The 72,089-nt window shown below is 41.6% G+C and overlaps 2 protein-coding genes across 2 annotated transcripts in view; both read right to left on the bottom strand.

Annotated features, from left to right (window-relative positions):
* The window catches only part of vps50 (VPS50 EARP/GARPII complex subunit), a 129,852-nt gene extending 94,851 nt beyond the window's left edge, over nucleotides 1–35,001 (bottom strand). Inside the window, exons 1-9 of the mRNA XM_050034838.1 lie at nucleotides 34,854–35,001; nucleotides 34,265–34,333; nucleotides 24,892–25,014; nucleotides 23,904–23,975; nucleotides 13,505–13,558; nucleotides 7,004–7,074; nucleotides 6,425–6,542; nucleotides 5,009–5,044; nucleotides 4,427–4,509 (exon numbers count right to left, since the gene is read on the bottom strand). Of these exons, the coding sequence (XP_049890795.1) occupies nucleotides 4,427–4,509; nucleotides 5,009–5,044; nucleotides 6,425–6,542; nucleotides 7,004–7,074; nucleotides 13,505–13,558; nucleotides 23,904–23,975; nucleotides 24,892–25,014; nucleotides 34,265–34,333; nucleotides 34,854–34,886 (659 nt within the window). The 5' untranslated portion in view covers nucleotides 34,887–35,001. The remainder of the gene's footprint in view (nucleotides 1–4,426; nucleotides 4,510–5,008; nucleotides 5,045–6,424; nucleotides 6,543–7,003; nucleotides 7,075–13,504; nucleotides 13,559–23,903; nucleotides 23,976–24,891; nucleotides 25,015–34,264; nucleotides 34,334–34,853) is intronic.
* A 2,646-nt stretch (nucleotides 35,002–37,647) lies between these two features.
* Nucleotides 37,648–50,953, bottom strand: hepacam2 (HEPACAM family member 2). The gene is made up of 9 exons (XM_050034466.1): nucleotides 50,794–50,953; nucleotides 47,067–47,426; nucleotides 46,692–46,979; nucleotides 42,728–43,027; nucleotides 40,760–40,885; nucleotides 40,412–40,433; nucleotides 40,287–40,321; nucleotides 38,631–38,704; nucleotides 37,648–38,517 (listed from the first exon to the last, which is right to left on the bottom strand). The coding sequence occupies exons 1-9, from the start codon at nucleotides 50,849–50,851 to the stop codon at nucleotides 38,407–38,409; spliced, it is 1,374 nt and encodes a 457-aa protein (XP_049890423.1). The 5' UTR covers nucleotides 50,852–50,953; the 3' UTR covers nucleotides 37,648–38,406.
* Between the last annotated feature and the right edge of the window lie 21,136 nt (nucleotides 50,954–72,089).

Genomic DNA, 72,089 nt, shown 5'->3' with positions numbered 1-72,089 from the left:
ACAATATCATAACTATAAGACTCCCATATCAATGTTGTATTTGTTTATTTGTCTTGCTTGTTTTTTTTAGACTAGAGTCCATGTTTAACTTGGTCAGAGTCCAGAAACGTGGAGTGGGTTTCACATGACAACAGGTGTCTGTTGTCTGCTTGATACAGAAAATATTTAGCTCAACAGAACAGGAATATTTACGCTTATTTCTTACAGCAGATATGCAACAATCTCTCACAATACTTTAGGTTTTAATATGCTACCCCGAGAAAATAATAATCTGTGATTAGTCTCTCTGTTTCCTGACTACTCAGTCCAGGAGCTTACATGAACATCCAATTAAACCCAAACACGTGGGAAGCAGATAATGACTAAAACAGTTTTGCTGGAGACATTACTGTCGCCCAACGTAATTGGTGCTCATCATGAAAATTTCTGCAAAATAACAAAATAAAAATGTTAAGCATCTTCTTTCTTCCAAGCACACAAGCGCCAATGAAAAAAAAAAGTGATGTTAATGTCAAATAAAAAAACAGACTAATGCACTGAGGTTCAGCTGAATTTTTCTGTGTGAAACCAAACCTGTCAGAATGGGAAAGAAACAAAACAAAACAAACTGTCGTTCGGACTGATGTGACTGACCCGACTTTGAACAAGTCTCAAGATTCTGCTGTTGTTTTGAGTGCTGGGAGGCTTTTATGATCTCTAAAGCGCTGTAAGTAAACACAAATTCAAGTGACACACTACTACAGCTCATAAACACTGAGACCTTTTTAAAAATCTGCGCTGGTGCACTACCACGCAGCCTCCAAAAGAAAATAAACTCTAACCACAAAGGGGAGGAGGAAGGTCGTAGTTCTGAATGAACTGGTGAACAGCTGAAGTCCTGATAGTGTCATGTTGTGCAGTCTGCGTAAAACTGTTTGTGTGTCTAAGACACAGAAATTAATGTAGCAGCCATCTGCCCTTCTTCCTACACTTTGCTCCTCTTGAAAGTGCAGCTGTCCTTCAAATAGATTATACACCTGAACAAGCCGCCTCCCTCAATACTTAGACAGCAATTAGCTGAAGTGGAGATCTGGAGGAAAGTCACCTAGAATAACCCACACACAATTTGTATGACAACAGGCGTGAAATAACAAGCATATTCTGAGCCAAACTAAAATTTGACACCATGTGATTTTTTTGTTGTTGTAGCAATACAACACTAACAAAGTGAAGAGCTTTGCAATTATGTAATTAAGGAGCTCTATATGATATTTAGAGCATTAATATAGCAGCAAAACTTTTTGATATGTACAGATTTAGTGGAGAAATGGCGTCCTGAGCGGAGAATACAGTCACATTACCTTTGTGTGTGTGTTGCAATCTGAGCTTCTCTGTCAATTTGGTGTGCTTGTAGTGCAAGTGTGTGTATCCCACTGGTTAGCTAATCGCCACTGCTCTGCAATACACTCATACAGCAATTACTGCTGATACTGGGACAGCATCACCACAGAAGTGAGCACCCACCCTCTGACTTCACCTGGTTAACACCGCACGCTCTGTCAGCACTGTTCACATTATTAGCACCGTACACTGCTAGCCAGCTCAGCCACCTCCATGTTGAGAGCCGTGTGTAGACAACCTCTGAAACAGAGATACGCTCTCTTTAAATCTCTGAAATCCTGATTTTGTGGAACAAAACTGAGATTATGGGCCTGTCCCATTGCCAACACTTCCCCTAAAAATACCTACTTGCACTTGGTTGTGCGTTCACGTTTAGGCTAGTGGTGTCCCAAAACAGAACTGAGGTACTGGAAGTGGTTTCCAACACTTAAAACCCGCCCTAGATTCCAAGGGAGCCACACTTTCAACTAAGTGGAAGATGAAATTTCCCAGAACACCTTGCGAAGTCAGCAACTTCGGCAATTTTTGGAAAACAATTTGTTACTGTATGATCGGAATGTAGGCTATACAAACAACAGATGGTTGGACTAGCGTAAACTCATCAGCAACTCGGTTGAACACAGCATCAAAATATTTACACAAATCGACTTACCCGAACAAAATCGATCAGAACTAGAAGACGGTGTAAGCTCCTCCTGTTTTCAGCATTTCTTCCCCGTTGATTTATCAGACGGAGAAGAATAAACATAGCACACGCCACAACACAAGCGCTGGAGCTGGCATGTTCAAACCTGAATGACTAACAGTATCTTGCGTCGCTACTACGCGTGACGTATGCCTGCACGTCGGTCACGCAGATTTGCATTAAGTGGTGTCTCATTTCTTTGGGAAAGATCTCTACCCTAATATTTCTCACTTCCCTCATCAAGGGTAATCTCGCAAACGAGGGCACTCAATACAAGTGGAAGATTTATGTCAAGTCAGGATTTATTTCTAGAGCACATTTAAAACGACGGCAGTCGACCAAAGTGCTGCACATAGGTGTGTACAGAGTTAAAACAACGTCAATAATAAAAATAGAATAGATGTGGAAAACAACGATAAGAAAACAGAGCAAACAGTACAAACATTAAAATAGCAATTTAAGAAAAAAGAAAAAGATCATCGTGCTCAGGCTGAATGATACGCCAGGTGGAAGACAAAGGTTTTTAGGGAGGATTTAAATTTAAGGGGTAGAAATGGGATTGACATTTTCATTGACAACACTAGTCATGTACTGTATTTTGTGGAGGTGAAGGTTGAGAGCTGCTAGATGACAGGCTAACATGCATTCATATTATGAATTTTATGTTTTGCAGAAAATCTCCCAAAATGGTCTTAAACCATGTATGGAGAGAAAAAAATTGCACACATATATTATGTATCATAATTTATTACTATCATATTGTACAAAAGCTTCTCTTCCAAAGCTTCTCTTATTTCTGTGAGATTCACAAGACTATAGAAATGCTAAAGAAAACCTGACATCTTTGTTTTTCTGAGGCCACAGCAGAGTTCGCAGTTTATGAACACTGTGCTGACATGTGCGGGTCTAAAGCTGCCCATGTGGGAAGCCTGATGAAAATGGACTGAGACGGAGCATGAGGCTGTGTAAGTGCCTTCTTGGGGAAACAATATTGACTTTTAAAGGGTTAGGGACAGAAGACAACGGAAGGGCAGACATGGAACAAAGCCTTCATGTAGGGCATTCAGCAGCGCATGGAAAAGCATGGCTACAAGGTTAAATCAAAGTGCAGCAGACCGGTAACTAGCTGCTTAGGGGACGGCGACACTGCAGTAAGGGCTCCTGGAATTTTGGGCAGAGAGCCAAAGTAGAATGTGCATGCTAACGTAAAGTGTGACAGATGTGTCATCAATGCACCCATGTTAAAAACTACTACATTCAGGAGGCGGTATCAGCATATTGCAGAGGAAAGCAAAGGTGAGAGGGCAATTGGATTTCTGTCCGTCTGCCATAGACACATCTGATGACCCCTTCGGACCGCGTGTGAATACAATGATGGTAATAAAAAAAGTAAGTGCTTCTCTTTATGATGATCACAATCAGATTCCCTCATTGACAATGGGTGGTATCATTGGTGAAAAAACTGCTCTGCACATCAGAATCCCAGCACATTCAGGGAGTATTAACACGGACACACACCGCTATGAATGGTAAACTGATGACACTGTGCAAACAAAAGTGATATCGACAACAAGTGTGCAGCATGATACCATATTGATCACCATTTCTCAACGGTCATTCTGTCGCCAGCCAGGTGAAGCTTTTAAATGTAAAGCTGCAGGTGCGCAGTGTCGTTTCAAAGGTCTGAATCTTCCAGAGAAACTGTGCCTTTACACGGAGCTCTGCTGACATGGGGCTCACAATTTGTGACGCCAGTGCTCGCTCCACAAATAGACTTGACGCACAATCTGCTGCACGTGGCATAAAAGCAAAAATTACAGCTGGAACACCGTGTATTTGTGTTGCACTGGCAAGTGTTGGGAGCAGCTAAAGACCTTCCCACACACACCTCTGCACCAAATACTCTAGAAGGATGAAGCCAGCAATAACGTGCATCCTTGATCAATAAATGATCGATGAAGAAAAAGGGGCACTGTGGCACCCACCTCCTGACACAAATTGAGCACAATTACACACAATATCAAAGGGACAGAGATGATTGCAAAGCTTGCATTGATTCGCATACACACAGAATCTTCGATATACCCTATAATTTGAAAACCCACTCTTATCTTACATAGGAGAGAGAGAAGGAGTGGCAACAAATGGTTAAAAACATCCTTGTGTACTCCTGAGCGTTCACACGGTTCTGTCTAAGCATCTGTATGGCATGACTACCTTTCAATCCAACAACTACTTTAAAAGTTTCACAACAGGAAATAAGTGAACAGAAAATGTTCATCCACCCATAGAAAATGAAATCCATGCTGCTCGTATATGGATACAATCAAATATCATTCTGTCAATGTGCTCATACTGTACCTGATGCAGCTGTAGTGTTTGAAGGTGCTGGCAGCCTTCTGACATTCCAGACAGAGCTGGATTGCACCTGGATAGTCTTCCTCCTAAAAACACAGAGAGGTAAAGTCATTTAATGTACGTTTCACGTACAATAAACAGTATTGTATAGTCTGCAAACAAATTATAAATACCAAACATATAAACAGAAAATTCTGGATTATGACGGCGACACGTGTGATTTCTTCTGTGCACCAGATTTGTTTGATCTCCTTAAAAATGATTGATACAGCAGATACTGTGTGGATAACGGATTGGATTACATTCAGTGGTAGTCAAATCCATTCCATGTGCTACAGCTGACCTTCACAACAGATCGGCATTTGTGGGACTGTCTCGTGTTTGTGTGGGTTTGGCTTTCAGTGCAGAATCCCCGCTGATGTTTGACCTTTCAAGTCGATTACAAACATATCTTTGCATGTGTGTGTGTGTGTGTGTGTGTGTGTANCCTTTCAAGTCGATTACAAACATATCTTTGCATGCGTGTGTGTGTGTGTGTGTATATGCGTGTGTGTGTGTGTGTGTGTGTAGAAGGGTTGAAAATACCTCAAGCATCTCGCTGAGTCTTACATCTGTTCTTTGCTGTGAGGGTAAGAATGACGAGAGGAAGACATGAATACAGCATAAAATCACTAACAGGCCATTACACTTGTGATCAAAGCAAATAAGCAAATAATTGAAACAGAGTATGTTCCATTAACTTACATATTTAAATCATGTGCAGATGCAATGAGTATTGTGTAGACTACAGTAATTCATTTCCCAAAAGTCACACAGTGTGTTTGTAATTGTTTATAACAGATGGCTGCCTCAGTGTTGCACATTGTTTTGTCTTGTTTTGACGCCACACATTACAATGACGTCTTCACATCTGTCTTTGTGTTTTCATTGTACACTGCGCATTTTTTTTATTGTTTATGCTGTAAAACTTTTGCACATCCTCTAGATCATATCTTTGCACATTTCTGCCTAGCTCTTTCATTTTAAACACTTGCATTGTGCATATTTTTAAACAGTATTTTTAAAACATTTTCAGCAAACAGTGATTTTAGTGATGTAATTTTTTCTCTCTGAACATACCAGTACCAGCTGCACTTTCTCACTGTCTCTTAATGTTGATATTTACTGCAGTCATTCTGCTGTTCTTTGCTACGAACCAAAAAAAGAGTCGTCGTCGTTGTCATTTTATAGCCTTGTCCTACTAAATAATTGAAATTTTATGCCTGTAATGTCAATTTTTGTCTGTGGTATCATAAAAGGTATCGAATACCGATATGTCTTTTTTCGCTACTTTATTTTCTCTGTAATAAATAAAATGTAACTTCTGAACAAGCTCCAGGGGTGACATAGCAGACTAAAAAGTAATTCTGCAATTTTCTCATCATACATAGAGCTCATCTTCTGTCTCTTCTCATTCTGATTCTGGATATTTCAGACAGAAACAGCTCGGGGTAATGTCTTACATTAGGAAGGTCAGATTCCGAATGTGAGCCAAAATAACACTGACAAGAAAATCAAAAACTTCCCTCATGACTACAGTTAAAATACATAATGTTGCAGGTTAGAAATATGTATTACATCAGCCATAACTGTAAAAAAATAGTACAGAAATGTGAGTACAGAAAGGTGTGTTAATTATAATACCAAGACCATGGCCAAGACAATTACACAGGAAATTCAAAGGACAGCTTGTAGGCAGCTGTCTGAGTGTTATGCAGCTTTTATTTTATTAAAGAGGCAGCACACTAGATGCTGGAACAATCTGTGTAGGGCATGGAGGTCATGCTGAAAAGTACTGATTTAGTTTTGTAAACCAAATCACAACAAGAATCCATGCAGGACCCAATAAAAAGCACAATTACTTGGGACTGACAGAGGTCAGGGTCAACTGTGAACCAGACTGGTATTTCTCAGGGTGGTAGGACGAAACATGTTGTTGTTAACTATGTGTGTAAACTTCACCAGCGTCTTGATGGTCCTCAGTGACTTCAGCAGGCCTGTCAGCAGTTGTCGACGCCTCTGATTGGCCAATAGCCCCAAGCTGGCTTCTGTGAATCCCTCCTTTGCCACACTTAGTTGCCTTCACAAGACATCACAGTACAGAGTGAATACACCATCATCACAGGTTAATGCTGCTGTTACTTAGCTGGCAATAAACATAACAATAGCTGTAATACGTTACACCAGAAGCCTGTTTTACTGAAACTTGCCTATTTACTGTTACCACCCAACTTGTAGGAACACTAAAACATTTCTTTTCACCCACAATAGCATAATAAATAGCCTATTGAAGACAGAAATAACATACTGTGCAGAGTATCGTGTAAAGTGGCATGTTTTAGATTCCTTTTTTATTTCAAGGGCAAACAAGACAGAATCATTTGTCATGTGTGACCATATTAACAGACTGAGACTATATGATGGGAAGGAACGTTATCACGGCTATGAGGAAGGCACTTAGTATGCAGATGTAGTTTGAATGGGCTATTTCAGCAGCTTCTTCATTTAGTGAATAGACAGTATGTGATGGAACACCATTACCTCCTTGCATTAGTGCAAATGACCGCTGCCAGCTGCAGGTTGGTCTGTAACGCCGTCACTCGCTCCAGTTCCTGTGAATGAAGAAGTCAGTGGTAAAAATTACTGATTATTATTATTAAAATACAGTTATCTCTAAACACTAGAACATTTCAAAGTTAGTGTTTCAGATCCAGAGGAATTATTTACTGCTGAAGTTTCTATCTAGTGCTTAGAGAGCCGTATGATAATGCTGTGGGCTTGTAAAATCTGTGGGACACAAAGATATTGTTGAGTTGGTTCATTGATGGTGTCGTCAGTGAAATATGCCTGTAATAATAATGCCATTTACCCAGCAAATCACTTCCCCCACTAAGTACTTTACAGACATGAACAACAATGCAACAGCGAGATGCATCCTGCTGTGAGCGTTTTATGAAGACAGATATTATAGATGATGTTATTATAGTAAGGCATGCATCATCGGTGCAAATAACACACAGAAGAAACAGAAAAGCTTCCTTTCTTCGGAGCTTTGACATTTAGAAAAAGGATCAATGAGCACTCTGCTCTGAGAGTTGAGTTATTATGCCACTTCAGTGACCTCTGTGGAGCACAAACACTCCCTCAGCCCAGAGCAGGACCCAGGGACAAGTCGCGTCGCTGTTATATTTTAGACTTTTTCTCTCCCCCTCTTGGTTCTGATTTTCCTGATCCGCCAGATGCCATGCCTGAGGTGGGAGATGGTTATTCTTTGATCTTGTTTTGTAGTGCAGCATCATCCCTATGCAAAAGAAGTCCAGTGCTCACAAACATCCACATAACACTGTCAGAAATGCAACCTTTTACCAACAGAATACAGTCTGGGGAAATTAATTGTAAAACAGTAATTTAATAAACAACAACAGAATCAAAGTGGCGCTTCAGCTGTGGATACAAGATCAATGAATCCAGTCAAAGCAATCTAACCCCATTAAACCACCACGTCATTTTAACACTTTGCTTTCACAGTTCATGCACTTGCAACAAGTGAACAGAGCCAGGATAGCTGTATCCCTGTTTCCAATATTCATGCTAAACTAAGCTAAGCTAACCAGCTGCTGGCGGTAGCTTCATTTTAAGCACAATATACACATTTATGAGAGTGGTATCAATGTTTTTCTCATTAGATCTTTTCAGATGGGGAGACCTTCAATCTTGTCAAGACAGCAAAGGCAAGTGTGGACTGTATATAGACATGGACAACATGTCAGCTTCCCAAAAGTGAGGCCAGAAAATCTCAATCACCTTCCGGTGGTTGGCTGCAGCATAGGTCATAAACCCCGCCCCCTCCTCATTAGCAGAAGGGACATGAGCCAAACTAAAGGATCAAAGAACACGCCAAACAAATTTTCATTTAAATAATAATAAATATAAATAAATCATATTTTCTGTCATTTTAGGTAGTTCTCACACTGATGTATGACCAAGTGTTCATTTTCTAGTAAGTTGGGTTATTTGATGCTATAAAAAGGGGGTTTGACGCCATGATTGACAACTGTGTGAGCCAATCGGTGGCACTGCTCGCAACTGGTCGGACGGGTGTATGGACAGGAACTTGACACAGCAGAGATTGCTACTGCACAGATTCTGGCTCCAAATGACGTCAACAGTGCAAGATGGCAGTTGCCATATCTAGGATATTTTTGGCTTCATTTTTGAACAGTGGGCGGAAGTGGAGATGCGTCATCCATCTTTATATACATTGGTCTGGACATAATCTAACCCTCACATTGATGCTTTTGCAAATTAAATACTACCCAAACAACTGAGAGCAACAACTGTCCATAAATACTTCATATGCGTAGAACACAGTTGCCTTTCTTAAATAAGCTCATACGCACTGGTTAGAGGAGTTAATTAATACATGAAGGTACCACAGTGGCCTTTGTACACTCGAACACACATTAAAATGTGTCCTCAGAAAATGCCCTTGCACTCGCAGCAACGAGGGGCTGGCTGGGACTGGGCTGACTCACCAGGTCTAGCTAAGAAATAATTCAGTGGCTGAATCCAGCTGATTCACACACTGGGAGCAGTGTCGCCACATCTTTATCACCCACTCTGCTACAACTGTAAAACTCTACTATGTCTAAACACAGCAATAGTATGAAATTCACTAAACAGTTCACAGTAAAGGTGACCAAGCTGCACAGGCATCATTCTCACAGCAAAATCCCAAACTCCTGACTTCTTCAATATCTATCAATCAATGATCTACATTATCAAAGCAAAGCACTGATTGTTTCATTCAGATAAACAGTCAATAACAGTTTGTGTAGTTGCCCAAGTAAGGGGTCATCTCCTTCCTGTATCCCAACAGGAACTTTTCTTTCGCTTCACCAAACGAACACACACACGGTCTGGCTCTCACTCTTTGCCCCTTGTTATGCCACCCACTATCAATACACAGGTAATACAGTACACAGTACAGTACAGTGCAAACACTCAGACCATGATGTAATATAGAAACACTCACGCATTCAGTTATGCTCACATATCCACACAGGAAGAGACCTAACAGCCTGAATACACACATTCAGCTTCAAACAGAATCACACACTCAGACAAACGCGCTGAACATGCTGAGTGCTCAGTATGTAGCCTGAGGCTCCAATTTGTTGTTATACCACCGCTCTGAGCCGTCTATCCTGTCTATTAGCTACAGTTAACCTGACAGACTGAGGGCTAAATCAGCTTGTGGAACTGTGTACCTGTAACTGTGCACAGTGGTGGACTCTGGCAACTGTTCAATTAGTTTTAAGTCGATAAAAGAGGTTAAAGAGCTGGTATGCACAACTGGGATGACCTTAAAAAGCAATGTGTGTACAGTGGATCTATATGTACTGTACACATACAAGAAAGGTGAGCCAACTCCACCATAATGAAAATATACAACAGAACTCCTACGATGTCCACAAACACAGGCGCTGGTGTGGGAAGTGAAGGTCAAAGAGGAGGAGATCTTCAGTCACAAGGGAGGTTTTATTCCAGGGTTCTTTATTCATATATTCATGAGAGGTCCTGCCCGCGACCCTTTGGGACATTGACTATGCACTGGCTCCCTGTTGCCCATTCTGCCTTTACATTCTAATGATGCTGCTGTTTGGGCCATGCCCTTATCATTTATTTGCATTAAAGTGAACGAAAAACAAAGTTAAATTACATCTAGGGCATACAAGAGCAGCTGGAGTTAAAGGAATACTTCACAAACACAAAATGACCATTTGAATATCAATTGCTCATCCTGTTACCTTTAGTTTGTGAATAAACTTTGTTGTTCTTGAATGCCTCCACGGTAAGCGAAGGCTCCAAAATCGGCGGACATTCTTAAACAACAGCAAAATTCTGTCAAGTGCGTGCATCTGAACTCTGCTCATGCATTCCACTGAGCAGAGTTCAAACACACGCGTTTGCCCAGGCGCACACTCATCCATGAGGGAGACTAATTATGCGGAAGTGTCTTTAATGTAAGGTTTTAGTGTAAATGCATGATAAGATTTGATAATACTGCATGAGTTGTCTGAGAGTTTTTAAAAGGATGTTTTGATTTAGTTTTGCTGTTAAAAAATGCAAGAAATTCAAATTCATCAAAACAATGTACCAAAGTATGAGTACCTGTAGTTATTCCTTTAACATTTTTTTTGCACGTAATACATTTTTGTCTCCACATTCCCACACTATTACTTCAAAGGTATGTGACCATACCCTCACACCTCCACACATTTTTACAACCCTCTGACCCCAATGTAATTGTCAGGTACGACCACCAAATTACTAATCTCTTTCAAAGGAGGCAACTAGGAAACACAAAGAAAGGTAACAGCAGTAACAGTAATGAATTAATGTTTCCAGTGCATGGCCGATAATTGAATTTCTGTCCAAGTCCCTTTCCTATGGTGTTGAGTGACCTCGTCAGGGCTACCTGGTGCAAATTCATCACAACATGGACTCACTGAAGGCAATCTTTCTTTCCTGAGAAGTCGAAGGGTCATGCAGTTGGCCACTCTATTCTAACCATAGACTGTATATAAAGATGGGCGGCTTGACAGCTCCCTTAAAGAGAAGCCATTACATTTTTATCGCCCCCTGCTGGCTGGCTGCAGTTTAGGTCATGAACCCCACCCCCAGCGTACATATCACATAAACTTTTCCAAAGGTTTTCTGATAAGGTTGGCTTTACTTTGTTATTTGATGCTATAAAAAGGGGTGTGACAACATGATTGACAGCTGTGATTGGCTGATACCGCAGCATCACTCCCCCAATATAGTGCATAGACTCTGGCTCCAAATGAGGTCACCAGAGCATGATGGCAGTGCCTGCATCCAGGACTTTTGGCTTCATTTTTGTACAGTGGGAGGAAGTGGAGATGCATCGTCCATCTTGATAAACACTCTATGATTCTAACCTGTTTCTTTTTACTTGGAGAGATAAGAGAGGGCAGTTATTTTAAATCAGCACACTACTTGTTTTATTGATCCAGCAGGTTTACAGAATCTCGCCTTGAACTGATGAGAAGTAATGTTACATCTGTCAACTTCAGAGCACCAAATTCAAATGTACAGCACAGGTACAGTACAGCACCTGAAGAATATACAGCTTTAATTAGTAATCAACAGTTATAAATGAATCAATGAAAATGGCTCTGGCCTCCATGTAACCTCCCACAGAGGAAAGCCCAATCCCACTTTCAACCCCTTCCGAGTGCATCGCTTGGGAGCAGCAACAGTGATCAGACACAGGCCCCAGCAGAAGAAAGATTAGTCACTACATAGCTATGACTCACATCAGACACTTTGCAAGCCATCATTTCAGGCGCTGAGGCATGAGTGTGTGTGTTTGCACGATTTATGTGTCCACCGATGTGTTATACACAGTGAACAAGCACTGGGGAGAAGTGGCTTTGTGCCCTGTGGCTGTGTTTCTGCAGAAGTGTGCATTTCTGTGTACATGTTTGATAAAATATCACACCGAGGAGATAAGAGGCCTTGGGAGAGAAAAAATGGTGGCGAAAATAGTCAGTGGAAAAGCGATGAAACCTCATATAAAAGGAGGCACAAAGAACAGAAGATGTTGGGTTTAGTAAAGTATTACTGCTAGGAAATAATGTGGTGAAACCCTGTCTTCCTTTTCGTGACATTAATGCAGTGAATGTAGAAACTCAAGTGCTCTCTGAACTCCAGAGGGTATTCGTAGACCAAGTGAAAGAGGGCTGAGACGGGTCAACGGAAATGCCCCCGAAATCCCTGGCAACTTCCGCTAACAAGCCCTGCAGTCATCTTGCCTCTGCAGAGTCTCATGGAGGGTCACAGAAATAATGATCAATTTGCTATTCATAGACTGACCTTCAGAAGGCTTAACAATGATGGTAATTTCACTGCAACTTCACGACACACCAGATTTGTTAGAGCTGTCAGTCATCTGCTGTGCCTTGCTGGGATCAAAGCTTCACTGACTAAACACAAATTCTATCAAACTTCAAAAGTGATATATCTGATGGGACTGGTGAAGTTTGATTGCTTGATTAAATAAATCAAAAGACCAACTCCTCCAATTAATCCAAGACACACACTCGCGCACAAATATACACATTTAGGCTAACACAAATATTTGATCTCCCGGTAAAACACTTTTATTTTGAAATCCACTTGCAAAGCCACAAATCACATTCAATGTACACAGACGTGCACAATGCTGGCCTCTGCTGCTGCACCAGCGTCTGTATAGAGTTGATAACTAAGATCGTTAAACCTCCAAAAAAGGTAATTTCTCTCCCTTTCTATGTGGCAGTGGGTTCAAACTACTCTTAGCTCATGTTTTTAAAAGGGTCAAGAATGTTGCTGTCGCTGCGAGGTTCATTTCTAAACAGGATGAGACTGCATCTGTTCACTACCCTCAAATGAATCAGATGAATAAAACCAGTTACAAAAATCATTCCGACTCATCGTTATAGCCAACATGGTCTCCTATAATTTCTCGTCTCTACTGGCTCGGAACAAAAATAGACTTAATATCTTCTTACTTGATTCAAAGAAATCTTCTCTCTCTCCCTCTCTCACACACACACACACACACACACACACTGGTTCATTTCAGTTCACTGCAACTTCACCAGGCGATCAAAAGAAGGGATTTCATGGACTTAGTTTAAATTCACATCCTGACTATGTTCTGAATCAAAAACCTAGATTATTGCCCCCTTTTTCTTATCCATGGATGGAGTAAGATTTCCTATTACCATGGTTACAGAAATTCTACGTTATCTCGTTGGCAGCTGACAGTTGAAACAGGAACACATCCACTGACACCCTGATACCATCAAAATAACCTGACGTCCAGTCATAACAAGTAGAAGAGATCAATAGAAAAGATGCCAATCCCCAAAAAACGAACAAAAAAAGACCAAATGTAACTGACTGTTTTTTAAGATGACTGGCCGGGCTATGGTTGTTTCATGTGGTCGTGAGATGACACTGGAAACTTACCTTGACATAAGAGGGCTGTTTCTCCAGAATGAGATCAGCGACCTTTTTAGAAACCTACAGAGAGGTAGAGAAAGACAGAGAGAAGGGAAAAAAGATCAGAATTGGAACATTTTTTTTTAAAAAAAGTGAAAGGACATTTTGATGTTCTACCCAAATGTCACCCCACAGAAACAGTTCGGGCAGCACAATCTTGCTGTCAAGGATGGAGCCAGAATTACAATCACTGATGTCTGTATCTAAAGCGCAGTATATCCAAAGCCTTTTAAAAGAGCGTCTTCCTTTCTCTGTTTCATTTCATTCAGTGTCTCTCTCAATAGCATTACTCGTGCTTCTCTCAGAGACGTCTCTGTTCTCTCTTTTCCCATTGTTTTCTAATGTTCTCTGGTCTTTTTTTGTGCCTTCAACCAATCTGACTCACATCTGTGATTATCTAAAGCTAAAACTGAAGGACCCTACAAACAAGGTCTTATAGATTGGAGTGGGAGCTCTGGTTAACTCTTACTGCCGACTCTCATAAAATACTTTCAGCACATTAAAGCATTGTAAGCTGTCTGTAGTCCCATACAACTATTGATATGTTGTGTCACTAGACTTTTCCTGCCTGGTAGAGCTGTGTATTGTTTGAAAAAATTAAGATACCAGTACCCTGAAAGTGACATCGATAAAAATACTTCAGTTGATACCTTTTTTTCCTACTTCATTTGATACCTATCATGTGACTGAAATTATTCAGTTGTGTAAAATGCCATCAGGCATCACAGGCGTGTAGTATAACCCTACTTTTGAACATTTTGGTTGAATCTCAGTGCGCTGAACAGCCTACTTTGGTAAATACATTGCGCTCTAGTTCACCACACCACACACTGTATGGGTAGTGGCTGCTGCAGTAGTGATTGGCTGCAAGCAAAACCCAACAAATCCTCGTTACAAGACCAAGTTACAAAAAGGATCGACTGCATGTATTGTTTCACTGAAGGTTTTGAAACTAACTGGTACTCCCTCCACTTTGTAAGGCAGGTTTCTAAAATGAATTTGTAGTCTCAAAATCCAAGCTGAATTATCCCTGATGGCATCACTGTGACATCATCAGGGTTATTTTTCTTAAACTGGTGAGGTGCTGCTTCAAAACAATGTCCCCACAGTTATAGGGAGGGATATCTTGTTTTTTAAAAAGTAGGCTACATTCTCATGTATGTTCAGTAAGTGCCAATTTCTGTAACTCATGGGCCGTGTCAATTACAAAAAAAAAACAATTGATTTTAATATCAAAGTGAAGGGTGAATGAAGCTCAAATGTTTCAAAAAATTAATACAAATACATGAGCTGGAAATCAATGTGCTGCTTGTTATAATGACAGAAGGAAAAACACTTGTCCAGTGGATGTAACCAATCATCTTTTTCCCCACTCAGTGAGTTTATTACAATAGTGAGAAGGTGTTCATATCTGCTAGTATGCAGTAGACCAGGTTAGGGGAGGGGATGACTTTACAAGATGGTCGCCAACTAGAGACCTTAACAGATAGAGACAGTGCGCAGCACGTCATACTGTAAAAACCATGTCCACCAGACGGGAAACCAATCTGTGTCGCAACATGGAACCAAAGACTGAAACACTGACAAAATGCCTTAAGCTAGCTGAAAACCTTAGATTTCAGCATGACAAAGGGATATTTTAGCACCCTTAGTCCACCAAAGAGAAAAATGTTGACAAGCTCAATATTGTCAGTCTCAGTGTCTCTTCTCTTTACCTTGCTTTTCTTGGAGAAATAATCCCACTGTGTGGCCAGAAGTGAAATACTTCGATATCTACAAGTGCTTGATTGAATCACCAGCTAAGATCATCATTAAACCAAACCAAGATCAAAACCAGGCATTACATATCTCAGTTAGCTTCAACTTCTACAGGGTGTCCGGCCAAATTAGCAAAATTCACTCAATCATTTTCTGTAACCTCTTATGAATTATTGTCCCTTCTGGTGTCTGGTTACTTTATGGCAAACGCAGCTCAACTGAAACTGTTCATGCCACAGGGTTCCAGTGTCTGCGTCTTTTACCATTCAAATGCATAAATAAGATGGTCACAGAGAAGAATATATTCAGTACTTTTCAGAAGAAGTGTAAGAAATCAGACGAGGAAATGGCGAACAAAAAAACAATGCATATTTGTGTTAAAGAAGCTCAAGACAGACATTCAACCATTAACAGAGCTGCCCTCAAAATTAGGCCATAATGCCACCTATTGGCAACCCACTGACTAGAACAAACCTTTTTAACAGGAGTGAAAGAGTCTTCTTAATACATAATGAAAACCCATGAGTAACCAAAACCTCCCACCTGAGCCACAAGGCCAAAGACATTAGCTCTCAGCTCTTCCTCACATATACAAATGGAGGCTAATTGTTCACAGACTGGGTTGCAAAGCAGTGATGGAGTGCATGCAATATTTAACAGATGGGGGTAAATGTTGCCCAAAACAAGTGACTGGCAATGAATGATCATCAACATAGACCCACAGTAAGACAATGAATGTCATTTTTCTCATTAGGGACACCGACATGCCATGAGGGAGTAAAAAATGAGGGAAGTCATGGGAGAAGACAGATGCCTTATGCAGACTACACTCCTCAGCTCATACACATCGTCTATTAGAGTGAAAAAGCTAACGAACACAAGCATTGATAACACAGATTATACATGTTTGGACAGTTTGCTCATTAGCAGGAAGGCTGTAGATATTTGTTAGGCTTTAATAAATGTGTCTGAATAAGAACACATTTGCTACTTCTTGCAAGTGTTTACTGAGATGTATGAGGCAATTAGAGCTAAATTAGCTGGTGCTAATTAGGGTTGGTAGCAGTGAAAAGTCTAAAGCAGTGTAGCAGTGAAGGTCAGTCCTCCTGATGAAGAGAGCTGCGCACTGAGACAGCATAAACTCAACAGTGAAGGTTTCCACTGGTAACACAGAGCAATATAACCCCTATTCACTTTGAAGCTGTGTGTGTGTGTGTGTATCTTTTTTTCATGCAACAATGTCATCTCTCTATTTTCATTCACACATACACCCCACCTGAAACTTCCTCTGCACAGTAGGGCATCGTTTCAGCCTGACTGAAACACAAGGAGGAATTTGGCAGCCATTCAGGGTTTAGGCAAAGGTTGCATAAGCGTTGCTAACTTTTAAAAGAAGCCGAGCGGTGAGAGAGAATTCATTATTGCTGCAGGAGGGATAGTCATCTCTAGCTTTCAAGTTTCATTAAAAATTGAATATGTTCACATGAGTTATCAACATCGCCTCCTCTGACATCTCTGCAGCCAACATTTCTGTGAAGAGAGTCACTTTGAGGTTGATAGGAAGGCAAAATGTTGTGAAACTGCTGTTGAGTTGTACCTTCAAAGGCAGTAAGCACTTGTGAACTATTATTAGGATGTGGTTGATGTTCTAGAAATGCTACTGATAACAGTACAGTAAAGGGCTCAACAGTAAGGGCCGACAAAAACCAAGCTGATATTCGGCCGTTGGTCAATATCAGGCTGTCGCTGAGTGTCTGTTATCCTAGTTTTTGCGGTGTGTCCCACACCTTTGGTACTAGTCAGCCCTTGTTGCCTGTTTTTCGGCTGGTTTTGGCGTTTTAAATCGCCATCGGAGCCTGCTGGTGAGTGAAATCACTCTGAATGGCAGTTCAGCTCAGCACATGAGAAGAGAAATGGAAGTAAGGAAAGAAAACAAACCATTAAAGTCAAAATATGTGAGATTGAAACAAACTTGATTCATGAGGTAAGATTATTTTTTAGCCATTGAGCTCTTTAGCAGAAACTCTGTAAATTGTTTGTGTTATTGTTCACTGGCGTACAGTAAATATCATTTGTTCTTTCAACATCGGGTTGTGCTGTTAGTGTGCTAACTAGCTAACTAGCGAAGCGGTCTTCAGGTTTTCCTTTTTGAATGTCAAATTCAGACTACCGCCATCTGCTGCTATGGAGAGTTATTTCCTCTCACGCAGGCGCAGAACATACATGCTAGTTGGCCGCTAGCTGTAATTGTTGCGGTGTGTTCAAGTGCAACTTTTTGGCTAAGACACAAGCCACGTGAAAAAACGCAACAGTCAGCCTTTGCTGCCACCAATTCTTTGATGTTGGTTTGGTGTATCTGGGTTTTAACGAATGACAGTGCCAATCATTCTGGAAAATTGGCAACTAATTCTTGGCCTTTGGTTGCCATCAGTGGCAGCCCCATTTTAACATGTAAAAAATAAGGACAACAAATGGCACAAAATGCACCCCAAAATGAATAATTTTTCAATTTTCATTGCATTAGTGATGTTTAAGTATTGCTTTCACAGTCAGAACTAGAACCAGAAAATGCTGCACGAGTGTTTGTGCATTTACTTGCATGTATGCTATTTCTGGAATGTCATACACCAGGAATTAAGGATAGACACGTTAACTGATAACACTTAAGATTTAAGTTCTGTAAAGTATGAGATAAAACAGAAAATACAAAGATTTCGCGTCAGCCACAGTAAGTCTCATACAGGCTTGGCACATGGGGGAAGTTTCAGTTCTGCAACCTCAGCACTAGATGCCACTAAATCCTACACGCTGGACCTTTAAGCTGATGTATAACTGCATAAAAAATGCCTGGTTGCCAGTCGGGCAATTACTTTTAAGTTAGTGTTGAGACCTCCAGTAGTTCAGGTTTTGGGACAGATAAGAGTTCAGATGACAAATATAGTCAAAAACAGCCCTAAGAAGTAAAATACAAGCATGTGTGTGTTAGCATGGCAACAACACACAGCCAAAGTGCGCCTCTGGATCATGACATTTTTGTGTGTGCTGGAGTGTAACTGCGCGAAAAAGCCATTGGCCCTGAGACAAGCCCCTGCCACACGTGTCAAAGATGCCAATTAAGCTTGGATACAGTGGCAGAGAAACAGGGCAGCTGTTCTCTTCTCCAACACTACAGAAAGTCTGTTCTAACCTTCAGTGAATGACACAGTAAAGGGGCAGAAAAAGGAAGAGAAGGGATATTTATGCATCAACACACCAGCTCATACACACCTCCTCAGCAGGTGTGAAGAAGGAGAGGCAAACAGAGGAACAAGTTCATACAGAACATATGGTACCAGTACTGTATCTCTCCACCCCCCGCAGTACACACAAACCTACATCATGCTGCTTTACAGCATCATCATCCGTCAGGAGTAAAGCGAGTCACACAACAGCCCCATGGTGAGAATCTGAAAGCACTATTATTGCATCTTCACACACTGACGACTATGTTCCTCTGGGGGCTTGGATCTGTGTGTAGTGGAGTCAGTATGTGTCCAGTATGAATGCACAAATATAAATTACCCGCCTACAGAGAGGTCTTTCCATCAGTGGAAGCAGCTCTAGTTTGGTGAACACGAACACAATCCTCCACATGTGTGACTTTCCAATACAATAAAGGTCTTTGAAAAATATGTGAGGGTTTTTTTTGCAGTACACTGTCAAATTAAGTCTGATTTTAAAAAAGGGAAAAATAAAAATTCAGCAGCCCCTTTAATGCTGTGTTCTACTGGTGTATTTCAAATCTTCTCCTGTATCTCATTTGCGATTAAATAACATTGATTTTACTAGAATTCAAGCCTTAAAACTCTCCATATCGAACCACATCACAGCATAAAATCAATCACACCGGCTCCCAGTTATGGCAACAGTGTTCTTTTGCCAGTATATGACAAAGAATATTTTCAAGAAAACTTACTCTACCAAGAAAAAGTGTTGTATTTTTGACCAGGTAAGTACAAGGCAGAAGACTCCATATTTACTGATACCAAATATCCATCTACGGTGTTCAGGGAGAAAGGGGGTGATCGATACAGTATTTGTTTAAGATATACTATGCAGGATTTTCCTAAAAAACAATAGATTCGTGTTGGTGAAGATTCTCAGTCATCCAGGTCATGGTAATCACAAGTGCTATATTGTAAGCAACTAGACTTGCTTGTGTTTCTTGAAGACGTGTCACCTCTCATTGAAGAAGCTTCTTCAGTTCTAAATGACTGGTGCGGAGTCACAGGCTTTAAACTCTGTGTGGGTGTGAACCCTTACAGAGTCATTGAGGTCACATGTGAGCTCTTAGGGCGCATACACGCCAGGATAGTCCGGGGGTCTCAGTTCGACTGGGCGGGGAATGCTGAAAAATTTCACACCTTCATTTGGTTCGGTTCACTTTCACACTGCACTTTTTAAAGCGGCCCAAACTGCCTGGACAACATCACGCAGTTACAACAGCTGCTCGTTCAGGGGCGGTATTACCCGAAACGACCACTGACCAGGAAGACAAAAAAGCATGAGGAAGAAGAAAACTCGGCTCATCGACTGGCCAGGGTTTGCTCGTTTGGTCCACACCAGAGTTTGAATGAGCGTTCACACCACTCCAAACAAACCAAACTATCCATGGAAGCAGACCAGGGTTCGTTTAAAGCGCACCAAATAGTGCCAATGTGAATGCGTCCTTAGTTTCACAGTGGTTAAAGTCACAAGGGACCATCTTGGTCCCATCTAAACCTAACAACACCCATGATGGCCAGATGGGTCAACGACTCACATGTGACCTCAACGACTGTAAGGGTTCACACCCACACAGAGTTTAAAGCTCGCGACACCACACCAGTCATTTAGAACTGAAGAAGCTTCTTGAATGAAAGGCGAGACGTCTTCAAGAAATGCAAGCAAGTCCGTTGCCTAAGATATAGCACTTATGAAAATGTATACAGAAGTAATCCTTCTCAATCATCACTGATGACCCACTAGAAGTGTGCGGTGAAGTATTTTCTGTAATAACTCTGCCCTCTGCCTGTATTTTCTTTTCTGTGTCTGGGATATTTATGGGCGTGTAAACCCACAGCACTCAGGTGAAGTCAGGGCTTAACAAAAAGGCAGCAACCAGGTGCCAAACTGTAAGCCGCATGCATGCAAGCGAAAAAAAACCCCACAAATGACGTGAGGCAAACCGCCAAACATGAGTGGCTTTTACCTTCATTTTTGCTGGTGAGCATTTTTATTAACAGTACCCAACAATCCTGAATTGTAGAGCGATAAGTATTTCAGATTATTAATTATTAATGAATTAAATAAAAGATAGCCGTTTATTCAACGAAACAACAGATCCATCTCCTCAGAGTTATTCTGAAAAAGTCTGACTGATCAATGGGATCGAGTGAGGCTTGAGAGAAAGTGGACGAACACAAATACAATATTTTTTTTGTAAATTTTTCTTTTGTTTTGGTTTTGGGTTGTTGTTTTTTCTTTATGCATGTATATATGTAACACTGTTGCATGTGTATACTTACTCTACGTGTATGTGATATTCTGTTGTCTCTTTCTAAACGCTCATTGTAAAAGATCTGTGGAATTTAACATGTACAACTGCAAGATGATGACTAATAATAACAAAAAAAAAGAAAATTAAGCTTGAAAAAAAACATTTACAAACAAATGAAAGGAGATCGGTACTGAAGGTTTGTTTTTTTTTACAAAAGCCTCAGGGCAGTGAGGTAGACAAACATGTAGAGGGTTTGCTCATTTAGGCTCAGGATTGCAGGTCTGTATTGACCAGCTTGCTGTGAAACATGGCTGTGGATTTTCTGCCTGACAGCACACTGGACCAATTACCATGGCTATTCCAGTGAGGTGCCTGCCGGCTCGCAGCCAGAGAGAGAGAGACAGGGAGAGGGTATGTGTCAGAGCACGTTTGTGTACTCTTGGGCTTTACTAACTTGTGGGTCTCACCACGCCACAGGCCACAAAGTCTGGAGCCTCATCTCAACTAGACAGACAGCTCTGTGGGCAACTGCCAAGAACGTCAAAAGTGGGGACGTGGGGGAAGAGCGGCATGTATGAAAAAAGAAGGATAAGTGGAGGTGTGGAGGGAGAAGATGTGGCAAAGTACAAAAAAAATAAAAGTAGAGCCAAGGGAGCTATGAGAGACGAACAGGTGTGCGAAAGTACAGAAGCTTGTCAGGAAGAAGGGGAAGTGGGCAAAATCTGCACTGGACTGTGAGGATTGAGGGTGCAGAGGGGAAAAGAGCTGCTTTCTCTACCACGTGGTTCTAAAAATAGAATTTGTTGACAGGCCAGCTCTCCGGTCTGAAACTGCGAGGAACCTGACTGACCTCAAAGTGACGGCCGCTAGGTAAATGGTCACAATCCCTGACGTCAGACCACTCTGTAATCAGAGTTCAAACTTTGGCTATTTGGCTTAAAGAGCCACCCATCAACAAATAAAATCATGGTGTTTAGGGGCGTTAATGTGTCTAGCCTCAGATACACTAAAAATGTCGCTGTGGTCTGGGGTGGGACAGACAGGGACTTTGTAGGAGCCTGAGATAAACTGCTATGAGATATTGCAGCAAACACAGAAATTCTAGGCTTTTATCTAAATGAAAACAGGCTTTTGGGGAATTATTTTTCAGTTATATTAGTTTTTCCATGTCTGCAGTGCAAGCCAGCGGGTTAGGTTTTAAGCAGTTTTCGTTATTGTCTTTTTCCTGAAAAGCTACCAAATGGACCTTGAGGTAAGATTGTTGTCAAATGCTGTTTTCATCTCGCTGTGGGACCACACTGCTCCGAATAAAATGGCAAGAGTAACTATAAGGATCTGACGTGCCACTTGTGCACATCTGGTGCTGCATCTTAAGAAACACTGCAAACCGTTCCTAATAATAACTCTCAAGCACTGTACTCATCTATAGTGACGCAGCAGTACAAAAGGAGATGAGTCGTCCAATCCAAACAGAAATCAGCAATAACAAAATGTCTCAAATGAAAAATGGTCTAAACTCGAGTTCCACGTATTAGCTCTTTCAGCAGCCTTCAACGGTACTTCATGGTGTTGTGCACTATGGTTATGTGGTCCAAACCCAACTCGTTTGGACAAGAGTTTCAGACTTTAAAATTTGATCCAAACCAAAATTACAGGTGAAACTTTCCCCGGGTCATGGTCCAGACCAGACAGTTGATCCTTGGTCTGACGAAAAGAGGTGGTCTCGGTCCGGATCAAACTGAACCACAAGTTTATAGAGTCAGTTGTTGTTGTTGTTGTTGTTGTTGTTATTATTATTATTATTGCTATTCATTTTAATGTGCTTATTTATTTAAAGCTAATGTTATGTTGATTGTTTTTTGGCGGACGAGGATACGAGGATACAATAGGAGAGGAATGCAAACCTTAGATTGGACCTTGGCTCAGACTTAAATCAGCACGTAGAGTTCTGGCCCACAAGTCCATGAACGAATGATCTTTCATGCCAACACGAACAAAAAGCCCTAAAAGTGCCATGTCCACAGACTCATCTCCGTGCCAAATGAGCACACTATATAGAAATAAAGGCTGTGCAATACAGCTGAAAGCCAAGGAAAATGATCTGTGGCCTTGGTTACATTTGTCTTTTCATTCTGTGATCAGATGTGCCAGACTAAAATGCAGCTGTGTCCACACGTGTCCACACTTGACACTTCAATGCGACCTGCCTGACTGGATAATGATCGAATATATTTCCATGAGGATACATTACCTGGTCCTTGTCCGCAAACATAGAATATAAAACAGGTTTTTTCTGTTTAAAAAGAGCAAACGTGGGAGGATAGCAAGTACTCAGACATCTTTTAAGTGGTTCCGTCTCCAGTACGCCATGATCTCGAGCACCCAGTTGCAAGTTATGTGGTTTGTTAACATGACGTAGCAGAAGTGCATATTTAACGATCCGGTGTGTGGTAAAAAGCGACACTCACTTGCTGTTAGGACAAAGCGTCAGAGGGAATTAGTTTGACCAGACATTATGACAGGAGAGGTTTGAATATGTTGGACTTCAACAATTACTGGATAACGGAAACTCTAGTGCAACAAAGACCCTTCTTTTCTTTATATTTTGGGGTTTTTTGTACTGGTTGCAGGGCCCAGTGGTGCACAGTGGTGTCGGACAGCAGTGCTACAAGACAACAGGCCTCAGCTGTGCTCCAGACCTGGCTTTCTCTTTGCTTTTGCTTAGGAGAGGAACTCCAATGTGGCGTTAAAATGATGCGAGACCTACATTTGGTAAATTATCTGGATTGGGCCCACATACTGTCCACATATCACTGAGATCTGAACTCAAGGCGAACCAGGCCACTTCAGCATGTGGTTTGGCTGGTTGTATCCCAGTGCGAGCAAGATCGAATCTCTAAGCGTGCAGACTTGACAGTTAATATGTCCTGGCGTGATCGGATGACAAAGTGTAACCAGAGCCTATGCAGACCATGTTTTCTAAGGTCAAGAATGTTGATGATTCAAATATTAATCTATTTTGTCTTCTTCATTGTGTGTGTGTGTGTGTGTGTGTGTGTGTGAGTGAGAGAGACAGAGAGAGTTACTTACTGCAGCTTGTTGTCTCTTCAGCTTATCTCTGTACTCTTCCAGCTCCTGCAGGTTCAGCTCAGGTGGTAGTTTCTATAATCACACACACAAGCACAAACACGCAACCTTATTGTTTGTAACAACTCATCCTCCTACGCAGGTGAAAACACTCGAGACTTTTGCAAACACATCCGCAAACATAGTCTGTAAGCACTGCGTACTTCTATACAGCTGCATGCTGCTTCCAAATGTGTCTACTTCTCAGCGTGCTAAGAGTCCAGGCTAAGTGTGTGTCAGACAGAAATATTCAAATTAGGGCCACAGCAGAGTTTTTATCTATCCTGAGTGAGCTCATCTAGACTCCTGAGCATCTTTAAAATATCTCGCTGGGCAAAGCTTGAGATGGTTTCACTGCAGATAGCTGCAGCTCTTTCTCCGTTCAAAGCAAACAAAAAGAATTTGCTCAATAAATAGACTTTGCCAGATCATAAGTAAGATTAGTCAAGAAAGTAGAGGGCATTGTTTAGTAAACAGCAAACAAACTCTGCTAAGGAAAGAAGATATTGCAAATCCATGGCCCAAAGGATGATAGGTAATTACTTTCCCCTTGACTGAAAGTCTCATTTCAGATGGCGTAGCAATACCAAGATAAATCTAATGAGATTTCACACCCTTCCTCTGTTGAGCGGATGCAATCCATCAATCCCAACGTCAACGGTACGCATGCGGCTCAGCAGAAGTGTACAAAACAGCAGCTCAGGTGAGAAAGAGCTTTAACTCTGCCAGTCAGACAAGGTTCAAGGGGCAGGGAACTATATTTATTCACGTCAGAAATGCAATATTGCTGTTATCAGAACTACTGAAATGTGGTGGGTTTGATGGAATTATTATTTTACAGAGGAGGGCGTGGGAACTTGGGAGTGAGTCTCTTGTCATCATTTTACAAGCGAGTGGCGCCCATCCAGTCGATAACTCGCACACTCGCTCATTCATACAGAGAGTCTCTGACCTCCAATTCATGCTGCACCATGTCGAAGGAGTCGTTAGAGAAGTAGACCTCCTCGATGCTGTCGATGATCTCCTGCTCCGCCTGGGGGTCAATGGGCTGCTCCCTCAGCTCCCGCAACTCCTCCTGGAAGAGAAGGAGACAGTGACAAAGAGAGGGAATTAAAATGTGTCCTTGAAGTAGGCACTTAATAAAGTTCCAGACACACTGGGACACAAACAGAAAAGGCTCCAAAACAGAGGATTACATCATTTCCTAAGTAATGAAAACAAACAACACATCAAAACAGAGAAAGAGAGAAATGGGGTAATAATGGGAAAAAAGAGGACAGGTGCCAAAGGGAAAGAACAATAAAGGGAATGGAGATAGAATTAGAGGAACAAGAAGTACCAGGAAGTTAAAGGACATGGGCAAGGGTGAAGGACAAAGTGAAGAGAGAGCAGAATAAAAATGAGACAGAGAACAAGAGGCGAGGAGAGGGAGAGAGAGGGTGTGCGTAGTGGGCATTAAAGTGCAGAAGAAAAACGTTAATCGCAGAGTTTGGGAGAAGATTGCAGCTTGTTTCGTCGGACAGCTGTCATGGGGGACGGCAGGGAGCCTTGAGACGAGAGACGAGAAGAAAGGAATGACTGGAAAAACACACGATGGGGATTCCCCTTCAGAGCATCTCTGAGAAACATCAGAGCTTTATTGATTAGCATGCCATGCATACGTTGAAGCGTTACTGCAGTGAGGGTTTTAGATGAAGGGTTTTAAACCTGCACTGCCAATGAGCCCAGATATAATCAAGGGTTAATAACAGTGGTAGGATGACTATATTAGCAAGTGAAGGAGAACAACACTGTGTTTGGTAGGTGCATATCCATTCTCATGTTTTTATGCGTATTTTCAATTTGCGCATAAAAACACCTGAGTGGCAACGACAAAACTTGCAAATAATTTTTTTACGTTTGGCAGGGCTGTACCAAATAGTTTAAATCTTAATTCATAACACTGATATTCAAATTCAAAGTTAACATTCGAAAACTGTGCATCGTTTTTCTTTCATGTCTATTCATTTTGTTTAAAGCCCTGTATTTCTGCACAGTTGCAGTTAAGCATTGGGCTACACTAACATTTTATATCATACGATTTGTTGAATTAGACTCATGTGGTCCAATATTTTCCAATAAACCCTGAGCATTTTAACATCCAAAAGTCAAAATTAATTAAAACAAAGATAAAAGGATTTCATCACATTTTATTTATCAAAACATTCTGCTTCAATGCATTTTTGTTGCCATTTAGTTGTTACACATCCCTTGTTTTCCTTAGTTGCTCCCTCTTCTTCTGCAGTAGTATAATGGCATTTGACTGGAGGATTAGCACCATCCACTGCTTATCTCCATGAGAAAACTCCCAGTATTCATTTAACAGTAGTGGATAGAATAGCGAATACATTTGCATTTCCTTTTGCCCGTCCTTGTCTGAAAAGTCAGTTAAAATTTGTGCTACATTTGGATGGAAACCCAGTTATTAATGACACCAAAAAATGATAACTCAGGAGTCCAAATCACAATTTGCTGCTCATTATAGAGTCCACAGCCATGTTAAATGCATGCTGACATCGTCGCAAATATCCTGACCAAATATTTAAATATTAATACTGTGACTATATTGTAGGGTTGACTATTGGTGCTTTTACAAAATATTTACACAATGAGATTTTTGAACAAAACAGTCAAATCACTTGAATGTAATGCAGCCTTTAAAACCAGGATAAGACAACATAATATTAGGCTATCCAAGTTCCAGGTTGATATTTAATACCACAATATCAATATAATATCAATATGTTGCCCAGCCACAAATGTGAACCTCACAGTGGTGCTAGGGCCTAAAGGAAAATACGGACTCATCCTCTGGGGAATATGAATATTTGTACCCAATTTAATGGAAATCCATCCAACAGTTGCTGAGATATTTCAGTCTCTGTAGAACCAACTGCCTACCAACGCCGTTCCTAGACTCAAGCCGCTAGCATGGATGAACATACAGCTAAATATTACATTGCATCCCAATATTGCATCCCAAATAAAAGGAACAGGTGGATTCACTTTATGCCCTGAGTGGCCATCTTTTATATAAGGTTATGCTGATTCTGACAACTTCCTTGTGTGGGATCAATACAGTGAGGCATCAGCACATTAAAGCACAATAGCACTAAAAATAGACTGTAGGCTTGGGAAGGAGCTGAACTAAGATGGATGTGGAATCATGGGATAATTGCGATCTATACGCCCCCACACACACGTTCATACCCTCTCAAATGAAAATATAGAATTCTCTATCAAAGATCTGCACACATCATCTCATATAGTCTTCGTGAGATAGCAGATGCTGATCAGGAAAACCCTGTTACACACCTGCCTAACCACAACTATTTTCCCATCTACTATCAGCAAGCAACGTACAGGAGGCAATGAAGCATGCCGCCCATGTAACTGAATCTGCTTCTGTGGGCGAGTGTGTCCCACTGAGTGACATTTAGATGAGAACGCTGCTGTGAGTAATTTTTATGTTCGCAGTAGGCTAACATTTAATTCAATTACACAAACAGAATCCCTTTTATATACCATATATAAAATTTTACACAAGGCAATTGGGAGGGTGGTAATTAAAAATTGAAATGCGTGCATGTGTCCGTGCCTGTGTGTGTATGTGTGAGTGTGCAACCTTGCACAAGTGTGTGTGCTGCCGTGGTTGAATCAGGTGAGGGAGTGAGCAAAGGCCCCCGGGGGGAAATGTGTGGGTGAGTGTGTGAGATTGGGAAGGAGGGGTAGAGGTAGGAGATCACGCTCTGCCATCAAAAGGGTGGGTGGGAAATCAACTCAAATGAGAAGGAAAGAGAAAACAGGGAAGGGCGGGGGGATGAGGTGGATGACTCATTGGTAGCGAAAGTTGGAGCGAGAAGAAAAAGAGAGAGAAATGAGGGAAACAAAAGACAACCATGTGAAGCCACTCCGATGTGGTTAGAGCAATTCACCTCCCCCGTGTCACTATCTTTCTCGTCCCCCTCTCCCAGTGTCCCACCTGCGGTGACGTGTGGAACATCTTTAAGTGAATGACTCCTTAACAGGCCACCTCAGGTTAAATAATTTCCTTCCCTTCCTGCCGCTGCGTGGGCGCAAAACAAACCAGGCACCCCTGTGCCTCACATGTGAAACCCAACATCAGCCGCTGTGAGGCTTTGATCAAATTTTACTTTGAAGGATGAGGGACAAACACAACACACCACCCTGCACAACCCCCCCTGCAAAATTAGAAATCTATTTGCATCCAAAGTGTGGGACGTTTAACAAGCGATATCAAAGAATCAAAGTGGATATTCGTCCCTAATGCTGATTGAACGTGGAAAATCATGCGCGGAACAAAAAGGTGCTCAACAACACGGGGCCGTGATGAAACAGACGCCTGAATAAACAAAAAAGAGGTGCATGGAAAATCCAGCGAGACATCAGGGGAGAAAGACGGCAGGGTGAGGATACTGAGAGGAGGGCCAATTATTTCCACTATGGAATCATTCATTACGCGAACAAATCAAAACGTCCTCAATGTAATCAGCATTGAATATTTATGCAAGCTCAACTGGGTGTATATCCTCATCTGCTTCTAAACAAGGGTGTGACACAGCTGTCCTCTGGGACATTAGGACACAATCACGACCAACTTCAATATCCAGGCTGCCTCGCCGCTGTCGGCTGCTGGGTTAACAAGTAATACTCTTCATTTTTGTCACTTGAAAGCAAGTGATTATTTTTCCTTAACAGTCATTCTCCACTCTCTATCTCTGTGCCAGAGGAAAGGCCTGTCTCTCTATGATGTCATGCAGCTGTTTTGTTACATGACTGCACAGGCAGGCCCTTTGAAGCCTAATTAGACCAAAGCTCATCTAAAAACAAACCTGATTGGGTGGCTTAACACCAGAACACATGTGAAGTGTCAGAGTGAGCTGTGTTCCCCCTGGAGACAGCCTGTGTGAACTAATGACAGGGTATCAAACATGCCCCCCTCACATCTTCAGAAAATACATACGGGAGGCACTCAGCCAATCATATTCATTCTAAAATTTCATATATAGCAGGTGATGCACTCAGCCTGTGTAAATGAACGCTTTTCGTGTGAGCACTGAATTGCAGTAAAAGAGAACTGTGTAATGAGTAAACTGAGGCTGACCCCTGCTGGTGGGAAATGGTAACTGTGTGTACCTCAAGCACGAACAGCAGGGGTGTAGAGGAACTACTGTTCGCCTCAAGGAAACTGAAGCCTCCAGGAAAAACCTACTGTTAAACAAAAGAGTTTTCAGCATCACACAGAAATTAGCTTGTTCCAGAGTTTCACTATAACCTGTATTACACATTTAGGGCTGCAGCAAACTAAGTGTTGTTTAAAGTTGTATTTAAACAGATGATAAAATGTCAGAAATTAGTGGGGGAAATGTCCCTCGCCATTCCAAGGCTAAGGACGTGACATCTTCAAATTACATACTTTGTCTGACTAAACTTCCAAAACCTGAGGACAGCCATTTTAAAATAATGCAGACAAAGAAGAGATTTTTTTTGTGGCTGCATTTCTGCATTAGTTCGGAAACAGTTGATTTCCTGCGCTTCAGTTTACATCAGTGGTTCTCACACTGTGGGGCAGATCCATCTAGGGGGGTTAAGAGCCACTGAAGGTGGGGTGTGGGTAACCTTGAGAAAAATATGGAGTAATACAAAGCTGAATTAATCTCTCTCTCTCTGTCTCCGTCTGTCTTTATGTGTCATTATGTCATATGGATCACTGTAAATTTATTATGTCAATCTGCTCTGTACGAGATCTACTGCACGTCTGTCTGTCCTGGAGGAGGGATCCCTCCTCAGTTGCTCTTCCTGAGGTTTCTACCATTTGTTTTCCTCATTAAAGGTTTTTTTTTTTCAGGGAGTTTTTCCTTATCTACTGCGAGGGTCCAAAGGACAGAGGGATGTCGCACGCTGCAAAGCCCTCTGAGGCAAACTGTGATTTGTGATATTGGGCTTTATAAATAAAATTGAATTGAATTGAATATGATTTATGTAGGGAAAATGCTATGATGCTGACCTTAATTTCACTAAAATTCTACAGAGATCCTTTTATTAGATGCTTCCCCAATTATTGTTGATGGCTGCTAAAAAAAATAGTGATAAAAATAGTGTGTGAGATTGACAACCCCTGGTTTAAGTTAGTATAACATATATTTTATATCTAGACAGCCTTGGTGATTCAAGCTTTTCCACACAATGCCAGATTGTAAAGATGGAGACCATCAAAGGCTCCACAGGAGTTAAGGAGCTTTTAAGTGAAACAGCGCAACACAACACCTGCAAAGCAAATCCTTAAAACGGACTCGCAGAGGGACAGCAGCTTGGAACAAAAAGGATCGGAAAGAGAGAAAAAGGGTACCCCACAAAGCAGCTTAATACCATCTCAGGAACCAAGAGAGACAAACAAAAAGAAACATCAAAGTGATCAAAAAGAGCTTGGAGCCATTTGGACTAATTCAAATAAATGAGGTTGTGATCTATTTAAAGGTTTTGGTGCAAACATGATACAAATTACTTCCTTTCCACAGCAGAAGACATCGGTTTTATCATAATCTTTGAGATTATATCAAACTGAAATCTCAACTACGGTCAAACTTTTATTAAATTTAGGTCCTTGGCTCGTTGTCCAGATTTACATGTAAATTCGTAGAGGGCATCAGGTGCGCAGCAGCAGGTTAAAGGGGGGGGATCAGATTTTCTTTGAGAGAATGGTTTCCCCTGATATTAAAACTGCTGCTGGAGCCAAGACTCTGACCTCTGTGTGTCTGCACATACAACCAACCTGACATCTGTAACAGGAGCAGAATCAAATGCCTTTAAAAATACAACTAAAAGTAGACAATGACATGTCAAAGTTTTGACAGACTAAACTACTTCAACTGTGGAACAGTGGAACTGAGCAGAAGTTCATGAAAAGATCAGTCGCCAGTTCGCCAGTTCGCCACTTCCTGTAAATGACTACAGCAAACCAGGGCTGTGTCCAGCCTCACAAAAACTGTTGCAAAACCATTATCTGAAGGGAAACGGTGGTGCGTTAAACATCCTGTCGTGTTACATCAAATGAGAGAAAATGTATCTCAAAGCCGCATGTCGTTCAAACTGGGAACCGTAGCAAAATGGTGCACACCGTTTTGAGACTGAACGTGCCTCAGGTGAGTGGAAATGATTCATCGATTAAATGATTAGCCTATAATCAAGTCATCTTTTACATAATTTCTCAAGCAAAAATGTCAGAAATCTGCTCATGACAGTAAACTGAAAATGTACAGGTTTTGGACTGTTTGACATTTGAACTTGATACATCGGCATGTCAGTGTACATGTGATGGGTGCTTTGGATAAAAGCGCTACATAAATGCATCCCATTTGTTTTCCCACACATAAATCTCCAATTATAGGCTCACTGGCATATGTTTAGGTTTTCCCTGCGCATCACATAAACACCATCAACCCTGCAAGTCGTGTCAAAATAATGACTTGGCAGCATCATTTGTCAATCATCCCCCGCATCACTCCTCCCCCCTGCAGCGAGCCAGATGTTGCTGTCAGCTCCTGGAGGATGATAAATGATGCGAGGCATTGCTAAAATAGCTGGAAGCACACAACTGGTACTAAGCACTAAGTATCACATTATATACAATAATAATAATAATGATGCACTAAGTCAAGCACCTCGGTCTCACTCTCCGAAACAATGTCATGCAGTGTCCCCTCACAGTGGCAGAGTGAGTGGATTATTCACCTTTAATCAAAGAGGACCGTGGGTTTCGGTGTATACAAAGCCTGTGTGGGTCCTATTTCATTTTCCTGAGAGCTGAAAGGCCCTGCAGCAAAGTAAATAAAGTCAGCGCATAATATCATCAAATAATAAACCCCTTGTTTTGGTTCCACACACAAAAGGCAGGTGTTTGCAGTACACACAGGTGACTTAATTCATCTTGAATGTAAAGAGGTAAGCTGAGGTTCATATTTATCCTCACATCCAAACTAAGCCCCTCCCAGCTTTCTGTCTGCTATGCTGCCTCATAGTGCATCAGCCAAACATAACAGGTATACTAAGTAGTTGTACAGTAGTATTCTTCTTTTCTTCGCCTAAAACCAGGGTGTTTATCCAGTTTAGCGACATCACCTGATACCAATCCCACAAGCCAGCGGGAAAAAAAACAAATCTTTCATGAAACACTCCCCTCTGCTTTCACCCCGGCTCTGATTACACCTGGAGAATAACTGACTGCTTATCTTATCTGAGCTTGATCTGTGTCACTGGATGGTTTCCCTGCAGTAACAGGTTTGTAACAACAGAAGTGTGTATTGTATACACCAAAATAATGCAATGAACCCACATTATTAGATCATTAAATATCATCTTCGTAACAAAAATAATAAGAAATCATTGTTGTGTACGAGCCAACCAAAGGGGACAGCCTGTGCTCTGCCTTTTTATTTTCTCATGACAGCAAGACTTTTGAAACAAACAACAGATTGAGAGATATTTGTCAAAACTCTCTCAGCTTCAAGTTTCGCAACTCTCATAGATGAGGTGGCAGAAAAGCACTTCCTTTTACTCTCATATTTTGCCTCGCCTTTCAAGCTGCTACTCAAACGGTACATCAGCAAAGCACATGACGAAGACCAAACTACAACAACATTTAAAACAACCGTTAAAAGCTAAGTCTTTAGAATGAGAGAAATGAAACGCCTGGTTCAAGCTGACATCACCGTGCACTGCAAATTGAATTGGTCACCTTCCAAATAGTACGCCGCCACTTTAACAGAAGGTCATCACTACAAGGCAAAGTCAAAGCCAGCAACTAGCAGTGCATTGAGGTGTAAGCGAGTAAGTGACTATATATTATATAAAGCCACTCTGCAGCTTCGCTCAGTCTGCTCTTGGCAGATTGAAATTGAACAAGTGGGTAATGATGAATGCTTCCTGTGACTGAGCGTGACTGATTGCAAACGCCGCCATGCCATGATGCTAATAAAGCAGACCATATTTCACACTCCTCAGGTTGAGATTGATGTGAAGTGTGTCCTTAAGTGATATAAATGGGAGCCATTGGTCTCTTTACATTACAGTCCAGAAAACCCAGTAGGTGTGATGTAACTCATTTACAGGAAGCAGTTCAAAGTGTAATACAGTGACACATAAATTATACAGTAAGACTGGTTCAAATCGAATCTTGTCGTGTCACTTGTATCGACATAGCTGTTTCTGAGTTTGATTGGCTTTTGTAAACAAGATGAAAAATAGTTGCTCAAAATAATTACTTCACACTAGGGCTGCACAATATGAGAGAAAAATCATGATGCGATTATTTTGACAGATATTCCAACTGCAGTATGAGTCATGATTTGATTGGGAATGGTCATTTTTGCACTGAATTTTCACAGATTTTTTTTTTTTGCTGGTGTTGTAACAAACAAGCATGTTCCCTTATGTCTGAAATAGGGCTGCAACTAACGATTATTTTCACTGTCGACTAATCTGTCGATTATTTCTTCAATTAGTCAACTAATCATTTTATCGAAAAATGTGTTGAAATGTTGAAAAATGTCGGTCTGTCTCTCCCAAACCCCAAAATTATGTCTAATGTCTTGTTTCGTACACACGCCAAAGGGTTTTAGTTCACCGTCACGGGAGAGTGTGTAAAGCTGCCAATAACTGAATGTAAGAAGCTGCAATACGAGTATTTTGGGGTACTTTTATAGTACTTTTCTATGAAACATGACTCAAACCGATTAGTCGACTACTAAAATAGTCACCAATTATTTTAATAGTCGATTAGTCATCGATTAGTCTACTAATCGTTGCAGCCCTAGTCTGAAATATGATTTGTAGGCCGTGGCATATCTGTTAGTGTAGTTAGTAGCAGTATCTATAGTTATAATGGCTGTGACAGGTTTTACCTTTTAAACATTTGCAGACCCTGCAATTTGGATATTGCGCTTAGCCATATTGCAATTTCAATAATATTTTGATTAACTGTGCAGCCCTACTTCATACACTACAAAAGCACAGTACATAAAGCAACAGTTTAAAGGCATATTTATACAAGTGGAGCATTTTCTTCTCTCACAGTTGTCGACAAAACTCTTACAGGAAGTATACAACTAGTCAGACCTTACTGCACAATGAAAACAGTTAAACAGGACAGGTAACAATCCGTTATTACCTACTTTTATTACAGAAATGTTGATTTTATAGGAGCCCAAATGTGTCAATCCTAACAACACAACTGAGGATTACAGCTTCAGCCTTGTCATGAAGTTTACCTTGCTCGGGATCCTCAGGTTCTCCACAGGACTGAGGTCTGCCATGCTTTCTTGGGGGCTTTTCAGGCCCTGTCAAAATAAGAGTCACTGTTAGACTTTAAAATCCCCCAAAAGTCAACTGATAGTACAGCTGTAACCTGCTCCCGCTGTCACACAGCTTGCTATTCATCAGCACTCTGCTGCTTACAGTATAAAGTGGAACTGATGGGCAGATTTGTGAAAGCGATATGCTCTGTTGTGTAGTGGTGAACCAATGAGTGTAACATTAGTGCTGCAGTGCAAGCTGAGAACTTCCCTGACCGCCCAGTTTCTACCGTTGTAACTTACAGTGTTGTGTTTGTCTACTGGTAAACTCCCACCGGTATTACTAGCAATGCAGATGTATTCTCTTTACGTGGGGTGAATAGTTAATAACTGCGACGCAGTGGTTCAAAAAGCGGCCGTTATCCGTCCTGAATGTGGCCGTTAATGAGCCACACGACGAGCTGTCAAATTAGCCACTTAGCTTTGCTAGCTGTCATGCTAGCTACCTGCAGCTGTCACAGACAAACCGCCGGCAGCTCGCTGTCTGTGGACCTGCTTCGCTCACCTGCCGGGCCATAAGAGACTTGATCTTCTGCATCGTAAATCCGATTCGTGTCAGTGTAAAAATGAATGAGTAAAGTCACAGTTTTGTTTTGTTGTCAACGATGCGCCTCCATCACTACGAGAGGGAAGCCATAGTTGAGCGTCACGTGACTGGTACGGGCAGGAACCGGAAAATTCCAAAGCATCCCGGGAAATGTAGTTTTTATTACGCTTATTAGTGTCCATGTACAAAGTCAAAATATTTGCATTAAATTCAAAGTATATGTTGTTCTGCATAAAAAAAAAATCCTAAACTGTATTTAAAAGCAGTGTAAGCCGATCATTTAATGATGCTTGTATTGCTGCCTTACACCACTGGATGGTAGTAATTTAACATCATAGGATAGAAACAGAATATTAGACAGCAATGTTTATTTTGCCTCACTGAAAAAATATTCCCTCTCTGTTTTATTAGTCACCTATAGGTGTCAGGTGAGACATTTGGACATGTCACAAGGAAAAGCACAAGCGTGCACAATAAAATGATGGCTGTGGGTACTGGAATGGTGCATGCTGGGACCCTGACACACTGTCACATAGAGCAGATCGCATCAGCAACACCTGTGCATGTCAAAATGTCTGCTGGGAAAAAAACTGACTTATTACTGAGCTGGCCGACAGGGGCCCTAAGTGTCATCGCCCCCCTGGCCTTCACACAAAAAGACAGCAAGGAGACACAAACTGACTATGAAATAGCACAAAAAGACCACAAAGAGACACAAAAAGACCACCAAGAGATGGAAAGGAACTGCAAAGGGACACAAAAACAAAAAATACATAAAGGGGAGAGAAAAAACACACACAAAATAACACAAAAGTACCACAAAGAGACACAAAACAACCATAAAGAGACAGAAAAAGACCAAAAAGGCATGAAACTGCCTCATAAAGACAACATGACTACAAAGAGATGCAAAACCACTACCAAAAAAAGGCAAAACCACCACAAAGTCTGTCTCTTGCTCCTCTGTAGGAAAGGTAGTGGGTCCCTCTGCATGTCTGTGCCCAGGGGCCCATTATCTCATAATCCACCCATGTGTGAAAAGCACCTTGTTTCAAAGGTTGTACTGTTACCAGGATTTTTCCCACTACATAGCTGTACATAAAGCCAGTAGTGGAATATAACCAAGTTGATTCAGCTGATTACAATCCTGAAGGACAATTTTAAAACATATATGATCATTATGTAAAATATGAGACATGGTTATAGACCAAACTTCCCAAAAGTATATAAATTAGTGAGAATGTGCTTCTCTCTAATATCATTTTTATGTGTGGCTGCATTATTTTGCCAAAAACATCTCCACATTTTGTGATCATGTCATCGTGTCATGACATCCATGACTCGGTGCCATGTAGCTCCATCTCTGCCAAGTAATTAGACCTGGCTCTGCCTTGTAAACTGTTCCAAATAATTACAAAAACGGTACATGCAGACCCATTCAGCCTGTTCTGTAATTGTCCCCTCAGGTGTTATTTCGAGCAGCACTTGGTTAAAAGCAGGCAGCATGCAGCAGACAGCAGGCACTGCGAGCTCTAGTTCCTGGTTAATGATGCCTCAGGCTATTTCCCAGTCAAATGAAGGTGAGGTCGCTCTCCTTAGGTGAATTTACTCCACTGTTGTTTGTTAGGCAGTCATCCACAGTACAGAGCCTCCCTTAAAGTATACACTGAGACGGAACAGATGGCAACCCCTACCCGGAGATGCCACCGCAAAGACACTGAACACTCAGTTGGTCAGTTCATCAGCTATAATTAGAGCTAGATTCAATAAACTGCATGTTGTTATGCAGGGGAGCATCACGATAAGCAGCACTTTATAACTCAGAATGAGTTTCTGATCTTGGCCATTTATTATCCAGAGAACAAGCTCAAACACACTGGTGGAACAATTTGTCATGTTGGCATATATGTTGTTAAAATATTAATTCCACCCTCGTGTCATTTATCTTGTGTTAAACCTTCACAATCAGCAGTTTTCTTTTAAGTGCCAAATGTTTATATTTTAAGAGCTGTAAAAGTTTCAATGCCAGATGTAGTGGTTTGTGAATTTATTCGTTTTTTGCGCCGCAGCATCTGAGATGAATGTGAATGGAAGCACTCAGTGACATAATGAGGACAACACAATGTTTGGTAATAAGCTGAATCACAGCTGAAAGCAGTCTGCTGCCTTTAAGTGGTCTATTCAAGGTGGGAGGAATAATAGAAAAATAAGTGTCCAGGAGGATTTTGGAAATTGCATATAAAATTTGACCTCTATTTTCTTATCAAATGACTTCTGTGTCTAGTCTGTATATTTACTCCCCGTCCCTTTGCCTCTCTTAAACGTAGACACACGCAGACAAGCAAGCACACACGTTTTTACTCGTGACAAGGTGTCAGCAGGAGCAGGTGGAGGGCACTCTGCCACATGCTGAACCATCCGTCTGTTGCTGCCCGTCTCCATTTCACGCCAGGTACACAGCATACCAATGCAACGAAGCTGAAAGGAGCATTCTGCAGCAATTTGGTGGCAACAAATACAACTCAAACACTTGTGAGAAGGGAGATCACAGCCAGGACGTCAGACAAAGGCTGACTGTGAAGCAGCAGAACAACTGACATCTTTGCGGGCATCAGCTTTTTTGTGATTGAGAAAGTGTTCATTTCAAGCCCTGACTTTAAATGCCATCCTATGAAAAAGTGTGAATATAAATGCAGACATTGCAGAATGAAGTATGTCTATGAAAAATGACCCAGGATAATAAACAGTTATATCTTTAATAAAGTACAAAACAAACATGTGAATGCAAACTGTACAATAATTTATGAATCTTCAATCCTTTTCCTTGTTTCAGCATTTCATTATATCCATGTTGAGCAGAAAATGATGCTACATTTGTGGAAACAGGGTTAAGTGTTTCTATGGGAATAAATAGATTGGAGCAAAACATAGAAATTGAATATGTATAAAGAATCTGCAGTATAATCCATGTACAATATTTACAGTTAAACCTAAATATATTTCATACAAGAAAATGCATTCATTATAACACTTGTCTCACAAGACTCTCATAGGCGGAAATGTTAAATTAGAAGGATATTATTAAAATGGCAATTAAAACCTTAGTATTTAAATTAAACATATGCTTTAAATAGATTGGGTACCTTGTAGGTAACTCATAATATCAACTAAGTTGCTTGGTTTAATATAATCTGAAGTGATCTTAATTTTTGAATGAAAAAGACAAAATAATTTCAATTATACTTTCACATAAAAAAAAAAAAATCAAACATTTCAAGGCATACTTACACTTTCATCTCACAATAATGTCAGCAAAAGTCATTTAACATCTGTCCCAGACTCTGGACAGCAACAGTGCATGATCAGGTTGTGTACTCACACAAGTCTTCTTCATCCCTTGTGCAAAAAACGGGCCACCAAAACCATTATTTCAAGCTTTGACAGCAGAGAATAAAGCTACACAGGAGTCTTCAAGTGAAATGACCGTAAGTTCCATTTTTAACTCTCCAGCTTACTCCAGCAAACTGTGACTGGGGGTTTCAGGAACATGTCTGATCACATCGTAGATAGTGGCGTGCATATCCTGAACTGACTCCAGGCGAGCCAGAGATCTGCATGATGCCTGCAGGACAGTTGCATAGGAACATTTGAAACACTGCACGCAACAATAGACAAAAGCTTTAAATCTCACTGAGCTGACACTGAATCCATGTCAATGTACAACATGATAAATACCTGTGCAGACTCCATTTTCCCAGGTATGGAGACAAACTCGTAGATGCCAAAGTCTTCTGTTGCATCTTCATGACCTGTAAACACACAGACAGTAATGTCAGACCAGTGCATTGGTATCTATTTTGAATCAAACATTACAGTAACATGATGAATGTGATGACACCATGAAACTGTTTTTCAGCTGGGATCAGTGAGACACGTGGTCCTTGTTTGCTTTTCTGCTTTAAACTCCTCCTATCTCAAACCAGTTTTTAACTTTCAGTTAAATGGAAAACCAAGGCCCTGTTCAACCCTATGATCACCTCAAAATATCATGATGTGAGATATGTAGACATGCTCTTTAATGTGGGTGTCCCTGATAAGCAGGAAAAAGCATCTCTTAAATGAGCTTTATATGACATTCAGAGAATATTAGATATATTCGATAATATAGATTCAGTTGTCTGCACACAGTTCTCAACATGGAGGGCGCTGAGCAAGCAGCTAGACGCTAACAGTGCTAACAGCACTAGCAGTGCAATGAATTGAATTCTATTGTCTCATTGATTTTGTGTGATTTTAAATTGATGTACTTTTAATGTTGTTTTGTGAGTTGACCCCAGGACAATCTGGAAATCCATCGGTAAAAAAATAAAAAATAAAAAATAAAAACTTTTTTTTTTCTTCATTTACCTCTGGAGGCACAGCCCGGAGTTTTTCGACTAACGGAAGTGCAGGGGACTCGGCGATGGCTCACGCCCTTCACTACAATCGCCGTGTTGTTTACAAATACTTCGGGTAGAAAACCAGCAGAGTTTAGCTATATAGCTAAACTCTGCTGGTTTATATCACTTTTTTCACGTCACTATATCACCGTGTAGACTAATCTGATGTTTGTTAAGTCTATAAACACAATGACTGAACAAACGTTACTATTTCTGTGTNAAGCCTCCCGTTGTTGGATACGACATGAAATTACTCCAGTTACCTCAATCATGTTGTAACTAAGACATCCGCTGGACAAAAAAAAAAAAATTTCACGTTGGACGAGACGCCGTTTTGGGTGGAGCGGTTGCTATGGATGCGGAGCTTGCTGTTTCTGTAGGTACACATTTCCTGGGGACACCTGCACATCTCGGCCACGCCCCCTCCATTGTGATTGGCTAAAGCGCAGCATCGTTCAAACTCAAAGCCCCGCCCTTCCCCCTCTCTAGTTGTCTTTGACACAGGGCTGCCGACAGATTCTACAATGTAAATTGCAGAATCTGTCTTGAGAGATTAACCCCAGGAAGACTAGCGACCACTTTGTGGAAGCTAATGGGGATACGAATAAAGAATAAAGCGCAAACAGTGCTAACAACCGTAACAGTGCTAACAGGGCTAACAGTGTTAACCCGCGGGGAACCAGAGGGTGGGCACTACACTTCCGCAACAACTCCACGGGTCGGACGGCATTAAACACAAGGACCCATATGCTCTAAAATGCACATCCTGCTGTGTCTAACACAGCAATAAACAGAGAAGCTTGGGTTACAACACAAAGATATTTCATGTGACTTCATTCTCAGCTCGGGACGCCATCCCTCCACTATATCTTTAAATGGAAAACAGTGGTCTGCTGCTATATTAATGCTGTGAATGCTGTGTGTACAGAACCTTTGAAAAGCAGTCGCTTACCTGAACGATGTGGTCGTTTCTGCTCTGAAAGCGGCCTGCAAACAGGCAAATAAAGCTGTTAGCTGAAGCATAATGTATATTAACAATATTACTGTCAATGTCTGTATTCATTTTAAGGCTCTTACCTGTTGTAAATGCTCATGAGCACTGTTGATAATGGACAGAAAGAGACAGGGGAATAATTATTCACAAATGCAGAACTGGACTTATTCAAATACAGTAATTACTTTGCCACGGTTACCTTCAGTTTGACTAATATTTGCAAGATATTTACATTCATTATAAAGCCCAATATGTGAGATCTTGGTGCAGCAAGCCGTTAGTGTTATCTTAGCATCTAGACATGCAGATTTCAAAGATGAAACATGTTAAACAGGTTGCAGGACCAACTGTGAGGGCTGAACTCTAAGAACTATTGTTAGAAAAAAAACACCTCTGTCTTGTCAAAGCAGCAAAATAAGACATCATCTTACCTCTCTTAGGGTGGCAGGTTCTCCTGAGGAAGAACAGCAGCATACAGCCAATGACGAACAAAGAGCAGACGGTGATGGCTGCCAAAGGGGAGACAGGGCTGCCCTCCTGGATGTGCTTCTCTTTCCCTGTAAACAAATACACAAAGGGACACTGTTATTAATATTCACTCTAGCTGTGGTCGACCACACTGGTCCAGACAACTATAAGGTCAGTTGGATTTCCATGAAATTTTGTATGCATTCATTGTTCCCAGGTAAATCTGAATGACTTTGGCATCTCCCTGACTTTTCCTCTAGCACCTCCATGAAGTTACATTTTTTGTGAAAAATCTTGACCACTGCTACATGGATTTATGCAAAATTTGGTGCTAATATTTGAGGTCTCTGCCCTAGAAGATAACTTTGGTGATATCTCTTCTTCTAGCACCATTAACAGGTCAGGATTTGGATTTGCCCAATACATTGCTATTGCAATACAAATGCCAAACGGTCATCTCCAGAGCTGAAAAATAAAGTTTCAAGTTCCCCAAATGGCCACTTGAGGCTGAGTTCAAAAGGGAGTCAATATACCCCATAGACTCCCATGTTAAAATGCCCAACTTTACAGAAATAAACACGTTTAAGGCCTGGTGCAAAAAAAACGTTTTGGTTTTTACAGCTTTCAACATTCATGAACTGTATGGGGGGTGAATTTTTATATAACTAATCCGTTAACATTTTATTGAAGCTTAAAGTTACACATATTTAAGACGGGGCCAGTTGTGACAGGCCATCTGCCAGGTGTCGCTACAGTCTATGCCCTCACTCTTCTACAGCTCCACCCTCTCATCCAAACATGGTGTCTTCTGGCTTCAATATTCAAGATGGTCACAGCCGAAATCACGCCATCTTGGCATACAGTTCCTAGCTATTATCATACATCTACGTGCTGAACTTGAGGCTTCAAAACAGCAATCCACAAAAGCGATGAGTGACATTATGTCAGCTACATCCATTATTTTATCCCATCAGCCCTTAGTCGTACATTGCTAATTCGCTAATGCTAGCATGCCATTAGGTCAAACTAAAGTAGAATTGCGTTATTATGGATGCCACTGCTTTTCTTGACAAGTCATACCCTACTGTGCTGTGATTGGCTAGCACTAGCCCTACACTATGACCTCCTTGGTCTAATTCTAACCCCTCCGACTTCTGTGTCAAGAACTAGCCAGTCACAAAGTGGGATCCATGATTATACAGTAGAACCTGTTAAATATTAGCTTATAGATATTAGCATATTAGTATTGTCACTGCGCATATTAGCCTGCTCATGTTAGCTTTTACCTTAAAGATCTGGTGTTTGCAGATTTATACAGCAGCTTGCATGACTAGTCTTGTTAAAGGGTTCGTTATCAGAGGCTTCTTTGTTAACGTCCATAAGATTTGATGTCAATAAGAGATGGATGCTGTCATGACTTCTGTTGACTCAATAAACAGCATTTTAAATCATAGCCAGTATCAGCAGTAGCCATCAGTGAGCCATTCTTAGTGTCACCTGGACAACATATCAATGTCGCGTAGGGGCACACAGAAACTCCACATGCTATAAAACTTAGTCAACAAATACAACAGCTGTTATCCACTGTTTACTTTCTCAGCCAGTGAACTTTAATACAGGCTGCAGGGGCTGGAGCCTAGCAACAGAGATAAATGCCAGTTTCGTAACAGCCATGTATATTTCATGTTATATCCATAACCTGGTTTCACTTTTCACCTGTTGCGCACACACTGCTTCAGCTACGGTATTCTGTCCACACAACTGTCCCAAAGCTGGCCATGGTGTTTGTCATTGTCAAGATACAGCTCTCCTCGCTCATAAACCTCTTCTGCTTTTGGCATGACGCACTGTTTGCAGAGTGTTTATCTCAGAGGATTCCCAAAATCTACCCACGCTCTGCTCTTTCTTGCCATGTTCCACCCTCTTCCCACCTGTTCCTAAGCTGGCCACCACCAGAGTAAACTGGGCCTCGTCCTGCTTCTGTGTCACGTTGTTGAAGGCGCGGCACAGGTACTCTTCAGCCTGGGCCAGTCTGTAGGAGCGCACCTCCAGCCGCGGGCCCTCTGTGATGACTTGGGTAGAGTTGCGGCTCTTAGAGATCCAGACGTAGCTGTTGGGTGGGTTGGAGTCAGCCTGACATTCAAAGAAGACCAGTTCTCCGGGGTTTATGGTGAACACCTCTCCTGTCCGCAGGCCCTGGCCTGAGTTCACCTCCAGGTTGTAGGGGCCATCTGTAGGGGCCAAAAGTAGGGCAGAGAAACATGACAGTTTGCTGCTGATATGGGACTTATTAAACAGAATGGTTACTTTTCTATGAATTGTCTCATCTTAATGCACTGTGGGGCAGCGGTGGCCAAAATATTTTGAACACAGGGTCATAGGTTCGATACACAGGCTGACAGGATGAGTCCAGATGGGGAAATGAAAGAGGAGTGCTTGCCATTGAACAAAGCAGCTCCAGCGGACATAAGAACAAAAGAACAAAACGTTCAGAGATGTTTCATGTTACACGTACGTATTAATGTAATTTAGTACATTTTAATGGCAAAAAATGATGTTCTAAGATTTTAAAAGATTCTCCTTGTGGTGTCTCAGTGGTGTGTCCCTCCAGCATGTCTAAGCCAGGTATTTAAGTAAGATTTCTGTTTTAAGTCTGTTAAGATAGACTTCACTATAACATTATAAGATTAAGTGGCAACCCAAACACTTCAGTTGTAAGCAGGGGTGTAGCACTCTGTGTACAGTGTATACAAAGTTCAGTCTTTCAACCGATTTATTCTGCCAATTTTAATTTAACCATGGCACTAAAAATTGCAAACAAAACCAAACTTTTCATTCCATGCTTTTTAAGGCTAGGTGATTAGTCTCACCCACTACAACGCCCCTGGTTATAAGCATAGAAATGATGTGAACTGAGTTGTAAATTGTAATTGTTACTATTCATTAACATTTTTCCACCTTTTTGCACTAAAATGTGGACACTTTTAAGGCTAGACTTAAGACCCACTTTTACTCTAAAGCTTTTGAGCGCTCCTGAACTATTATCCCCTTTTTTTAGTCTTTTGTATTTCCACTCTCCAATTTGTTCCTCTACTTTTGGACTTGTGTACATGGGACTATACATTACATTGCTACGTATCTTGATCTCTGCAATTTGTTATTTTGTGATTTTACCTTTATTGTACAGCACTTTGGTCAACCTAGGTTGTTTTTAAATGTGCTTTATAAATAAATTTGATGATTTGATAAAATCTGTTCTGCGCAAAAGTTCATTGATCTTGTTTTTTTAAATTGTGCCAATGAAAGGTTTTCTATATTAAGCGTTGCATGAATTGCACTCAAGGCAAGGCAACTTTATTGACATAACACATTTCATACAGGCGATAGTTCCATGTAGTAAATTCACTGACAAAACACAGGGATATGATGTCACCTTGTGTAATGTTTACAGTGCATTAGGTGTGGCACTCAGTAGTTTAGTTCTGCTTAACCTTGTCCACACATGCAAAATGAAACCATATTGGTGGGATGTCTAAGTTTGTATCTGATCCAAATTTTACCTTAACATTATCTTAGATTATTTCTCAGACTAACATGGTTACACCCTTAAAAAGAAAAAGATAAGCCTTTTAGAGCAGAGCCATAATATCCGTCTCCCTTCAAAGAGCTGTAATTCTCATCACCATTATCTAAAATGAAATCCATCCATGAACACTGTTCGTTCTCTGAGTGATACCAATCAGTTATTAATGTGACGTGTGGCATTTTGAGCATATTTGAATATTGAGGGGGTTGTGTGTGTCCCCTCCAGTATATATTATAATTACTGCCTAGTGAGTTGTCAGTCATATTTTAACATTTAAAAAAAAGACTTCAGCATTAAAAGACACTGAACAGGGTAAAACTGAGGGAGGTATATAATGATAGTATCTTTGCTTTCTGCAACACAAACGTGATCTGCCTATGCAAACAGGAATGATGGTGATGCTAAATTTACTAGCGCTGCAAGTCTTGGTGCCAAGTTATTGACTCACCCACAGTTTGAGCACGCTGACTGAAAGGATGGAAAAAAATTCTGTCACGCCATATATATATATAGTTCATCCTTTAGGTCCCATCAATACAGAGACATCAGTTTTGTAAGAATTAAAACACATGGCTCTGAGTGTAACCTCAGATTACAAGTTTATCAATGTATCTGCACACTTTTTGGTAGAACAGAGGGGCTCTGTTTAACTCTGCTCCCATGCAAATGCCCATAACAGTCACATGTTAATAGTTGTCAGAGAGTAGTCCGATACTCACAGACATTTACATATGATCTCATACAGTGCAAAGAAGGAGCAAAAACAAGGATAGATGTATTCTATATATTTCATGAAATCCACAGGCTATTCTGACCTCATGTTACTGTATCTAGTTCCAGTTTGTGCCAAATTAAAAAAGATTTACATGTGTAAGAAATTACACCAAACTCACTCATTACTATTACTATGTCTGCATAGTTGTCTTTGTGGTATCTCTCTGTTTGGTTCATTTAGGTTTTATCCTGCTTAGGTACAAGTTGACAACAGCTTGTAAAATAAAGATCGCACCTGCCATGTTAGAGATTTGGCAACCAGGGAGGTAAAACAAAATCTGATTCCAGTCCCTGTAAAATTAGCTGAGCATTATGGACTTCTCTTTGCTGTAATTTATCAAGTCTGGCGTTCATAGCAGCTACTTTCACATGAAAAACAGTGATCAGAGTGAGCAGCATTCTGTTATGCCAGACTCTCTGAGCTTGAGAAGCTGTTGGCTATGAGACATCAACATCCATCTCCTTATATTATAAAACACTTAAGACTGGATTCTCACAGGGACCACATTGCAGAATTTCTGGAAACCAAATGGGAACCAGATTTGCGGATACAGGTGGTCTTGGTCGACATGTTCTCACTCCCAGCTCATCAGATACAGCAGCTTGGTTAGAAGTCCTCTATGCCTCAAACTATGATGCTCTACATATAGCATCAGTTCTGCAGGTGTCAGTTTCTGCTCAGTACATGCATACAGTGTCTTTTCAAAAGCAAACTTTGGGGAATATCACTTTATTTTAGGAGTTTCATTTAGGAACCAAAACTACCCTGTCAGATTTTATTTAAAAAATCTAGTTCGGGTCATAAAAAAGTACATTTGTAATGTAAGTTATGTACATAAGTTATGTACGTACATAATGTTACATACATGATGTAACTTAAGGACTCACGTATGTGACTTAGGTTGAGTTCATTATGATACCAAGCAGGACATGAGCAATGGTCTCCTGGGTGAAAGTCCTGTGTTTGTTTGACCAATCCATCCACCTCCCTAATGGGGACTTTGACGATCTTTATAATGCGTCACTCAACTTCCTCCTTTACAGCCATGTAGAGCATGTTGTCGGGAGAAGTTTGCCCAGAGGGCTTTCTGCCAGAAAAGGATTTCTTGTTTAAGGGTATACTACGCAGAATTGTCGGTTACTGTTTGTAAATACGCTCGCCAGCGAAGGTGAAAGTAAAAGCAAACCCCAGATTCACTCTCGTTTGGTGTTTCTCCTTGCTATATTTGCATTTCTACTGTGTTGTATCTCTTGGAGCACTGTGGGGGTACATGCCCATAAAGTGATAACTGAGAGGGATTACTTTGAAAGAGTCCATACATTGTTTTTAGGGAAATCCTCCATAGTATATCTTCAGGATGGGAAGAAAAATCATTGTTTGGGTTAAAAGGAATAGATTGCTGCCAGAAAACATTCTAGAAAAATTTCTTCCATGTGGCGTAGTGCTGTAGAGTTAGGAGTAAGAACGTCCTGCCTTGAAACAGGGATAGAGGAGCAGAAGGGAAAAGATAATACAGATGAGTATATCTACTTACAGTAGACGTTGAGCTCCACGGCCCTGCTGTGCCGGCCCTGGCTGACAGCGTTGCTGGCCACACAGTGGTACGTTCCCTTGTCCTCCTTTCTAACAGGACTGATTAACAATGTTGAGTTGTCTTGGGAGAAGTGGTATCTGTCACTTGGACCTAGTGCAACGTTGTCCCTTAGCCACTGGAACACAACTCTTGTTCCTCTCTCGACAGAGCAAGCCCAGGTTACATTTGCCTTGTCTTCAACAACTGCATATGATGGGCTCTTCTCAATGACTGGAGTGGACACAGGGACTGAGGTAAAAGGAAAGAAGAGGTTAGGGATGAGTCTATAGATGACATCAAACTGGTCGTTATGACATGTGATGGGAAAACACTTACCGTCCACTGTTACATGCACAGTTCTTTCCTCCTTGATAACCAGCCCTGTCTTGTTATGAAACTGTATGTTGAGGGTCAGGTGGTAATCCCCCTCATCGTCCCGGTTTAATTTCCGGATTAGCAAAGAAACATTGGGTTCTCTAAAGAGGAGGTGGTTGCGGTACGTCATGTCAGTGATTGCAGTCTCTTTGGTAAACGTCACCAACGTGGTTCTGGTGCCGCTCGGCCTGGTGTGGGACCAAGTTCCCTGGATTTCAACTTCATCCAGCGGGAAGCGAGACTCAACAGACAGGAGCACAGACTTCCCTTCAATACCATGATGGACCAATGTCGGGATGTGGATGAACTCAGAGCTGACTTCTGAGTTGGAGGAGTTGGCAGGGAAAAGAAGAGGAGGAGGAGGAGGGAAGCAAAGAGAGTTACTCCAATGACAGACATCGGACTTTATACAATACGTATGTTCCTTAATGATTTAGAATAACTGGGTTGTTTAAGGTATGGACAAACACGAAGCTTCCATATCTATAGAGTGTCTGTTAATCACTGAGTGTGTTTCTGTTCCCCAAGTGTTAATTTCTCCCTGTTAATCTAAATAAATATGGGATGGAGATAAATGAAGAGACCAACGTTTAGGAAGCCAATACCCCATGATTAATATCTTTAAAAGTGACAATTTACATATCAAATAAGTAAATGTATTCAGTGTTTCTCATTAAAGCAATATGGCGCCAATTCATCCTGCAATAATTGACTTTTTGGACACTTTTACAGCGTACCAAGCAACATATAAAGTTGGTCTGGCTATTGTGTTAGCCAAGAGGTGTCAATTAACACATCCAGCAGACACCTAGCAGTAGCATCATTTATTTGAAATTGTGTCTCTGGATACACGACACAGTGTAATTCCAATATTTACTCCCCTTTTATCTCCGTTTTGGTCTCCACCAACTCCTGAAGTAAATATTTGTCTCTTTAGTTGCTAAATGCTTGGCTCGGCTCGCCTGCTGTTTGGTGCTGACAGAGGCTGAACAGGCAGAGTACAGACAGTAAGATTTGTAGTCACTGGAAACAGCTGCCTGCTGCAACTGGAGCTGGCATCCATGAGAGTGTTGGTGGTGGGAGGGAACCAAAATAGTAAGTTCTTATAGGTAAAACCAAAACAATGAGCTAACAGATGCTAAAATGCTCCAAAGAGGGAGACTGCAAATTCTGCTGTGATGATATGATCATATTGTGATATCGTTTTACAAAAGTTTGTCGTCCAAATGAACAAACATATGTGGTTAGAATTTGGCTAGAAACTTACTTACAAACTGGTTTGCTTTTGCTTACTTTGATTCGTTCTTTCTTTCTTTTCATGTCCCCCCACCTAAAAACACTGGTATTGGATTTATGATGCTCATGTTACTGTATTTTTTTTGTCTTGTTTTATTCATATTGTATGCCGAAATGAATTTTCGTAAAGTTGTAAACATAGGAATTAAGTGAGTCAATTAAAATTCACATTGTTATTCATATTGTGCTATTGATTAGGGAGGGTGTTAGTGACAATATGAAAGCAAAACAGATCTATTTTCATTCAAAGATGACCCCAGTCCTGTTTTGTCTGTCTAATCTCATAATCCATATCCTCGTCTTTAAGGTGTCCAAGTCCTGAAACCGTGGTGAGTTAATATTGACCGAGCTCACTACAGAGTGTCATTGTTGTCAGACAAGGACGAGGCCTGTCTCTTTGATCCCGACTCGCAAAACAAACACTTGGGCTGCCTGAAGTCACTCGATAAGTGTTGATCTATGGCACCTTGTCTTCTGTTGAAGCACTGGGTAGTTGCCAGGGCAGTTAATTCACTGGTAACCAGCTGAAAACAAGTTGGAGAAGTAAACACACCAAGAGTGGGAGGAGGTATGATTGTTTTTAAGCAGCTACTGTTTCAATTGAAAGTATCTTCCATGAGTTCAAGGGTCATTAATATCATATCAGAGCTACGACCTGGTGGTTTTGTTTTACAGGCATTTTTGACAATTGTAAACTTTATTTTCTGGGATTATTTATTTATTTAATTTTGACAGTTTGAAGTTAAAAAGTGAGCGACTGTGTTTGGATGCCAGGTTGTGTTAAGCGCCAGCATGTGAGTAGGCAGTTACTGTGAAACAAACTCACTAAAAACCTCTCACTTTTCTCTAACTTGTGTCCCTTTGTCTCACTTCTGGCCGTGTACCGTCTCCTGCTCCATTTCAGCATTAAAAAAAACTTGAAGAACTATTCATGAAAGGCTGTTAATTTGCTATATGATCGCACATAATTTACATCTCATGCAGTAAAATCTTGAATGAAAACGAGGGGAAACTTTGAGAAGTTAGTTTTGTTCTCTTCCTCACATCTCTATCTCTGTAATCTCTTTTTTTCTTTGTCACCCCTCTCCCCACTGACCCATCCACACTTCCTCCCCGGGGACGTCCAGCTGGTGTCAACCAGGTCCCTGGTGACTGCTGTCCATGTTGCTAATCACAATAGATTCACTGTGTGTCTGGTGTCATCTCCTAAATAATGCATGCAGAGCAGACGCCCCATCGACACGTTCCACTCTTACAGGCCTGCAGGCTAGTTTCTGTGTGTGTGTTTGTGTGTGTGTGTGTGTGTGTGTGTGTGTGTGTTGTCAGTAGCAGGAGTGTGCCTGTGTTTACACCAGCTGAGATCTGGTGAAAAGACAGAATGAGGAGGAGTGTGCCGAGCCCGCTCCTTCACTGTTGTCCCCAAACAACACAGATATTGTTGTGGTGATACCAAGGAGATTACAGTGACAATGGCTTTTGAGGTGAGAGGATATCTTCACGTAGTGGACACACACACACACACACACACACACACACACACACACACACACACACACACACACATTCAAACAACTATTGTGTGGAGACCCAGGAGCACCTGCCTCTTATCACCCTCACACACACATCCAAGTTGTTTGGACACTAAACAAAGTCTCCCGGTCCGTGTCCACACGCCACCATCTTCTGTCCTCTTTCAGATAAGACAAATAGAGCTCCTCAAGGAGGGTTGATGATACAAACATCAAAGCAGGTGAGACTTCATGTTTTTAGGGGCTTTTTCTGTTAGATTTATCTGGTCATGTGACAAACGCTGGTATCTGTCTGTACCACTGAGTCACAGAGCTGTGGCCAGGGTCACTTCTTCTTTCCACCGACAGCCACCTGATGTCTTTACTTACAGCCGACAACAGCAGAGAAGCTAATCCTGTAAAGTCACACGGCGATGACTATGGAAAGGACATGCAAAACAAACCATGACAGACTCTAAAATTATGCTTTACAGACTCCACCTTACACTGAAAAAGGCTGAAAAAGGTTGAGGTGCTTTAGTGTAAAGAACTCATAGTCCAATGTATGTTTTTGGAAGTTTGACTTTTTACAGAAACATACAATGAAAGTCCTGAATTCACTTGTCGTGCCAAAAGGGATCCTTTTTTGTTTTTAATTTTGTAACCCAGTTTCATTATTGCTTCCCTGACCTGAATCTTTTAAAGACAAAAGATTTCACAAGTGAACATTTTGTTACTGCACACCACAAAAAACTTCCTCAACTCACCCTCAGCTTTACCCTGCCAACCAAGCAAACACAGCAACCACAGCAACTGCTATAGCTGCACCAACGCAACACTGACAACTCAAGCAAATCATCCCTCCGCGGCAACTGAGCGCTCACCTGTTAGGATGAAGAGAACAGAGCAGACGTAGAGCGCTGTTCCTCCTGTGGCCTCCATGGCATCTTATCCTCTAGGGATATGTGGGACTTCTGACAGGCAGGCAGGCAGGGAGTGAGGGATGTAGGAAGGAGGAGAGGAGTGGAAGAAAAAAGAGGTGGAGGAGTACGATGAGGAGGAGGAGAGAAATGTGACTGGTTGTGGTGACAACATTTGCCAGGGAAATAAGAGGAGCTGCCTTTAGTCTGCGTGTAGCCAGGCCCCTCCCATGTGACACCAGGAGGAAGAAGAGGTCCACCTGGCAGGGACACAGCACAGCATGGTCCTCACACAGACACAGAGCTGCCCTAAGGCTGAGGGTTTTACTCTGTCAAAGAGAAACTGAGACATAAAAACTGTAAAAGGATAGTCGAGTCTTTACATTAGAATACACCAGCTGCCTGCTGCTTCAGTCCCTCAGGCTGTGAAACAAAGAAAAAGCAGACACACAGAGAGCTAACGTCTTTCAGTTTGGTTAAGTTACAGAGCCGGCAACGGTCAGCAATCAGCTACCCTGTCAGTAATGATTTGGTAGTCTTGGAATTAGAGGACAGAAAGACAGAGAGACAGATACTGGGGTTAAACGGACTGTTGTTCTGACATGGACACAAGTATCACTGACCTTTCAAATGCCTTCAAGACAGATTTTCATCGAGACCAGAGAGACGTACAGTGACGTAACTTATATATTATTTTTCAGCCCTGGGGGAGATATTGCAGAGGGGGGGAAATTATTCCATGATAAAAAAGCAGAGGGAAATCTGTTGTCAATTTTTGTCCAGCAAGTTGTTTTGCATTGCTGCAAAACAAAGACTTGCTTGTGCCACAACCAATGTCTGTCTAACTCTAGGCATAAGTCTGTATAAAAGACATTTTCACATGAAGAAAGTGGGTTTTATTTTTTTATAGATATGTTAATAGAAATCATTCAAATGTTTTTTCTCAAAGTTCAAACAACAGACACATAACAGTCACACTTAAACGCTCACTATGTCCGCTCAGTGGCTTTTTTTTCTGCATGGTCATCCTCTGAAAGGATGTGGTGAAACTTGGGACTGAACTGCGCAGTGAATGAATTGGGGCATTGTAGGTTGAGTAAATGAGTGCCTAGTTTGGTGATGGCACCATTTAATACAGTGATTATTTTCTCTGCTGCCCGTTCTTCGTGGGATGCCCATTTGCAGGGGGAACCTGATTAAAGTGAGGTTTTATCACATCAACAGTACAGTGGCCTATTTGTTGGCCTGGACACATGATTTGGCGAATATGACACAGAGTCATCTATTCGTGGTGTTGGAAACAAATCCACCTCACAAATTCAACAAGAGAATAAATGCAGTCCGAAATGATTTAAACAAAAGTAAAAAATGAAATATGCAATGTTCAAACTTAATATTCTTTTACTAAAAAAACTGTTTTCTCTTGTACCTTTACTGTATGAGGCAGGCTCTGTTCACAAAACCTGCAAGTTTCCTTTCCACCTTTAGATGGGGTCAGTGCATCATCTATTTGACAGAGTCCACCACTGGCTTTGTGAACTGAGCAGGTTTCAATAGATTTAATGGTAGGTATGGCATTGCATGGTTGTATGGCAGTGGTTCCAAACTTATTTGGCTTGTGACCCTTTAAATCACAGCCCCGTGTTGCAGGTTGCATATTTCAATGAATTCCAAGAGGAATGATTTTCCCTTATTAGAGCTTGTCTTCAGTATTTAGAGGCCTGGTGAGGTTTACTGCCTAGTCTTCACAATAACAGACAGTTAAATTCAGAAAAATAATCAGAATTTATTTCTATATTTTGCCTTGTTCTTCTCTGGTGGTTGAAAAACATGGTTGAAAACTGTCTCCGAATTTGGTGAATTTATTTCTCAGACAAAATGAAGGATTGAATGAATACTTCACCCACAAAATTACCATTTGTAGATAAATTAGTCATGCTGTGATACCCTGAATCTGTGTAGAAAACTTTGTTTCTCCCACCTCGCCTCCACAGAAAACAGCAAACACATTGATTTATTGATTGATTTGGGGCTGCTTTTAACAAAGCAAACTTGATCAAAGCATCCATTAACAAACTCTCATGCAACTCATTCAGAATAATCTAAGTTTCATTTATCCAGTCATATGATCGGTACGCCCCTGAGTTAAAACCTTACCATTTAAAACTGATCTGAGAGTGAAACTTATCTGTGCTCTCTTCAAAGCCACTTCAACACACAGTGTTTCTTGTTTGTTTGTTTTTTTAATGCATGTGTTTCAGAAGTACTGTGCAGATGACTGTGCACATGAGGCTGCATGAGTTTTCCAGTTGTTAACCTGGTCCCCAGTCAATCCATAAATCAATATGTTCACCATTTTCCATGGACCCATGTGAGAAAGACAAAGTTTTCTTCACAAATTCAAGGTAACACAGCATGACTAACTGATTTACAACTGGTGATTTTGTGGGTGAAATATTCCTTAAAGAGTGCTGACTTAAACGATAGCTCTACAGCACATCACAAGAAATGTTGTATATTCTTATTCAGAAGGGAACAACATATTGCCAAAAGACTGGGGGATATTGAGAAAGACAAACAGAGCTTTGCTAATGGCTGGGTCAGGATGTTACGGCTCACACTGTGACCTTTTGACTTGACAACCAGTGCGATGAGTGATGCGTTAGGAAAGTAGATCACACCCTGGAGCTTAGACATAGACAATAAAAATAGCTAGTATTTCATACAGATGTGTCCTTAACAGCCATGGATGGATTAGATCATCGGTGAGCGTCTGTTGCCCTAGTCGGTGTGGCGTGTCCCGCACCGTTACCCCTTGTCGGTCTGCGTCAGCTTTTATTCAGCTGATTCAGCATGTCGGTGACTACGGAGCCTGAAGATGAATGAAATCACTCTTGCAGTTCAGCTCAGTGCACCAGAGGAGAAACGGAAGTGAGGAAAGTAAACAAACAGCTAAAGTCAAGTTGGAGTGAGACCAAAACAAACTTGTTACATACGGTAAGATTAGTTTTCTTTAGCCATTGACATTGAAATATGCTTTGTTCTTTCAACACTGGATTGTGTTGTCAGTGTGCTAAGTGGCTAACTAGCATCAGGATGAATAAGTTATGAATACAGACTACTGCCATCTGCTGGTGTGGAGAGTTAGCTGTCAGCTGTAGTCTTTGCGGTGCATTCCCGTGCAACTTTTTGGCTGAGACACAGGCGATGTGAGGCGATGCAACAGTTTTCAACAGCTTTCATTGATGGTAGTTCTTTGAACTCGGTTTGATGTGTCTGGGCCTTAACACGTACCAACCAGGGAGACTTAAAAAGACCGCAAAGAGATGCAAAGGAACTGCAAAGAAACACAAAATAATTAGAAAAGCAGGCAAAATAACCACAAAGATACAAAAAACCAATATACATTCTGTGTGTCTTGCCCCTGTGTAGGAAAGGTGGTGGGGCCCTCTGCATATCTGTGCCCAGGGGCACAACATCTAATAGTCCGCCCATGTAAACAACAGTTTGGATGTGCAGTTATGACAGAATGACATAGGGTTTCTGCTCAGTGAGATTTCGCAATCCCTAACCACTGTCTATGTTCTCCCTCTTACAGTATTATGAATGAAACAATCAACGGAAGCTGTTTGACATATTTTGTTAATCTGGTCTGGCCTGGCTCTCTACATCCAGCGAGTGCCGTTATAGTTCGGTATGGCCTGGTGCGGCCTTTTTGGACCGCCCAACCAAAAACCAGGACACAGCAGCTGAGAGACACACCCACACAAACACACACAACCTCAAATGGGGGCCCTCTTGCAGTGCTAAAACATGTCACTTTTTCCATTTTCAGCCTCCCAGCCCATGTCTGTGACTGTAGCCACACTTCACCACAACTCTACCCCTCTGGACTGTTTGCCTCCCGTCGCATCCTTCTCCTCCACCTCATGCTCATCATATTATCTACTTCTCCTCATTCTTGTAGCGCTAAATAATTTTCCTACTGATCCAACCTAAACTCCTCCACACTCTTTTTTTCACTTTCTTTCTCCTCCTTATGATAATTTCCTCTCCTCCTCAACCCCCTGTATCTGTCTTCTTCTCTACCCCAGTATCTTCTTCTTCTCTTTTTGATCCTTCCTCTTCTCCTTTTTCATTCCTCCTCTCCTCTAGCAGCCTTGGCCTCCAGCTGCAGACACTCAGAGCAGACGCAGCACACCAGCCCACATCAAGGCCACACTATTGGCACACGTGTGTGCATGTGCATGTGTGTGTGTGTGTGTGTGTCTGGAGCAGTCGTTACAGTGGGGCCACATAGGGTGTCAGCGGCCTACCGTGATATACTTTGGGCTCCCTTACAAAATTCTGTTTTAATCCACTGAAATGTGGAATAAAGTATAACTGTAGCTGCGTGGTTATGTTTAAAGGTCCCTTGATTTCCTCAGGGAGGTTGTCGAAGTGCAAGATGAATACATATGTGCCAGTCTTCAGTTCAAGTTATGCTAAAGAATAGTTAACAAGGGAAGCAAGCACTCGCACTCGCACACAATCAATTACTGTGCGACTAAAATGAGAAGCGGTAGTTTACGGTTGTGCCTTTGAGGTTGTTGATAAGAGGATGTCACGCCTTGGATGACAACTTGAAATGCCTCATATGTATAAATGTTAGCCTATAGCTGTAAGAGTCCAATACACACACACACACACACACACACACACACAGAGGGATTAAACAGAGCAGTGCAGGAGCAACAAAAAGGGGCGGGGATGTCTGCATGGCCTGTGAGTGATTTGATTGGATGACAAAGTTTCATTCACACACAAAGATTTATAACAGTGGGAAACAGAATGTTGGACACACACGCTGCACAGTGTGGGTGCGTGCATGTGTGTGGGTGGATGCAGGCGCATGTTTTTCCCTCATGCTCGCTTGTGAACACACTTCTTTTTTTTTTTTTTTTACTGCTGCACCGTTGAACTCTTCTATCTCTCTCTGGATCTGACTGTTGTTGCCTACATAGCACCTTGACTTCGTGAACTGAGTGTTTGACCCAGGGCGCATGGCTCGAGTCAATGCGAAGCTTTCAGAGAGCGCCTTCTCCAGCCTGAACTTTCAACAGTCAAAACATTGTCAGTGTGTGTGCATGTGTGTAATGCAAGTGTGTATCAAAGCAGGGGTGTGAATATGATTCTAGGAACTACATATTTTTATCACTCCCTTTGTGTGTGTGTGTGTGTGTGTGTGTGTGTGTGTGTGTGTGTGCCTGGTGGCAAGAGCCTCACCCCTTTAATGCATTCCACTATCTAGCGCCCACGCACTCACCATGTGACCCGCAGTCAATGACAGGAAGTAAGTTGATGTCAAATCCTGCTCCCTGCAACCCAGATCCTCTTCTGGTTCCAGTCAAAGACTTTGTGTGCACAAAATTTAACACACCCACGGCGCAGAGCTCGACGTAAATCTATAGGAACACAGCTGCACTCTCAGCTCAGTCTGTGTGCATTGCTGAGGGCCGGTTGAGTGATTGGTTTCTTAATTCAAAGTGTGAACATGACGGAGCACATGGGCCTGCTTTATTTAAATTCTAACTCATAAAGTGTACATTTACTGCCACACATGTGACGTGGTATCTGTCAATGGCAGGTGTAGCACTGATAAAAACTTTCAGTTGTGTTTACATAGTTGACACCCATATACACACACACAGACATGTTATCTTGTTTTCTGCTCTCCAGTCTTGAGTTTCTCCGAGAGATTATTATTATTATTATTCAGATTGGACACTTTTTGAGACATATGCCATGCAAAGGTGTTTGGGTGGGGGGTGTTTAACTTAAAGGTCCAATGTGTAGGATTAAGGGGGGAATATATACAGAAATATAATGAAATAAGTAAGTTGTTTTCGTTTGTGAAAAATCACCTGAAAACAAGATTCATGCTGTTTTTGTTACCTTAGCCCTCGTCCGCAGAGTCCACCATGTTGCACCACCTCGCTCTACAGTAGCCCAGAACAAACAAATCCGACACTGGCTCTAAATGAGACCATTCGTGTCCGTTTGTTTTGGAGAGGAAAAGACCTCTGTGGATAATTTGGCTCCTGATAAAAATCGTTTGAATGTTTGGATTTAAAGTTATCAGAGAAAAAAGGTGAGCACACATAAGCAGGTGTTGAGCTAGCGGGTGGTCTGCAACAAGCCAAACTACATTTGAAAAACACTGATTTGTGACGTGAAATTGCTTCATTTGTTTTTTTTACTGGTTTAAATCACTGGTCTGTTTGTTTTGGAGAGGAGGAGGCCTCTGTGGATAATTCGGCTCCCAGTAAAACTCTTTTGAACAATGAGCAATGAAGGTATCCTAACCGGGAACAGTTTCAGCTGGTTGCAATCTGCCGTCCTCACCACTAGATGCCACTAAATCCCGATAAATCTTACACACTGGACCTTTAAAGTACACAAAGTGTCTATCACAGACATGACTAAGTTTAAACATCTGCAGTACAACGTGTGTATTTACTAAACCAGCTAAATGAAAGTTCACAGTTATTCCATTGCAGTAATGACTTTTTAATTAATTCTCCAGCAGCATTTCTTCCAACACACACACACACGTCTATGAAAAATAAGTATTTACATCGCATATGCCACAAACCAAACTGGTGTGTGTTTGTGTGTGTTTTTGCGGGTGGGTGCACGTGCATGCATACAGAGTCGAATGGACACAGCCACCTCTATGTTCTCTCCAGCAGTAAACCGTTGGCTGTTAAGACCGACCACAATCCCAGGCTGAAAGGCAGTACTCCCTTTGCTCAGGTCTGTGCTTGTCGTCTTTGCTTTGCATAGTCGTAAAGCACAGGATAAGGGAAAGCAAAACTGTGTTTGCACCAATTGGAGGTAAAAGGGTATATATTAACCTTATTTGACCAGCCTCACTGACTTAGTAACAGCCTCAAGTAACCTGAGAGGAAAAGGTGACATTCTGCGACATGATGTCAGACACAAGCACCAGGTACACTTTTCATTTCCTGAAAGCACAGTTTTGTATTTGGGAATTGCCATGGGAGGTAGGAGTCAAAACACCCTGGGCCCCCAACACACACACACACCTTTGGCTCTAACAGGGACCACCTCATTGGCCTCTTTCCTGTCATGGAAGGTGTGCCCATGTTTATCGTCACTCGTCACAAACTAGCGGGTGGCTGCTCATGTGCACCGCTGTAAAGGACTCTGCCATTAATCAGTCATATGCAACATGATGCTGCACCCTGCTGTGATGCCCAGCCTCCGGTGGTCTCTCCCTCTCTCCTCTGAGATGTCAGAGTACAATATTTCCCACTGCTGCCTCGTACAAGTATGAGATTACATACTTCCTGTCAAAAATAGGAGAGATGTATGGATAGGGGAGGTTGAACAGCTGGTTGGGGCCTACTGTATCACACACATTGTCTCTTAAATGGAGCTATTACTTTGTTGGAAAGTATTTAGATGTGATACCCGTAACCACCCACAGTGGTGATGTAATCAGCAGGAGGTGTAAAGTAAAACATGCCAAGGTAGCGTGTCTGTTGGTTTTCTAAGGAAACTGAAAATTATTTTGAATTCGTGAAGAGGAAGTTTTGTAAGGGAGCTTTCATTGTGTGTTTGCATGCAAACTCGCAAAAAAAAACGTGTACACAGATGCAGAAATACCCGTTCTTCCACACCCTTCGCCAGGCTTTCACCAAACCACCACTGCTCCACATACACAAACACACAGATTTTGATGCTTTGACAAAATAACAGTAATAATAAAGTATTAAATACCAATTTCATCATCACAGACAAAGATGGTAAGGGACAGCTTTTCCAATGAATATTAGAGGTTTCGTCTAGTCATTTTCAGTCAGCGTTTGTATTTATACTGCAGGCAGTTAAGTGTCTTTTAGTCAGACTTGATGAAGGTCTAGTCAAAAGAACCGTCTGTCTTAACCACATTACAAAACTTTGCTGACTTTAAAATTGATGCAGTAATTCGGGCAGTGACTTTAGTAAACCACTCTTAACGGGGCAGATACATAGATGAGTCATATTATGCCACACTGGTCCAGCCATGCATGCATGTGTGAATCCCCCTGGCAAGTTCATTGCTGCCGCTTTGCACTACACTAATACAGCAGTTACCGCTGCTGTATTAGTGACGTTGTTGCGGAAATGCAGCGCCCATCCTCCGTTTCCTCCCTAGTTAATCCAATTAGCTCCGTCAGCACTGTCGCTGTTGTTTAGCACTGTTTACAGAGCTAGTACAGTTAGCTGCTAGCCCCCAGCTCAGCCACCTCCATGTTGAGAACCATATCTAGACAACTCATGCTCTGAATTTTGTGCATTTAACAGGTCTGACAATTAAAAGAGCGTTTTTTTGTTTTGTTTTTTTTGTAACGGCAAAGGGCTGTGAGTCAGACTCAGACCTGGGCCAATGCAAGAGACTTAAAGACCTATATCAGGCACAGACCTAAAGCAAAGCAGATCAAAGCGGTGCAGTTCAACATCATCTATACATTGGTTATGAGATTGCAAAGCGTTGAAGGTTGCTCTCCTAAGTTCGAGGATAAACCAATACACAAAACAAGTATACACCAGTATTTGTGAAATGAGGCCACACTTTGGACAGTTTCTTCCTTTGCGCCATGACTCCTTCTTGTTGCAAGTTTCCTGCAGTATAGACGCATATGTTTGTCATCATTGCTGGACAATACACAGATGTCAGAAAAACATGCCGGCATCGATGAAAAGGAATTGATAAGCTTAGACAATGTGGAATGGTTTTACAACTGGAATCGGTTTCGATACCTATTATATCCCTTGTCGGTATCAAGGAAAGGGTCAATCCACACTGGATTCACCTTGGCCTCAGTTCAAAGACACAGAGGGAGGAGTTCATTGAATTGCAAGCAACAGTCCCTTACACATTCATCTTATAATTCAACACCTATGTGTTAATGTATGTCTGAATGTTTATGATGTAAATGCAGTTATCTGAGGATATTCACAATTAGGAAACTAGCATAATTTGAAATTCTTGTGAGTACTCTGCTGTAGTAACCGTTTAAAGAAGTTTTAAAGAAGAGCCTGGTTGCTGCCTGAGTTCACAGCTGGTGCATCAGTCACAAAAGTGTGAAATGTGGCAAGAGGAAAAGTCTCAAAATTGATGTCGACATACTGCAAATACAGCAAAGAGGAACACAAGTAGACCCTCACCACAGTGGAGAGAGCAACGCTGCTAACTACAAGCCTCAAAAACAACAACTGAGTTCTACCAACACCTCCAAACACATTGAGCAAAATCTAATAATTATAAGCCTTTGGTATTTACTCAAAGGAAGGTGCTATTTTGTCCACCTCTGTAAAAATCCAGGAACACAAAAAGTGGAATGTAAAGTATGTGTTTACTTGTGCAAAAACCATGAACAAAGATAAAACGAGACCCTTTAATTGAAAGCGATGTGGAAAACAACCATCATGTTACCAGTAATTAGATCCCACCTGTCTCTAAGGGGTACAAATACAAGGAAACGGGACAGTAAGACCATATGCTGCTCAGTAACACAGCCCTGCACTCCCACAGCATGCACATACAGTATCTGTGACCACTCAACTGATTACAGACAAGATGGCATAATTGTTCCCAGGTGAAACAGTAACAATTCTTCACAGTGCAAGACCTGCAGATGCCAGCAAAACACCAGCGGTGCCTTTTAAGGTCCAATTAAAGTCCTCTCCCTGCAGAAAGATAAACCGGCTTTGATTTCTTTACTGCAGATGTTATAAAACAATACAGGAGGACACAGCATCTGAAAGCTCATATTGTTCATTGTATTGCTCCTTTTGCACAAATGCCAGTGACTAATGACCACATATGTGACTCCAGACAGGAGTTTTAAATGGTTGCTACAACAGGCTACATGGAGCATGTGTGCTACATACATAAACACTCACAAAAATACATATAACCATTTGTGTAATTTTATTTATTTTCTGTCACCAGCGGCACCTTTCAAGTCAAAGTCCCATCCAGGTAAAATACACCCACCTTTATTTCTTGATTACAGTCAGATATGATAAATGATATGCCAGTTTTTGGAAGGGAAATCAAAGGCGGTTACTGTTTGTAAACACTCAAACTTGGCCCTTCCTCCATAAATCGCTGTCACTGCAAGCTACTATTGTGGGAACGTAACATTAGCCCCTTTTCCACCGCAGGAATTTTTATCAATTACCTGGAATTTTGAAAAACCTCTGTGCGTTTCCTCCGAAATTACCCGGGTAAAAAACTTTCGCTCACCCCCAAATTTACCCTGGAAAAAGTACCTAGTAGGGGGTAGGACTTTTCAGATTACCCGCAGTTCTTGAGGAGTGGGGCTGTTTGCCGAAGAACACTGATTGGTGGAGCACACACTTGCAGTGTTCCGCATTTCCTGGTACGGGCAGCCGCTGAAAACTTTTTTTTCATTTCTACAAGCTTCACTTCCTTTGTGTTTTGATTGAAGATGGGTACCAAAACCCGGTACTAAATTAGCCCCGGAGCTAAATTATTAAAGACCGTAGTATTGCTAAGCGCTAACAGTATCGGTTCTTTTGTGCTGGCGCTGATCTCCTCTACGCACATCTACACACACAACGACATGACACGGTTACCGGCGAACAGCCGAGCGGCCGCAATGGAAGCAAAGTGAAGATAACTCGAAAATGACTCAAGTTGGCGGCAGCTACATGGGAACTGCCCATTGGTCCGACAGCCCATTGTTCCGACCATATTAAACCCATTGTTCCGAAGTCCTGTTGTTCCGAAATCATCATGATGCCCTGTGGTTAAGGTCTGGTTAGGTTTAGGCACAAAAAACACTTGGTTAGGGTTAGGAAAAGATCATGGTGTGGGTTAAAATGAAAAAGAAAGTGACAAACACATAAGCCGTGAGCCTGCTTCGCCTCAAGCCTTTCCCAGCTGACCCAGAGCCGGTCGCGGCGCACCATCAAGGCAGAAATACGCCCGCCGGGAGCCGTTCAGCACCGCGGACCGTCAGACTAATGGGATGTCGGACCAGTGACATGGACCCAGCTACACTCATTACTGTAAGTGACATTAAACCTTAGCGAGTAAGAAGCCAATACTTTATCAATACATGTGTTCAGCAAGCATGAACATGTAAACATGTAGACAGCAATATTCAATATGCTCCGTCCACAGTCTCTCATCCACCGTCACAAACGTTATGTCTTACACAAGGACAGCGAGCTAGTTCGGCTGATACTGAATTGTTACTAAAGCGAGCTAACGCTAACCGCCTGCATCTATCTGTCCAACAGACAACGAAAAAACTGCATGTCGTTCTTCAACCACTCCTTCATTGCTTTCAAGAAAAAGTGAAAGCCAACCCCAGATTCACTATCGTTTTGGAACAAACGCTCAGTGCCTTGCCTTGCTATATTAGCATTTTTTGGTGCTGTGTCCACGATTTTCGTAGCTTCCTCTTTGAAGTCTGCCATCACTATCTGGTTGCTAGCTTTTTATAAAGTCACAACCTTACCTGTGTGCTGTGCTAACACATTCCCACTCTGACTTTATCACATATTGAAGTTTTGGTCATGGACTTTCCATGAACACCTACAACCTGCAAGGTACCCTGGGTGCGTTAGCTGTTGACGTTCTGGGACGCGGTGTCAAGTTCTGCCCGGTACATGCATTGTCTTCTTTCAAGATACACTTCCGTTTTCCCATACAGTCTCTTTTAAAATGAACGCACCACATCGGTACAACACCGCAAATTGACGTTTTCTTTTCCTTCAATAACAAACACACATGGTTGGGTTTAGGCAACAAAAGCATGTGGTTAGGTTTAGGAAAAAAGAACAGGGTTTGGCTTTAGAATCTTACGGGATGCGAACACTGCTAGCTCGGGTGAAAGTCAGTGACCCATCCACTACCCCTCACGCCCACCCCACTCAGACTTTTGCCGCCTTAACTTTCGTCCTTGTTCGGCTGTGTTTCCCTCTGACACTGCCGGATGTCGTTAAACTATAACCGCAACTAGCCATTTATCATTCCGACGTTAAAGGACGCCTTTTTTTGTTGGTTTCTGATGCCGCAAGCCGCTGCCCAAGCACCTGATTTCAACGACTTCGGAGTGAAACCAGGCTCGCTGTGCCCAGAAGCTAGCAAAATGATAAGAAAATACAGGCAGGGGACTGATCTCTAAATATTTAGGATTTTTAGGTATATTCTGCATAGTACATCTTTAATGGGTGACAAAATAAAGATTAGGATTACATTTTTCAACAACGCTGATTCTGCATTTTTACAGACTCCACCTTTAATTGATCATTGATACTGTATATTGGCTTTCATCTCAACAGCACATTTGCTGAGTTCACTTGACTCACATACCCTGAGTGACTAAGTACCAACGCAGCAAATATTATCTGCACCCCCTCCTTCCCATCTTCCGCTTCTTTAACTATTACCGCACAGGCCAGAAATAATCCTTCCGATCCACCCTTTAATCGCCAATCCATCCCTTTAAAAGAAAAGACAAAAGAAATCTGTCAAATATTATTCATTTGCTCCCGGCTTGTTTTTTTCCCCCCAGCGTCTGCAGTTAATTTTCTGCGGAATGTGAGGAGCAGCTGTCACTTTAGCACATGAATGGAGCCAGTTTAGTGGCTCAGAGGCATCGGAGTGGATCAACGGCGGAGGAGGGACAGCTGGGCCCGAGGGGACAATAGCACTCTCAGTTAATCATTAATACTCTTAATGAACAGCAGCCAGGCACCAGAGGTTCACTCGCCAGTCTCTCCAGAATATTCCGCCTGCAGCAGGAGGACGTAGGCAGCCTCGTCTTGCTGGCTGACCCCAAACTGACACTTGTTGATTGGGGCCTTTAAAGGGGCTGCGGAAGCTTTAAACTGCTGTCTGTCTGAGAAGGTTTCACCCAATGGACTTGAGAAGAATGACAACTGACTGTCATGAGCTTGATTTGTTATTTTGTGGACACAAGATATATGAGCTAAGCTCTGTCATCTTGTCAAACTACATTGTGTTTGTCTGACATGTGCTTTTTACCCAAAATGTTAATAAAGTTATGTTGGAAAATGTCTTTTTATGTTTCTTTATAAGGCATTAGAGCAGGTAGGGGGATTGTGTCAGTGACATGGTGCTGTTAACCGCCTCAATCAGAGTCAATTAATCACAGAAAAGAAAATTATTTAATGCTAACACAGGTTTTAGCATTTGGTCATTTAGGCCCTGATACACCAAACCAACCGTCGGGCGTCTGTCACCCAAGGGTCCCACACCGTTGGCACTAGTCGGCCCTCATCTGGGTTTTTTTGGCCAATTCAGCATGTTGAATAGGGGTCGGAGGTGGCAGAGCCTGTCTGTGAGTGAGATCACTCTGATTTGCAGTTCAACTGGGTGAAACGGAAGTGAGGAAAGTGAACAAGCACCTTAACTCAAGAGGCCATGAGATCAAAACAAGATGGTTACATTAGGTAAGAGTATTTTTCTTAGCCATTGAGCTCCTCAGTAGAAATGGTTCTTAAATGTTTGTGTTACTGTTTGCTCACGCATGGTAAATATCCTCTGATTATTCAACATCAGGTTGTGTTGTTAATGCGCTATCTGGTTAACTAGCGTCTTGAATCCGCCCTGTATTCCTCATTTTTTAATGACGAGTACAGACTACTGCCGCCTGCCTCCATGGTGAGTGTTTTCCTCTCATGCAGGTGCAGAATGTGTGTGCTTCTTGGCTATTGGCTGTAATCTTTGCGGTGTGTTCAAGCACAACTCTTTGACTGAGACACAGGCGAGTTGAGGCAACACAACAGTCAGCCTTTGTCGCCACCAGGTTTCTGATGTCAGTTTGGTGTGTTCTGGCCCTTTGGTACCCATAAAGGTGCTTTAGCAGAGCCAGAGCTAGCTGTTTCCCCCTGTTTCCATTCTTTATGCTAAGCTAAGCTAATCGGGCCAAAACAATGATAAGGAAAACAGACACGTCTGCCACACCGGATCGGTCGAGGCCTGGGTTAATATCCGGTACTGTTGACCAGCAGGGTGCCGGTGGAAATTGGGTGACTGCTGGTCGAAGACCATCAGGAGGCAGACGATCCGCTGTGGTGACCCCTGAAGGGAGCAGCTGAAAGACAAGAGGATGCTAAGCTAAGCTAATTGCCTGATGGCTCTAGCCCCATTTTCCATTCTCCTTTCGTGCATGGACGAGTAGTGTGCCTGTGCTGTTTATGCATTAGTATTTTAAAATGCCAGCGTTATAGCAAAAATGTATGTGTTTGGGATGCACTGAGTAATTTATACAGGAATGGCCATTGTTGAAGTCAAGTATTCCTTTAAAAGACTAGTTTAACATATTGTGAAATAGCATAGTTGCATTTTTGCTAGGAGTTCCTGGGAGTTAGATGAGAAGATCTGTCACTAACTACGTCTGGTTAGCTTAGCGTAGCACAAACACCGAAAACAGGGGGAAGCAGCTCACCTGGCTCTGCCCAAAGATAACAAAATATGCACCAGCACCTCAGGAGCTCCCTAATCACATGTTCTATCTTGTTTATTTAATTTGTAAACAGTTAAAACAAAAATGTGATAATTAGTAAGTTGTAAAGGTAGTGTTAGAAAATACATTTCTCTATAAACGGGGAGTGTCCGAGGTGTAGGTGAGGATAACTATCAAGCAAGACTCTCACCAAATGACAGGTTACAAGTACAGTTTTTATTGCATGTACAAGCTGGTCAGTCGACTGCACATGTGCCCGGGGAGTTACAAGTAATTTCATTTCTTATCAATCAAGTGTAACAACTTGTGTACAATCTGCTGTCAAAATAAAAAAAATAAATGTGTGTGTTAGCCTGAAACCATAAACCTTATCAATAATGGATTCCTTGTTTCCATAAAACACTTTTTTTTGCCAGAACACCAGTAAAGAAAGCCACCAAACAACCTGAGATGTTACTGGAAGATAAACGAGTTTCTAAGGGGGAGCAGATGTTAGCTAGAGGTCTCATTTGAATGTTACACTTATCCTCTGTTTATGTTTGTGTGCGTGTGTATGTGTGTGCGAGAGTGTGTGTCCGCATTTGTGACCACATGAATTTGTATGTAAGTGTGTGTCTGCCTCGTGGCTAGGCGTCCAGCGCAGCCCTCCCCGTCCGCGGAGGTGGCAGGTGTTCCTGTGTCCCCTAAAAGAGCAGGTTTTTATGTCGCCTCCTCAAGTTAGTGGCTTGGTTGCTATGGCGATGCCCCAACAGAAAGAGGCTTGTGTCTGGGGGCCGGTGCCGGGGAGAAGAGGAGGGCAAGGGAAGAGGAGAGAAGGGGCTTTACTTGCACCACAAACTCTGGCTTGACAAGAAAGAGGACGAGAGGAAATTAAGTCAGAGATACAAAACAGGCTCGGATTGTCTGCCGGCACCATGTTGGGTTCTGTCTTTACACTCAAAATGTCGCCTAAATATTAAGCTGCTGATGGGCGGCTAAGACCTGAGTCACACAAAACACTGCGGACTAAGTGATGCTTGTAAATCCTGACAATAGGATTGGGAACTTAAAAAGGAATCCAATATCACACATCCTATCCGATTCCTCCCCAGGTGTGACAGCTGTCTGCCTAGAGACTTCAGGTTATTATCACTGTACCCTGTGCCTTGTGGCAGGGACATCCCCCTCTATTTAGGTGGGATGTGGTAGACAGGCCCACAATCAATCTCGCCCTCTGAGTGTGTGTGTGTGTGTGTGTGTGTGTGTGTGTGTGTGTGTGTNGCCCACAATCAATCTCGCCCTCTGAGTGTGTGTGTGTGTGTGTGTGTGTGTGTGTGTATCTTCTGCTGTGTGTGTGGGTGGGTGGGTGTAAGGAGATCTGGGAGAGACTGGGAGTCACCTGTCCCTTGTTGGCCTCTCTCGTCCCCCTCGGGAGGGCCATAATTCTCTCTTGGCTGGACTGATCAGCAGCTGCCACGCGCGCGCACACATACACACACACACACACACACACACACATAGGGATAAAGGCAAATACATTCAGACACACAGACATAGTACATTTTCTCTCGAATCCACAGTCAGAGTGAAAGATTGGTCTTTTTGGCTTGCTTAAAAGCAGAAGCACATTATGACTCAAATGACCTGCATTAGTGAATACATGACAGTATATTATTGCTGTACGGCATCTTGTCTACCTCCTTCGTCTTCTAAAACTGCACTAATCAGTATTCTCATATTACTTATGTGTCAAATGAGTGTAGCATGAAAGGAGTTGCTCATAAGGACAAACCCATAGAGAATTTTCCCTGTCTGTACTTTCTCTCAGTTCCACACATCGTTTCAACATCTTTAGCGCACCATTTTGGTCCCCGCAACTTTACTGTCTTGGTTCACTCTCACCAGTCTCAAACTAATACTAAAAGCTAGCAACGAGCTGGTTGCTGCATTTCCACTTCATGCTGCAGCACGGCTCTACTCAACTTTACCTACTCTTTTTTTGGGGGGGTTTCCAATGGCAAAAGTTGTGGATAGTACCTGGCACTTTTTTGGTACCACCTCATATGAGTTTCCTAGCAAGCTGAGCCGACACTAGAAGGTGGAGTTAAAACACAGAATAGCACCAACTGGTCAGACAGAATCATCACTTGCATGACATGTGACATCCTGTGCAAACCCACCATTTTTTAATAGTCAAGATGGAGTCAATAGGTTCGAACCCTGGGGAGGTGGAGCCCTTCTTTGTGGAGTTTCCATGTTCTCCCCGTGTCAGCGTGGGTTTTCTCCGGGTACTCCAGCTTCCTCCCACAGTCCAAAGACATGCAGGTTAACTGGTGACCGTAGGTGTGAATGTGAGTGTGAATGGTTGTCTGTCTCTATGTGTCAGCCCTGTGATAGTCTGGCGACCTGTCCAGGGTGTACCCTGCCTCTAGCCCAATGTCAGCTGGGATAGGCTCCAGCGCCCCCACGCCTTCTTACTGGATAAGCGGTTACGGAAAATGAATGATTAAATAAAGAAAGAGTCAATAGCAACGGCAATTTTTTTTATCCACTCGATGCCGTTCAATTGACGAAGTACATATGTTCCTTAGATGGTTGCTGAGGAAAGGATTCAATGAGTTGCATAGCTATGGCGATCAGTATAAGAGGTACTATCTGCAGTTGAACGAAATGGTGAAAAGGACCTGGTAGCTAATGTGAGCTGAGTCGAGTTGAGTGGAACCATGCAATGGACATACAGCAACAGAGTCACCGGTGGGTGACCTGCAAAAAAGGTGATTCACGGGTAGTATTTTGTCTTAATTTTATTTCCAAGTTTGGTTCTGGGTGATACAAAGAAACTGCAGGTCAGATCGCAGGCGCTGGATGATAAACATATTAAAAAAGAACCAAAATATTAATACTGTGATTTTCTTTAAAGTTTTAATGTTTTAATCCTCTGACTGCTGACTTTGTGTGTCAGCTCTGTCTTCTGCGACCAGCTGGAATATGAGAGTCGCTACACTGCTACGAGCATGTTAAATGTGCTGCTCTATGTTATGGACATAAGCTAAAACTATTCTATAAACTGTATTTCCTTTATAAAATATATTATCTTAGTTTCACATGTGTGAAATGATCACCTTAAACGTGCTGCCCAGCCAAATTATTTGAACAGCACATCGTTATTTTAGGATTTGCACTTTCAAGTCGGGGCAACAGATCTTCGGGTGTCGGGTCATAATCAGTCATAAGTGTGGGTGGTGAGGTGGGTGCCAGTTCAAGAGCGGGTCTTGAAAGTCAGACACATGCTTTGATACCATAACAGAGTTTAAAGAAAAAAAAATGGATTTACAATTTTTAGGTGGACAGAAACACAACTCCAAACGAACGCTGAAGCTGCTCTGTCTATGCTGGATGTGTAAATAGGAAACTTTTTGCTATCATCACTGAACGGTAAAATGAGTTAAGTGCAGTTAAGAGTTTACAGCACCAAGTGGCCAAAAATCAGTTAATGCAGCTTTATGCTTTAATGCCTTCAATATAAGTTTTTGTTGCTGTTGTTACTTAAAAAGATTGGACAGGAGATGGAAAAGGATCTACCTTTTAACGAAACTGTGAGAGACAAATCCTCATCTGGTTTTACTTGCACCTGAGGAATGAGCACTTCCACCCAAAACACCTGGCACTGTCTTCAAGCATGCAGAAAGCACTTATTACCTGACCTGCACAGTACATACAGGGACTATCTCGACAACCTGTCTGACAAACATTTGACCACTGTCAATGAAGTGAACACGCTGACTGAGAAAAAAACAGTCAGACACTACTATTACTATCATTTCAGAGTCAAATGTTGAAGCTCTGTTAAGAAGGATTGCTTCACGCTTTGGACACCAGTGACAGATTCTCAGGAATACTAAGCTGAATTGCCAGTTGAGGCGTTTGGTAGCAAATCGTGTTTTGTTTCTAACCTGTTGTATGGGACTGTAAACCTGCAATTAACACCTGCTGCAGAAAGTAACTAGGTACATTTATTCAAGTACTTCTTATTTCATGGTATGTTGAATTTATTTTAGTGTTTCCATTTTATGCTACATCTCAGAGGGAACTAATGCACAAAGATTTTACATTAAAAACATTTAATATACCCATACAGCCCTTGACCCTTACAAAAACATCTTAGATGGTTTCACTGATATAACTATTTGAGGGTAAAAGAGATCACATTGGCCAATATTTCACCAAACTGAAAAGATTAGAGAGACAAAAATGAATACAAATTCATGCTGCAGAACTTTAGCTTTTCTTCTTTCACTCATTAATCATCTTACAACCCCCCAGATTTATCTTGCGACCCCATAGAGGGGGCCTGACCCTTAAATTGGAAACCATTGTATTAAACTATCAAACACTTTAACTTTGGATGTCCCAGTGAGATGAAAACCTCTTTTAGAATAACCAAATAATCTCCTACATTGAAGATATGCAAGAGGAAGAATAGTTTTTTGCTGCAGAGTGCATACTTTTACTTTGAAATTTAAGTTACATTTTGCTGTTTATATTCCTGCACTTGAATGCAGACAATTTTCTTTAAATAGAGTATTTTTCTTTTACATTTTTGTTACACTGTTTTCAGCGAAAAATCTTCTTCCACCACTGATCAACACAGCATGCACGTGTGTATCAAAACCCCAAATTAAACATCAGAAACATGAAAAACCTGCAGTAAAATTAAAAAAGCAGTGATTGAGTAACACTCTGACAAATGTGCTGTAAGTCACCAAATCCATACAAGCACATCTTAAGCAACTGTTTGTGTCCGAAAATCAAGATGAACCAGTTTCTGCTCTCGCCCGTTTACTGTGACGGCTTCTTGTCAAAGTTACAAAATAAAGTGTTATATAATAACTGTTGAAAAGATTAATTACATAGGAGGTTATTTAAGTCTAATAAAATGATTCCATCTGCTAAAAAGAGGGTTTATAAATTGTTAATCTTTTGAATTGTCAGTACGTGGTATTATTGTTCATAATGCAAGTTCAACAGCTCAAGAAAAGTACCAGACTAAACATTATATGATAGGCTGACCATTTTGCTCCCAGAACACAATGTTCTTTATTGGACCTTCCTGTTCCTGCAACTTTCTCTAGAATGACTCCCCAGCATGAGCCCTAACAAGGTTAACACATGACAAACACAGACTGTAGAAAGTTTTTAAAAAGTTTATGTGTCAGATATTGACTAATCAATGACTGTTGCAGAATGTGTGTGTCAGTCTCTCGTCTCTGCACCGCACACACAGCAGGTCTAATTGGCTTGTTCTCCAGCCAGATAAGAAGCACGCATGCTTAATGTATTCACTCTGGGCGATGGCTCTCAGAGCTGATTTCACATGAACAATGATGATGTAAAAATGTAAATGCCCACGTTTACAGTAATTGGTCTGGGAAACATTGTCTGCATTGTGGGTTTTGTGATGCAAATGGTTTAAATTTGGGGCTGGAGAGATTGACATACATACTTCCATGTCATTATCTCCCCCAATTTCACCTTTTCAGGGAGAAACAGTGGGTTCTACAAGCAAGACAAGTTTGCATGTAAATAATGGCACCGGGGGAATGTCTTTCCTCTGATCTCCTGTGAGTCTCTAATGCAGCCTTCCACTGAAGCTATGATAATGGAGCCTGGTTACACGCCTGTAATTGGCTATTCATTGGAATAATCTGACATCAAGTCTTGTCATGTCTAAACCGTGTCCAGCGTTAAAGAGAAGAAAAATAAAAACTTCATGTCAGAGATTGAAGAACTTTCAGAGAGAGCACATTGTTTTTAATTTCTACACACATGTGTTTCATTATTGCTTTTGTATATTCTTCACTTTGCTTAAAAAGTGCTCTACAAATAAAACTATCATTATTATAAATTAACACAGATGTAATACGCAGTGTTATAATTTTTAAGCACCAATACATGTAGGCTATTAAAACAAAACTAATAAGTAAAATAAAGCAAAAATGAAACTGTGAAAAGGGATGCATAAAAAGCCAACATTTAATTATGTATATACAATTTTATTTCCATAGGTTAGAAGATATTTAAATGCTAATTTATTTAATTAATTTGAGGTTTTAATAAGTGACAATATTTATTCAATATTGCAGTTTTATAGGCTATAATAAATTCATTAATTAATTTGTACACGTATGTAAAATATGTATGATTTCATCTGAACAATTTAAATTTGCTGTTGAGTAATTTTGTTTTAACATTAGGCCTAAATTAATTATGATTATCATTAGGCCTACTAAATATTGTGACACTTTAATAATCTTCCATCCTTTACTGTGGAATTAATCAAAGGTATACCCTGATGATGATGATGATGATGATGATGATGATGATGATGAAGTAGGTGATGCTCTGCAGACTTTTCCATATTTTCAAAATTTTAAAAAAACTTTGTCATGTATGTCCATCACGCCTGATGTGGGGCATGGAGCCCTGCAGACGACCACCCGAGCAGAGGAGTCCCCCTGCCACAGATCAAGCCACCGGGCCTTGAACCTGACCCCTCAGGACCATCTAGGGCGAGCTTGTCACATTGCATCCCCGCTGGCGCATTGTTGCCTGCAGGAGTTCCTCAATGCTTTGAGGGAGGGGTGGGGGGTGGGGGTGGGGGGTAGATAGATAGTGTGGCCGTCCATCCAATAAACCGCCTCTCTCCCCTCTCCGATCCCTGCGGTGCTCCCGGTTTTGACACAGGAGACAAAACCCGCGGAG

Source organism: Epinephelus moara, chromosome 22 (genome assembly GCF_006386435.1).
Source record: "Epinephelus moara isolate mb chromosome 22, YSFRI_EMoa_1.0, whole genome shotgun sequence".
Lineage (NCBI taxonomy): Eukaryota > Metazoa > Chordata > Actinopteri > Perciformes > Serranidae > Epinephelus > Epinephelus moara.
Note: the sequence above shows the minus strand (reverse complement) of the source record. Positions and strands in the feature narration are given on the sequence as shown.

Coding starts and splice junctions, on each gene's coding strand:
- hepacam2 (XM_050034466.1), bottom strand. CDS start 50,851: ATGGAGGCCACAGGAGGAACAGCGCTCTACGTCTGCTCTGTTCTCTTC. Junction 46,980..47,066: donor TGTGCATGTAACAGTGGACG/GTAAGTGTTTTC, acceptor CTTTTACCTCAG/TCCCTGTGTCCACTCCAGTC. Junction 38,705..40,286: donor GAAACGACCACATCGTTCAG/GTAAGCGACTGC, acceptor GTGTGTTTACAG/GTCATGAAGATGCAACAGAA.